Genomic DNA, 72,089 nt, shown 5'->3' on the forward strand with positions numbered 1-72,089 from the left:
TCTTTAACGACGGTGCTCGTCGGCGCGATTATTTATAGCCGATCGGCGCGGCTCTCGATCTTTAACGACGGTGCTCGTCGGCACGGATGTTTATAGCCGATCGGCGCGGCTCTCGATCTTTAACGACGGTGCTCGTTGGCGCGATTATTTATAGCCGGTCGGCGCGGCTCTACGGTTTAACGTCTGGGCTAGACGGCCTTTAAGGCTAACTCCTTACCAGGTCGAGCGACCTTGGCCTTCCTTTCAGCAGAGAATACTCAATGTGCTTTCATCTTTCTACTTTCTGCATCGCAAGTACCTCCGACCGGACGATACGGGGCCTTCGTTCCTCGAGCGCTCGGCTCGACCCATTTACCACCGGCCGAGCGGCGCGGGGCCTTCGTTCATCGAGCACTTGGCTCGACCCATTTACCACCGGCCGAGCGGCGCGGGGCCTTCGTTCCTCGAGCGCTTGGCTCGACCCATTTACCACCGGCCGAGCGGCGCGGGGCCTTCGTTCATCGAGCGCTTGGCTCGACCCATTTACCACCGGCCGAGCGGCGCGGGGCCTTCGTTCCTCGAGCGCTTGGCTCGACCCATTTACCACCGGCCGAGCGGCGCGGGGCCTTCGTTCCTAAAATTACGATGAATTCTACGCCCGAAATAAACTATATTTGAAAAACTAACCTGCCGATCAGCATAAGCTCTAACGCAATTTCTCAACTCCCGAATACCCGTGGAGTGAGGTGGATACAATGTACTTCGTCGAAATTTATCAAGGCCAGGAGGATGGCGAAACTTCCCGGTCGGTCCTCCATGGCCGCTCGGCCTACCAGAGGTGGAGGTGGCCTGCTGTTTTATCCTTTTACTTGAGCCTTCCGCTCCCATTGCTCCACGAGCCTTCGTCATCGAGCGCCTGGCTCGGATACTATACCTCCAGCCGAACGACTCGAGGCCTTCTTCATCGAGCCAAGAACGCTTGGCTCGTATCTTATACACCATGAAGATAGGCCGCTCGGCCAATAATTCCAATTGCGCACATTATAACATCTTGCCTTCTACATTTCAAATATACCACCAAACGGAAAATATACAGCACATTCTATTAGTGCACCTCTTGCCCTGCCCCGGACAGGCTAGAGATACTTTGTGCTTCATGGTGGATCCAAGTGCCAATCCCTCTTCATCCGCTTGGCGGCTCGTCCACCCAACTTCCTCGTATGCGGTCGATTCATCGCCTGACATCAAACTCCCGTTCTTGAGGTTCCAGAAGGAGGGGCTTGCTATAAGTCGAATTCGGGAGATGAAGTATCTGCTTTTGAGGGAAATGGAACTGTGGCAGTCGGTGCTTCCGCTCGGGAGAAGCGTCTGCTCGGAGGGTTTTGCCCTTCTTATGATCTCTCGCAGGGCTCATCAGATGAAGATCCTTGCTCCCCGTGAGCGGGCGCGATTTCTGAGGGAGTACGGAAGAGTGCCTGAGGGAATGCGACGGTGGCTTGAGGTGTTCCCGCTCGGCCACCCGACGCAGATGTTGCTTGTTGCTCCGGCCGCTCGGCGGCTGCTTTCTGTTTTAGCTCCATAAGTTTGGCGGCCCTCATCCCGACCAGAGCGTCGAGTTCTTCCGTCGAAAGCGTCACCGTGTGTTGTCGTCCAGCCTCGTCCATTGTTCCCTTTCGGATGCAGGTGCGTTCCCACAGACGGCGCCAAATTGATCCTGTCCGAACCAGGGGTCAACGAACGCTGGGGACGTGGCGCTCCCTACTAGATCCTCAGATGCTCCGGCGAACCTACAACAAAACTGAGCCGGGAGGGGTGTCCCGGCGACGGCCCTCCGACGCTCAAGTCAGGCGAGGAAATAGCAAAGAAGTGGCTTCAGAGATCCAGACGCGCGTACCTCCGGTGAAGAAATGGAGGCCTTATATAGAACTATCGAAAGAGCCCAAGCACGTCAATCGAAGCAGTCATCTGCTTTAGACCATACCCAAGTATGGGCCTGTCAGAAGAGCATATATGAGGCCATACTGCTACTGTATCCACCTCTCCCTGATGTGACGGCGAGATCTTCCATCGTGCAATCTTGTGTACGGCCTAATCATTAGACATGCCTTCTCTGACATCCCATATCCCGAGACAAGCGCATAGGCCGCTCGGCTACCTTTGTACCCTCGCCCTTATCTTGGCCGAACGGACCACCCACTCGGCCCTTCGGTCCCAGCCGATCGGGATCCCGCTCGGCCCTTCGATCCTCCTGCCTTGGCGTCGGAAACCCAAGCCCATGGATGGGTTATCTCTAGCTCCGCTCGGACCATTACCCGCTTGACCAGCCTTCCATCCGTCCTTAGGCTGGGACCCTTCAGAGAGTGGGCCCCCTATTCTTACCGCCGGATCAATTATAAAGAATTATTTAGTTTTGTGTGATCTTCTCCATCTAAAGGGGCACAATCCTAATTAATGGACTAAGTATCAAGTAATGGTATACACTTAAGCGCATTTAATAGTATCCTCCCCATCGGAGTCACTGCTATTATTTTGTGTGACCAAAGACAAACCAACTATTAATTTTATTTGTCATAAAGTTAGGTTGACAAAATAATAAAATTAATGGGTAAAACCTCCTCTTACAAATGTTTGAATTAGTATACATCCACACTATTGTGGCATACTAAATTCACGTTGATTTGAGGTGTTGGTGAATTTAAATTATATTGTTTGAAGGAGCAATATTATTTTAAATTCTAAAGTTTTGACCAAATATCTTATTTTGTGATTCTCAGGATTTCAAAATGGCTTTCAATTCTCTTGCTATTATTTTAAAAGAAAACAAACTTACTGATCCCAATTATATTGATTGGAAACGAAACTTGGACATTGTCTTAAATGCTGAAGGGTACAAGTTCGTATTTTTTGAGGTCTGTCCTAACGTGTCTAATAGCAATTCTAGTGAAGAGGAAATTGACAGACATAGAAAATGGGTCAAGGCAGATGAGATGGCGCGGTGTTACATTTTGACTTCTATGTCGAATGTGCTGCAACATCAGCATCAGGTCATGCCTACTGCCTATGACATGATGTATAAGCTCAAAGAACTCTTCGGACACCAGAATCGGGCTGTCAGGCAGGAGACTATGAGAAACTTGATGACAACCACCATGACTGAGGGGACACCCATGAGGGATCATATCCTCGAGATGATGGCTCATTTGAACGAAATACAAATCCTTGGAGCCGAAATCGATGGGGAAACCTAGGTTGATATCATTCTCCAAATGCTATCCAAGAGTTTTGAACAGTTCCGCCTGAACTATAATATGAACAAAAGGACATATTCGTCGGCAGAACTTCTGACAGAACTCCAAGCAGCAGAAGGGTTATTTCGTCAAAGTTCTCAAATTCACATTACTGAAAATCTTTCTGCTTCTAGCCGAAGGGCAGAAAGAAGAAGAAGAAACAAGTTGGTTCAGCAAAGAAAGTGATTCGACCTCAAGGGACTAAACCGCAAGAAGGTGTGAAGAAGCCGAAGGGGAAGTGCTTCACATGCAAGCAGTCTGGACATTGGAAGGTGGACTGTCCTCGCAGAATGTAGAACAATAAAAGTACATCTCATTCATTAGTTGTTGAAACATGTTTAGCGGTATTATCTACCAGCACCTGGTGTGAAGATACGGGAGCCACTGATCATGTCTGTAATTCATTGTAGGGTTCCAGGAAACTCGACGACTACATGAAGGGGAGATCACCATCTACATGGGCAATGCTACGAAAGTGGCGGCTGTTACAGTGGGAGATGTTTATTTATCTTTTGATATGAATAAAACATTGATTTTGAGAAATTATCTTTACGTACCATGTTTTAGAAAGAACATGATTTCAGTTTCTAAATTATTTATGGATGGATATTCTGTTTCTTTTAATGACAAAGTAGTTGTCAAGAAAAATATGGTGGTTATCTGTTCTAGTACGTTGGTTGGCAATTTGTACACTCTTAATCCAATAACTCCCACATCTTATAATTCTTCTAATAAGAATGAACCAAACATATCTTGGGCATCTAAGGCTAGGTCATATTAACTTAAGTAGGATTCAAAGATTAATAGCCGATGGACCTTTGGGTTCATTGGTGGTGGAAAACTTTCTAACCTGCGAGTCTTGCTTGGAAGGAAAAATGACCAAGAGACTTTTTAAGACACAGAGGTATAGAGCCAAAGAAGTGTTAGAATTGGTTCATTCTGATTTGTGTGGACCTATGACTATCCAGATGAGAAGTTGTCTCAAATATTTTGTCTCTTTTATAGACGACTATTCGAGATATGGATATATTTACTTGATACACCGCAAGTCTGAGTGTTTTGATAAGTTCAAAGATTACAAGGCTGATGTAGAAAAACGTCATGGTAAAAATATCAAGACACTACGGTCTGATCGTGGTGGAGAGTACCTCTTAGGAGAGTTTAGGAATTACTTATCAGAGGTCGGGATTCAATCCCAACTGTTTGCACCTGGTACACCCCAACAGAATGGTGTGGCGGAATGAAGGAACATAACTCTTATGGAAATGGTTAGATCGATAATGAGTTATTCAGAATTACCAAATTCGTTTTGGGGATATGTTCTGGAAACGGTGGCGTACATTCTGAACTTGGTACCTTCTAAGTCAGTACCCTCTACTTCCACAGAATTGTGGAATGGGCGTACGCCTAGTCTAAAACACATTCGGATTTGGGGTAGTCCAACACATGTGCTGAAGGGAGATGCTGATAAGTTGGAAACACGTACAGAAGTTCGCTTGTTTGTGGGTTATCCTAGAGGAATGAAAGGTGGTTTGTTTTATAATCCTAAAGATCAAAAGGTCATTGTTAGCACCAATGCCCGATTTTTAGAAGAGTACTATGTAATGAACCACAAACTCATGAGTAAAATTGTTCTTGAGGAAATAAGAAAGGACACGTCTAATTAGTACCAACGGTACAAGATAAGATATCACAAAAAACTACAACAGTGTCACAAATGATGCACAATTACAGGTAGTTGCTCATCGTAGTGGGAGGGTTGTTCGGCAACCTGATAGATTCATGTTTTTGGGAGATTCTTCGGACTTGATCCCTGGACATATGATGAAGCACTCTAAGTTAAAGATGCAGCATCTTGTCAAAGTGCAATGAACTCTGAAATAGAATCTATGTATTCTAATCAAGTCTGGAAGCTTGTAGAACCACCCAATGGTGTAAAAGTCATTGGATGTAAATGGATCTACAAAAGGAAAAGAGGAGCAGACGGAAAGGTGGAAACCTTTAAAGCAAGGCTTGTTGCGAAGGGGTATACTCAGAAAGAGAGAATCGATTATGAGGAAACCATTTCGCCGGTAGTCATGATTAAGTCTATCCAGATTCTTTTATCTATTGTTGCTCATATGGATTATGAGGTTTGGCAATGGATGTCAAGACAACTTTCCTTAACGGAAGTCCTGAAGAAAACATTTATATGAAGCAACCATATGGATTCATTACGAAGGGCAAAGAGCATCTTGTATGCAAGTTCAATCGATCCATTTATGGACTGAAGCAAGCTTCGAGATCTTGGAACATCCGGTTTAATGAAGTAATCCAGTCTTATGGATTCATTCAGTGTCCGGATGAGTCTTGTGTATACAAGAAAAGTGACGGAAACGTGGTGGTATTTCTTGTACTATACGTAGATGACATTTTGCTCATTGACGATAATGTCAAAGTGTTGTCAGACGTAAGGGTATTTGTCCAAGCAGTTTAATATGAAGGACTTGGGAGAATATGGACATATTCTTGAGATCAAAGTAATAAGGGATCGCAAGAAAAGGATGTGCTTATCCCAAGCTTCATACATCAATACTATCCTAGCTCGTTTTAGCATGCAAAACTCCAAGAAAGGTTTTCTATCTTTTCGGCATGGAGTACATTTATCTAAAGAGATGTGTCCTAAGACATCAAAGGAGATAGAGGCAATGAAGGCAGTTCCTTATGCTTCGGCTGTAGGAAGCCTAATGTATGCAATTGCTATGTACGAGACCGGATATCTGTTTTGTCATGGACATGGTTAGCATATATATCAAAGTAATCCAGGACAGGGACATTGGACTGCCGTAAAGCATATATTGAAGTACCTGAGAAGGACTAGAGATTATATGCTAGTTTACCAGGCAGATAATTTGTTCCCTATAGGTTACACGAATTCGGACTTCCAATCAGATAGGGGCAACAATAAATCAACCTTAGGGTATGTGTTTACTTTGGGAGGTGGAGCCATAGCATGTAGAAATGCGTTTCAGACTCCACCATGGAAGCCGAGTATGTGGCAGTCTCTGAGGCAACCAAAGAAGTTGTATGACTCAGAAACTTCTTGATGGACTTAGATATGATTCCTGGTTTGCCCAAAATTTATTGTGATAATAGTGGTGCAGTAGCAAACTCGAAGGAACCACGAGCTCATAAGGCAAGTAAACACATTAAGCGTAAGTACCACCTGATACGAGATATCGCCAAGATTGCATCAGCAGATAACCTGGCAGATCCTTTCACTAAGGCTCTTCCGGCGAGAGCTTTTGATAGGCATGTTGAGGGGATGGGAATCAGATGTATGGCAGCATATATGGCAGTATAGTCATTTAGTATAAGTGGGAGATTATTAGAATGTATACTAAAAGCCTAGCTTTTTGTATGAACATTTATATTTTGAAATGAGAATCACTTTGGTCAAATATTGTATTTTATAGTTATTTTATATGTTAATGCAGTTATCCATTTAATTTATATTGTAGATAACATGGTGTGTGATGTCACACAGAAGATCATATTATCAGTTCCTTATAAATTATAAATAGTAGCTCACGACCGAGATGGATAGGGGCAAACCATTAGAACAGTTATAGTGTAATTTGATATTAGTCTGTCTTGACTATAAAATTGCACTAGTACACTATGTGTGTATTAAGCAAAACCATTTGATGTTGTTCGATTTATACTGACTATATAAAAGAACAGAACATCTGTTATTATAGATATGCATACTCTTAATCCCGATATAATAACAAGCATATATACTTAGTATTTATTTCTTTGACTTATCAATGGATGAGATTTATTCGTTAAATCAATAGACCTAATAAGTTAGGAGATAGTACCATTTATATGGCGTGTTGTTGATTATAAAAGGAAACTGTCCTATTTATTTAGGTTGATGATGTCCCCTTGAGGAGCTCATAAGGATTATTATGTAAACCTTGCAGGTAGACTTAGTCCGACATGATAATAAGGTTAAGTGGCACTACTCTTGGAGCTAGATGTTAATTAATTGAGTTGTCAGTAACTCATTTAATTAATGGGCATACGATATCTTAAACATAGGGATATTAACGCACTCATGATAAGCATGAGCCCATATTATAATATGGGATTGGTGCGGTAGTTCAATAATAACTCTTTAGTGGTATGAGTTATTATTGATGAACTTGAGTTGGATGTTCGGGTCGAACACAGGAAGCTCAAGTCCATCCGGAGGCTAAAACCAATTCCTCCTCTCAGTCCCTGTTGTAACCTCTACATAGTCTCGCATTCACTCGTTTGATTTTGTTTCCTACCCAAGAAAGAGGTCGGCCAAGCCTTGCTTGGTGCCCAAGCAAGGGGTCGGCCAAACCAAGAGAAAAGAAAAGGAAAAGAAAAGGAAGAAAAAAAAAAAAGGAGTTGTAAAAGGGAGATTTTTTCTCAACAGAATTAGAGATTTTTCTAAAAAGAATTATGTTACTTCTTTCTTAGAAATTTTCTAAAAAGAATTATATTAATTCTTTCCTAAGAAATTTTTCTATGTTAATTCTTTTCTAGAGATTTTTTCTAAACAAAAATTCTGTTAATATTTCTCCTCTTTTATCTGGTGTCAAAGGTTATAAAAAGGGAGGAGGTCATGCCACCATAATTTAATCTCTCGAGTTGTTTTCCCTTCTTGTGGTCTCTCTTTTCTTTTCCCCTAGAGTCGGTGCCCACCTGCTATCTTCTCATCTCTTCCTCCCTCTAGGGCCAGCGCATATCTCCTTTGGTGGTCGGAGCTTGGAGGAGAAGAAGAGAAGAACCACCCTAGGTGGTAGGCAGCTTGGAAACAAAAGAAGGTTCGGGTGGTTTGTCTTGGTAGATCGTCGCTCACACGACGTCCAAGAAGAATAGAGGAATACAACAAAAGATCAAGAGGTTTTTGCCTACGAAGAAAGGTACAACTAGTTATTTATTCCGCAGTGTGACTAGTTATGTTTTCTTTGTATGGATCCTGAACACCAACACAAAAGGCAAGCGATCTTGTGCTTCGATTAAGGTGTGTTTTGGTCAATCAAGGACTTGCTTAATTGATCAAACACATGTCTGATCGAGCATGTAGGTTGCTAGGAAAAGTTCTGTGTCTGTACAAATTTTTGTGCAGGGGTTTTACACAGAATGAAATTCCGAACGTCGACACTATTATCCCAAAATACTACTAATGTCATAGTGCCTTCTCTTTGCCTATGTAGTATTTGTACACATACCTAAAGAACACCCAAGTGTATGTATTGCATCCTGTTTTGCTGTAGTTGATTAAAGCTCTCTTCTTGGATGAAGCTTCTGCCTACTTGATTACCATCAATTACTAGAAGGGCTTCTTCGAATCTATGCACATATACACGATGATGGGCATCATCTCTTCTGGAATGATAGAGTACCTCTGCTGGTACTATGGCAGCTCTTTCCTGCATGGATAATTGTAACTGTGCCTGTGGGTCGATTTGTTGCTCCAGTGTATCACTTTGATTTGTTCTTCCCATAAGGCACCTTCCTAGCCGCTTGGTTGTCTGCCTTGTGTTGTAAAGTCAGCGTTGATTTCTTCGATAATCTCGAATTTGATCTTCGAATAGAGGCATCGTGGCAACTTGTTGATCAGTCCTTGTTCTAGCGCCCATCTTTCTTAAGCATTTCTTGTTCTTCCTTTAAGATTTTAGATGGATCAGTGAAGGCCCTTAGCTTGCCCTGCTTTTCTTTTGGCCTTATTATTGGCCCAAGAGATAGATTTTTAAGCTTTTCAATTAAATCTTCAGGAAAAGAGGGTGTTGAAGACTTTCCTTTTTCTGAAAAAGCTTTCAAATCCCTTAGTGCTTCAGCTATCTGAATGAGGAGTTAGATTTGCGTATTATTTTGCTTAATAATTGTTGAAATTCCTGCTATGGTGCCTTGGTAATCAGTTGGTTTTACAAAACCAACAGAAGGGGCTTCAATTTGGTCGGTTGCTGCAATGGCATCTCGGTAGGAGTAGGTATTTCTAGTGATGATGTAATTACTCATAAAACAGAAATGGATTGGGATTTTAGAAAGTCCAGGGTAATTACTTACAACCGGGGTCCTTTATTCTTAGTTTGATGAATAGGGCAGTTCCTTCCTAGATTTGCTCACATAGGTATGCCCTTTGACTTACTGCGGCTCCTCTTGCCTATAGCCAAGTTAGGACCTGTTCTTTTGCAAGATCCAAGTAGCCATTAATTCAAAGAATCAAATATCAAAGTACCTAGTTGTAACGTCCTCACCCTGGGCTGAGGTGGTTTTAGCCAATCATCTCTTTTACAAGCTCTGATACTAATAAGGTGGTGGTGCGGTGGATACAGGCAAAATAATAATAATAAGGAGAAAGAGTAACTCACAAATATTATTACTTTCAAGGATCTTGCTTACAAGCTTTCCCAAGTAGGGTTCAAGTTCTGCTTGAATGCTCTGCAAGGGTTGGAATCCTCTCTTATTAATAGCGGGGATGTCGGGTGCTCATTGGGCCGAATGATGTTCTTTACGTTATCACAAGAGAGCTTTTCTAAATCTTTATATGCAGTGTCTTGTATAACAGTTGATCCTTGTGCTGGATCTTCTGCAGAAAAAAAAAAAAAAACCTTCGTATTTGTGATAGAATGTTTTGTGTATCTTCCCTTCCTTCGCCAGTTTGGATAAGAGCTTCATATTCAGCTAGATAACTCATCCTCCATTATATCCATGTAATCTTCTCTATTTCACCTAGTAGGTTTTCAATGTACTCAATTTTATCTTTAGTGTCGATGAATACCTGGTTGGATATATGATTTTTGACAATTGATTTCCATCGGGTGAATGCATCATCAAAAAGGTCTATTTGTTCTGGAATAACGAATAAGGCCCCTCCCTGTTGTTGTACTGCTGGGAATGTCCATAACTCATTATTAAGCCCACCTTTGAATTTAACTTTTGGAGATTGTTGCTCATATATGGGTTGGAACCTTAGTGGTCCATTCTGGGCTCTTGCAGGGGTGGCCCTATAGCTACATCTTCCGGTGGCTTGTATGGTGAAGTAACCGTACTTGCTGTGATGAATCCTCTGATGTTGCTTCTATTAATTTTCTTAGAATGGGGTATTCCATTTCTACCTCGAAACCGGTGGCACTTTAAGCAATATAGAAGTTCAATCAATCTTCTTCCATTAATGTTTTATGTTTTTTTTTCTTCTATGTTTGAAGCAACACCTACACAGTATCAGAGATTATTATTCCAAGACAAAATCTGTAAAATCACTGCATGACCCGTATAAATTTCCCCTTGAGGAACAGATAGCAATCTTACAATGAACTAGCGATCAGTTATTAGACAGATTAACATATTAATATATACATGCGATTTTCAATCGTCTACCATATTTTCATTTTGGCATTCAAACAAACACCTTTTCCACACTTCCAACTGCACATTCAATCCGTTACCGATTGGAACAGATTGACAAAAGATTTAAGCACGGGAACCTTCACTTTTCATGGATTTCGTAGCAATAAAAAGAAGAAATTAAAGGATTGAATTTTGAACTCACAAGATCGGGAGCAAAAGAGAAGAGTGATGGAGAGCCATCCGGCACAAATCATTCAACGCTTCGCACGCTCTGATCCAGTCTTTCGAGCTGAACTCCTCCAGCAACACCTGCTCATCCCAGCACATCAGATACAGAAAGCATACAGAAACGGAAAAAAAAAATCAAAATTGAGATTTTGATCAGCTACAGGGCGAACCGCCATCTTCGATTCTGGATCCATTAGGGCCGCAAGGTCCTCGGAAGGGACGTACTCCACAGACTGCTCTGGGGGCGACGGATTTGTCATATTCTCATCGTTCATGCTGGAGGATGTGGCAAGGGCAGCTGCCGCCTTCTTGGCAGAGAGGGAAGCGGAGGCAACGACCTTGGCCACCTTCTTGGTCTGCTCAGCGGAGGGAAGAGCGTTGTCGAGGGGCCTCACAGGCATCTTTGCCCTAGGAACCGAGAGGGATGGGAACGTTGTGCAAAGGCGGGTCCCGCCGTCCAGCGGCCCCCTAGGCCTGACCCCACAGGGATCTAGGAGGAGGTAAATCGGCTGTGAATGCTGGCCCGGGTAAAGCGTGATGTCTCCAGAATTTAACACAGTCGGCCCAGATTATTCATCCAGTGCGCGTCCGTGGACCTTCGACCCTACAATTCATTGTGCAAGAATGTCACGCCTTAATCGGTTGATCCAGCCCGCGGGGCGAGAGGGATGGGAACGTTGGCTATGTTGAACGTTGCTGGGGAATGGAATATTCTTCCCCCCTCTACATGTGCCGGATTCGACCGTTGGGATGGCATTGGTTTGGAGTGGGATGGTGTTCGACCGTTGGGGCGGCACTTATTTACATAAATAAATAAATAGAGGACAATTTTTGAACTGCCAAATTAATTTAAATGAATTTAAATTATCAGTAATTGACAAAGGGTACATTTAAAGTTATCAAATTTTCAAAATGCACATCCAATTTTCCAAATGATAGATTTATTTCTGATTTTATTTTTCTCGTCGCTACTGTGGTGTGGTACTGTATTAAAAAAAAACATCAATATGGTATTACTATATTTCAAAAACCAGCATTACATTTTAATAAATAAATATATAAATAGAGGGTAATTTTCAGACGGCCTCTAAGTTAATTAATTTAAAATTATCCATATGAAATTTTTAAAATGGGTATCTAACTTTTAGATTTCTCAAATAACATATTTGTTTTTTATTTTATCATTTCCGTCAAGCACAGCAATACTACGTTCAAAAAACATCACTATGGTCTTACGACATTGCAAAAATTAGCATCATTATGGTGTTAATTTTCAAATTACAGCACTAGTGTTGATTTTAGAATTTATGTAGTGTCAAAGTGGTATTGATTTTTAAAATGTAATATCATGATGGTATTATTCTTTGAAATTCAGCACACCCTCGGATATAGCTAAGTCATAAATTTAAAGAATTAAGCTAAAATCGACTCCTAATAAAGCCACAAAAATAATTTTTCATGTGATGATTTATTTTAATTTCTTGTTTTACTCCCTCCTAATGATATGGGACCATCAAAGTGATAAATTTTACCTTTTGTAAAAAAACTTTTACACCACAATGATTAACAGGGGATAATAAAAAAACAAGTGTACGTGGGGAAAATAAAAAACAAGTGTAAAGTTACGTGCAATTTTTGATAATTTCATAATTTAAAGTGTAATTTTATTTTATTTTACTTCGAAGGAAAATATTTTTTATAGTAGAAAATAAAATCTTAGTATATTTTAATATTAAAGAAATCTCAGAGATATTTAAGAAAAATTATTAAACCTCAAGTTGTTTTGATAATTATTCTATAGTTTATAGTAATTAATAAAATAATGTTTTTAAACAAACTAACCATTTAAACTAAAACAACTTGAGGTATATATATATAATTAATTGTTAAAACTATCCATAGTTAACTTAATTTAGACAAAATAATCATATGCTTAAATCAAAAGAGGATAATTTTTAAATAGTTGAGATTGTAGACATTGTATCTAAATATAATAATTCATTAAAATATTCAACTTTTGATTCTTTATTTTAAAAAAATTAAACATTATTTTCATTAAAAAGTGGCTAATGAATTGAGTCACTTCTGTAACCACACGGCTAAATATCAGATGGTAATATTGGCATGACAAAATTTTAGTAAAGTATGGCCATGCCCGACTTGTCCCTTTTGTCTTGAGGTAAGTTGAACTAAGATAGCGTTTGATTTAGAGGTTTGGAAATAAGGGAATAGATTCATTTTCAAATTTTATGTTTAGTTGATGGGAATGGAATCAAAATTTTGAAATGAAATTCAAAAATTTAGGTATGGATGAAACTCACCCCCTCCATTGGGTTTTGATGGAATGGAAATAAAAATTATGTTTTGGACGAAAATACCTTTATTTTTCTTTCATTTCACTCTCTCCTTGTTATCTCTCATCATACTTTCTCTCTCCTCATTCTATCATTACATTTTATCTCTCAACATATTTTCTCTCTCCTTATTCTCTCTCATCACACATTCTCTGTTATTTTCTCTCTATATTCTCTCTCATCACACACTCTCTCTCATTATTTTCTCTCTCTTCAATCTCTCCTCATTTTTTTATCATACTTTCTTTCTCATCATTCTTTCTCTCTCTTCAATCTCTTTTACCATACTCTCTCTCCAAATTTTATCTCATCACACTTTCTCTCTCTTCATTCTCTTTCATCACACTCTCTCTCCTTATTCTCTCTCATCACACATTCTTTACCATTTTCTATTTGTATTCTTTCTCATCACACACTCTCTCTCATTATTTTCTCTCTCTTCAATCTCTCCTCATTTTTTTATCATACTATCTCTCTCATCATACTTTCTCTCTCCTCAATCTCTCTTACCATACTCTCTCTCCATATTTTCTCTCATCACACTCTCTCTCTTTATTTTCTTCCATCACACTCTCTCCTCATTTTCTCTCATCACACTTTCCCTCTCTTCATTTTTCCCATCACACTTTCTCATCATACTTTCTCTTCTCAATCTCTCATTTTCTCTCATCACACTTTCTCTCTTCATTTTTTCCCATCACTCTCTCTCTCAACCACTTTCTCTCTCATCATACTTTTTCTCTTCTCAATCTCTCCTATCACGCTCTCTCTCCTCATTTTCTCTCATCACACTTTCCCTCTCTTCATTTTTCCCCATAACACTTTTTCTCTCATCACACTTTCTCTCATCATATATTTCTCTCACATTCAACTTTATCTTCCATATAATTTTTTTTCTTATTTTCCTCTAAAGGTAAAAAAGAAAATTTAAGTTCATCCGATTGAAAATATTCAACTAACCAAACATTATTTTTAAGAATGATACCCAAATTCATACTCATTCTCATTCCATAATACTATGATATACATTCTCATTCCGATTCTAAGAAAGAACCAAACACCAACTAAAACATGCTTTAAACATTGTTTTATATTTTAATACATGCATCAAATGTAAAAGTATTGTATACCCAACGACTAGATCGAATTATAGACGTGATACTCAAAGCTTGAATTGAATCAAGTTAGTGAACTCTAAACCAGGGAGAAACTCAATGAACTTGAGAGCTGAAGGGTTAGATCAAGATTGTGTTTGGATCAAATTGTTGCACTCCAGCCTCTTTAGATAGGCTCATAATAGTGGGTTAGCCAATGAAGAAAAACCACACAAGTCGCGATCAACTAAAAAATTTTTCTAGTCAACTAGGCATGTAAGTTGATTAATTTGTCAAGAGCCTCTCGAAATTAGCTAAGGAAGATTTATCATTTTACGATCAAATCCAAAGGCTGACAAGGCATAAATCCTTACATCCCTATATGCCTCCTCTATCACCGTAATTTACCTCCTGCTTGTTAATCCTGGAGCAAGCTGGAAAGGGTGCTAGGGACGAGCATTTTTCCACTTAATTAATAATTACTCAAGAAGATAAAGGTGTAAAATATGAAAATAGTCCCATTAGAGGGATGGCGAATAGCTGATGCTCTCAAATTTAAATTCTTGCACAATAAACAAACTCAATATTTGTAGATAAGTATGATTTTGTGTTCATGTCAAATATGTATACACAGAAAATAACAAATAAACAAGTAGCAACATTAAAACGAGTATGCACAATGCATCATCCCCAAAATATTCTGTAATCATCCCTTGACAAGAGGTAATTTTCTCTGGAACAATAAAATACTTTTACTAAATATGGGAATGTAAACTAAAGAAGGATAATTTACAAAAATCCCACGAAAAATGTTAGTACAATAAGCACAATGGACTCAGTTTCTCTAAAAGATAATCTGGATGCCCACGGCACCTCAAACAAATAATAAACAAGGAAAATGGAAAGAATACGAGAGCTAAAAGAAGTTGCAAAATAATGTCAAACGATAAAAACAAGGTTAAACTGTGTTGTATACACATGGAAATGCATTCCATCAAGGTTCTTACTAAAATTAGCCAAAATTAGATATTGAAATAAATATATAAAAATGCAGCTATCGACGCATATGTTACATAAGAACTTTAACGGAAGTGCTTTGCTATAATAATCACCAACCCTCATATTTAGTTGAGGAAGAGCTTTCCGAAGGAAGAGCTGTACAATCCACTAAATTTGCTTACATGAAATAGCTGAGTGCCTTTTTCTTCCTCGAACCACCTTCACCGTACAGTTCATTCCATTGTAGAAGCTCATTCATATTTGAAGATTCAGATGAAACGCTAGCGCAAACCTGCATCGCGCAAACATACTATCAGAAGAAATTCTTCAAAAGAAGGAACAAGGATACATTAGTTTGGCACTCACACGCCAATCTCTGCCACCCAAAAATCATAAAAGGAATGATGAAAGATGTCCTACTTAACAAAAACAAACAGGGTAGCATACCACTTATGGTTTAACAGAATTGATAGTTCACAGAAATAATAGTCCTAACAATCCAGTAAGTATATACGTAATAGGTTAAGAAATGCAAGAAAAAGAAATATTGCACACCATGTATCATAAAGCGAAATTGGTGGATAAGTAGAGGGGCGCAAGGGGAGACAGCAAAGAGGAATTAAGATATAAATGAAGGGGAAGGTGCAGTTTGTAGTCTGGAGGTGCTTGTGCATGAATGTGATAAAATTGAAATTTGAGAAGTTTAGTAAGAAACAGAAATAAAGTCTACCTGTTCATGTGCATGTTTAAAGTCATCCACACTTAGAGCACGTACATCGTTACTGTCGTGCAAGACAGGTAACGGTTTACCCTCTGCTAAAGCAGCATCTCTTTCCTGCAGTCATGTATGCTAATGAGATTTATATGGTTTTCAGAAGAATTAATACAACATAGATCAAAATTTTGAGATGAAAAAGAAAGAAAAAAAAACAGCCATATAACCAAATATATAGATAGAAAAGCGTGAAGTGGTCGACTACGGCCAAAAAATTCCTTGTCAGAGAGTATGATTGGAGATAGATAATTATCTTGCACTGAACTGAAATCCAAGTCACTGAAGGAATATATTTCTGGATTACTATCCACCAAATCAAATGCTTGAGAATTTATAGAAAAAATCTGCATCAAACATCTTGTCAGGATAAACTTCATCTTAATTTATGCATTTTGGGAGTGGCAAGCAAGTTGAATCTCATTGCTGCACAGAAACGTCCAATGTATGCAAGACAATAGGAAACCACTTTCAAATGAAAGCTTAAATTTTATTACAAGCTCAATTTATGAAGCAATCTAAACCAGTTAGTTTAAAAGAAACAGAGACTATTTGGACTATCAACCACTAAGATTCAAAGACCAAAAGCTAGATCTGTCGATTCAAACAATTTAAGAGGGTTGAGTTGAATTTTTATCAACCCATTTAAAAACAGGCCTAAACGGGCCATCCCGTGCAGTTTGCGAGTCCAAATGGACCAGCTCATGGCGGGCTCAGGTTGTCCTGTGGATTGAGAAGAAAAAAAAATCCAAACTTAAAACTAAAGTGGAAAACTCAATGGACCCGCCTAATCTGCAACCCAAACTTGAAAATTCCTACCTTTTCTATGTTTTTTTATTTTTCTCATTTTTTGGTAGGCTATTGGACTGATCCGCCTAACCCGCAACTCACCTTGGGTTGAGTTGGGAATTTCCCAACCCACCAAGCTGAAGGACTGACCCGTCCTGTCAAATGATGAATTTTTGGTGGGCCAGTCCACCCCACCATGGCCGGCCGTATGACAACTCTACCAAAAGCATACTATAAAAAAATGCCAAGATCAAGAAGCACCGGCTGCAACGTAGGTAACTAAGCAAGAAAAGCAAAATATCCATACCAAAGTACTTGCAAGTGTTAACTCACCTTTCTTTCCTTTTCAAGGATTTCTCTGATTGGGTGATGTGCAGCAGCAACACAGAGATTCTGAGATGAACAAGTTCTACAAAGTTATTTACTTCTATCCATAAAATGAAAACACCACAGTAGGCACTAGGAAAAACAGACCTTCAGATCACTTCCTGAATAGCCATCGGTCATAGTTGCCAGAACTTCCATATTGATATCTGGAGCTAAATCTTCTTTCGCCAATATTACCTTTAGTATCTTTTCTCTATTATATGCATCTGGAAGGTTTACCATTAATCTGTAAAACAAATAAAATATACTTAGATAAAAATTCTTATTCATTAAATATCAGAAAAATTTGTGAATTTTACCTTCTTGGAAGTCGCCTTATGACAGCCTCATCAAGGTCAAATGGCCTATTTGTTGCAGCTAACACCAAAACACGTTCCTTATCTTTTGTGCGTAAACCATCCCAATTGACCATAAACTCATTTTTCATCTTCCGCATGGCTTCATGTTCTCCAGGATTTTCCCGCCTCGCCAGCATGCTATCAACCTAGAAGCAGTCAGATTGAGAAAATTTCATAGTAGTTGAAGAAAATAGTAGTTGAAGGATAGAAAGGGAAGGTCTGATTTCAGCAGATAAGGTTAGCATAACAACTGAAGCAACCTCAAGAATTCTTACAAAAGTAAACTTGGCTAACCTCATCCACAAAAACAACACTAGGAGCAATTTTACTTGCTAGGGAAAAGACAGCTTTTACATATTTCTCTCCTTCTCCAAACCACTGTTTCAATGGGAGATTTAGAAATGACTAAAACTTAAAAAAATATACAATATATAATTTAGAATTTGATGTTTGAAAGTTAACCTTTGAGCTTATGCTTGACATCGATACATTTATAAAGTTGGCACCAGCTTCAGTTGCAACAGCTTTAGCAAGCATTGTTTTCCCAGTCCCAGGAGGACCAAAGAGTAGTATTCCCTTACATGGCTATGACAAATATTCATCAGTAAAGTTAAAACTAACAAATACTACAAAAGTGGCATGAAAAATGATCATATATATATATATATAAGCATGACTAGATGCAAAAATAATTAAAAAAAAAAATAGTATGTTTAAAATCATGCTAAAAGGTTGATTATCTAAATGCATACCACCATTGTTGAGAATATAAAAGTATAGAACTGGTAGTTTAAGTTTCTTGAATCGATGGAAAATGAAGAAGTCCAGAGTTGGGATCTTGCTTGCCTCGGATAAAAACTTCCAGTTAAATTCAGTTTGTTGACATGTTTGAGATGGGCCATTATATCTAGTCACTCTCCAAGATTTGAAGGGGATGTTAAAAATATAAAGAACTTAATTGAGCTCATTCATAGCATAACAGATTAAACTTTTAGTCTGAGACAAAGTGTCAACCCATCAAATTATTAATTTTTCATCTTAATTGAAATCCATGATTGCAATATAAAACAAAATGATGAACCAGGTAATACCGAACCTAGGACGACCGGCCTAACCCAGCCCCTCGGAAGTTTCCCACCGATCAGGGTAAATCGGGAAGCGCTCCCGTGAGCGGCCAGAAGCCCAACATCCCGTAATTGCATGCCCCATTTGGAAGAAAAATCCCTACAAATGCAACATAGCGGGGGATCGAACCACGGGTGTCTGGGTGACAACTTGGCGCCCTTCCACTACACCTAGCCCTAGGGTGCCCTTTCACGAAGGTAAAATTCACAAAAAATTTTGATATTTAATGAATAAGAATTTTCATCTAAGTATATTTTTATCATGACTGCTATATATAATTCATCATCAAGCTCCATCAAGTAACAATTGAGGAAAGGACACATGATTTAAATGAAAAAGAGCAAATAGACATTATTGAACAAAACAAAAAGTGAAGTGGAGTAATGAGAATTCTTAATTTGCCAATTTTAATAATAGTAGAATAACACCTTTGTCAACTGCCCTCTGCAAAACAACTCTGGCCTTTGCAACGGAAGCATCACCAACTCCTTCAACGTGTCCTTGACATTTTCTAAAGCTCCAATATCATCAAATGTGACTCCGATATCATTTGGAGGAATGACATCGGCAAGAAGTCGTTTCTCAAATTCATTTTCAGTCACCACATCCTGAAATAGAAGAACTCAGGAAAGACGTCAAATTATTGGCCATCACACAGGAGACAGACATGAGTGTTAAATGCTGACAAAAAGTACGCCTTATCAGATACTTTTCCAGTGTGTATCAACATAGTAGAGGATTAAAATTATTTAGCTTGTTAAATTGCACGGGCAGGAAGAGATCGTGCAAACAGTATATTTGAATAGAGCATAAAAGGAGCTAATCATCTCACCTTAAGTGACTTCTTTGTACCCTTGGAATCACTCTGAAGGTTTTGCAATACACACAGACCATATTCGATGCTGAAGTTTCGTAACATCAACAACAGTCAGACAACTAATTCTTCGAACCCAATGAAATGCAAAACATTAAAGAGTAAAGACAACCTTTCACTTGAAAGAACGAGCTTAGTTTTCTTTAGAGATGCTTCAAATGTGTTGTTATCAAGGTGGTGGCCAAGAGCAAAACCAATTATTCTATCAACATCTGAAAAAGATATGAGCTGAAGATAATCTGAAGGAACCAAAAACTGACAAAAGAACATGGAATGAGCCAAAACACTCACTTTCACTTGAAAGTGTTTGATCCTTTATGCAGATCCGGTCAAGGTCGTTGCACTCAAATCCAATGCGATTCAAGAACTAGAAATTTGTAGAAAATGTCAAGACTCAAAGGAATGTAGAAGGTCCAACAAATGACACAAGTAACATACAGTCAACAACAGATACTAATAACATGAATCCTGTATGAAGCCAAGCAATGTATAAGATACAAAATACTGTATGAAAGCCAAGTAATGTATAAGATGCAACTAATGAAGTCCTTAAAACAAACAATATATACCAAGAACTTTCTATTTTTTATCTTTTTGGAGAGGGATCCATTTAGCTATGTCTAGATAAACATCTCAGATAAAATCATCCTGATCCTTTGTATTTTTCATAGGAAGTTTCCCAGATCTTCATGGCAATAATCCAACTTATCACGCAAAAATCATACTCAATGCACACATCTCTTCAATCTTATTCCTACCCTTGATTAGAGTTCCAATCCACCTTTTGAACTTCAGTCTTCATGTAAATCATATACAATATGATACAGGACAAATCAATAGGCTCTAATCACAATGGTCTGACATAAGTGCAAAAATACAACGAAATCAGCACAAGGGCTAAAGATGGCCTAGGTGTGTGAGAGTAAAATAATTAACTGAAATAATAATTCTTAGTATCTAAATGGAAAAACAGCTTCAGTTGTTTGACAAAAGCATAAGGACTCCTGTGAAATGGAGTAGCTTCAAGTGTTAGGCTAGGCTAAAGGCTCCTTCCAAGACTAATGTAGGGTGAGAGTTTGTAACGTTGAACCCTCCTGTATGGGCAGTGGCTATTTTGTTGACTTCATGGTCATAAGCCTAGGCCACTTACAGAAATGTAAGCTAACTTTTCACAAACAGTTTGCATTTTTAAATTTAATTTAGAAATATCCCGCCATGAAAGATATTTGCAAATGCCAATTTGAGAACGTCTCATCACAATTGACATACTTCAAACACTAATGACCGTTGAGAATTGTAAATTCTAGGAAATGCAATTAGCCAATTTGCAAATATGGCTCAAAACAGTTGACATACTTAAAAACAATAATAAATTGTGTGAAACGTAAATTCTAGGAGATGCAAAATTGATGAAACCAATAAGTATAGATAATTAAAATACTCGCACATATAGTGTAAAGGAATTCTCATAAAGCTTTTTATGTAAACATTTGGACATCTTAGAACAATAGAATTCCATCCACAATGAACTTTGATTAAGGTCACAGGATGAGAAACCAAATTGATTCTGGATTTTCTCAGTTAGGCTAGTTCAACCCCATAAAATTCGAAGGAATAAGGAAGGAAAACACTCCTATCCAAATGGGAGTACAGCAAGGAAGGGAAAAATGCCAAGGGTGACAACAAGCAGAAAAGAATAAGAAATGGAGGACCTACATAAGGTCTAGCAAATGATAGATCACCCATGAAGAGTTGGTGGTTTGGTACAAGTCTTCAGCAGATTCTGAAGTACCTTATGGTTTAAGGTTATAGAGAGAGAGATGATTTGTTCTGCAATCTGCATAGATGTTGGATGCAAATCTTACGAATTACAAAGATCATAATAGCAATTAATAATCACAAGTACATCACAAGTATTTGGGGATGGCTATACATCTTATTATTCCATCATGATGCAGAAAAGTCATATCTACTTATGGAACAGATGAAACAAAACTTATGGACAAATAGGGCATATAAATTGTTTGTTAAGAAGTTATTGAATCTTGCCCAAATAAAAACTTACAGAACAGATGCTCTGAATATTGGATTTGGCCTTGAGTGTTTCAACATCATTGTCCAATTTCTTCTTCCATTCTAGAACTTTGCCTTCATCCTGAAAATTATTAAATGTCATTGTCTTTCTGCCCAAAGTGGAAGAATTTATTTAGAATTAGAATGGTAAATCTTTAAAATTAATATACCAGAGGTGGATGGATAATGATCCTATTAGGGAAAAGTTTTGTGAGTTGCTTCACTGTTTTTGAGCTTTCTTTGCTTCTCTCTTGCAGCCTACTGAAGCAATCCTGGCAATTTCACCAAAGTTAAATATTAAAAGATAAGAAAATGAGGAAACCTCAGAGGGAAAGTTCTGAAAAATATGCAGAAACCAAACTAGAACAGTTTGTATATTATGTATATATGTGGGTGGTCTGACAGATATAATACATAAGACAATTTTGTTAAAACCAACTAACAATCCCAAGCAGAGGAAACATGATATTATCACCATCTTGGTGGTTATCAGATTTTCATATTTTGTACAAATGGAATTATCATGGACACATGAGACTTTGGCAATATTAAAAAATGCCGTCAACTAGGTACCACATGATGCCTAATAACAACAGGTAAGAAATTTTGTTAAACAAAAATCATACCGGAAGAGCAAAATCAAATAGTGTCGTTTGGTTGCCTCCAAATTTTGTAAAAAGAAGACCACCTGGATGTGACTGCAGTGTATACACAGTTAACATTGTCTTTTATTCAGGCAATAAAGAATGACAAGTATGAAAAAGTTCACCTTCTCTTTACGGCTATCCACCTGGGTATTGGAGCAAATAAAAAGAACACCTGATGAACCAGAATCCATCTTAACCTTCATTGTTAGGTATGAATCCACACCTCCAGCAACAGATTTTTCAATGTCTTTGAAGAAGACTATTAAAGGACCATGCTGACATTCTTCAGATATAACCTATGTTTTCAAAAAACGTAATCAGTACAAGGAATAAGCTAGAAACTACCGCTTTAACTACAGAAAATAGGGGCTACCTCAAATAATTCGTTTAGAGCTGATCTTCCTAAATCCTCCCGTGAAGAAATATCTAAGCGAAGTGAGTCCGCTGAACCAGAGAAAAAGGAGATGATACCAGGAAATTCATTAATATCTTTTTTTGGTAAAGTGTATGCACCAGATAGAACTATATAACTAAATTTAGCCAAATGTGAGAGCTATACCAGCACAAAAGAAACCATGATGTTCTTCACAAAGGCCCCCAAGATCGTTACCTTCAGCTATATGCTTATCAAATCTAACTCCAATCTTGGCAGATGAATTTTCTTCAAAAACAAGTAATACTTTTCCACGATAACCATAATTCGGACCTCTACATCTAAAAAAAATGAAGGAAAAAAATAAAAAGAGCTTAGCGCTTTAAAATTATCATTGCCAAGATACAAATATGAAGCCAACCAATTAGTTAATTAGCATGCCCACATGCACACCAACTAAACTAAGAACTTTTAATAATAATTTGTATAGTAATTGTTTCTATAATTAGGTTGATTGAATTGCTGATACATGCCCAAGTTCATCACGAACAAATAAGCTTTACACAGCACTCTGTTGAATACAACAATTTAGAGACAGCAGCTTACCCATTTCATTTTGAGAAAAGAAATGTGTGAATTAACACTGCATTTCATGTTCTTTAAATTGTTTATTGAACATAAACATGTGAGAAGAAAATAAAGCAACATCCATTCAGAAGAAGGCATGGAGGCAAGAAACATAGTGATCCTATAAGGAAATTAAATATAACAATAAAACAAGGTAAAAAGACAACCTAAGCACACACATAACAGAGAAAGTTGCATTAAAACCAAAAATCAACTATTATGGAAAAGGCAAACCTTGGACCCTGAGGGACTTCTGGTGGCTGCAATGGGCCTACAAACTTCACTCTATCACCTAGACAATCATTTCATAAACACTCATTATTATGGGCAATAGAAGCAACTGAATTTGAACTATCCAAAGCTTGCAAGGTTGTGACCATAAATTTAAGCTTAAAAAAATAAAGAAAATTGCCTTTCTTGTAAGGGTAGAATCTCAATGAGGAAGCAGGACCATCTTGCTTTGGTAAAGATCCATGACCAAAGACAGATGAATCCATAATATCAGCCTCAACACTGGAAATTGATTTATTGTGTTGCAGACAAGCAGACAATCCAGCATGTTGCTTATCAAGGAGACTTGGCTTATCAATCTTCATAACTTCCTTAAAGGACTCTGCATCTTTTGAAGATGACCCCTGAAACAAATTGCCAGAAACATCAAGTATTTCATTAGAAACTCCAGCAAAATCCTACTCTTAAACCTTAGCCTCTAAACAAGCACTGGTTAGGAGCAAAAGTGAAAATTCACATAAATAATGAGAGTACACAACATACTAAGGAAATGACTGAATCACAATGAGAAAATCAAGGGAAAATGTTTACACCGAATAGTGTGAGGCAATCCACAATGAGCATTCTAGCATCAAACTCCTTAGCAAGAGCCTTTACCAGAGTTTCCTGATATATTTCAGATCCTATCCACAGGTTGGCAGAATTGCACTTGTGTTAATTGGACATCCAAAACATGTAATATAAACACTAAAAAACAGAGAGAAAAAATGCAAACCTGGTGGACCAGACAAAAGAACACGCTGACTCAAAGAAGAGATCTCATTTGTATACTTCAAGAACTTATGTTTCAAGTGAACAGATGCACAAGCGAGAAGAGGCTGCTTTGTACTCTCACTGTTCAAGAGTAACAGAATAAATGATTCATTCAGCAATTTTCACCAATACAAGAATCACAAAACAGAACAATCAAAAAGCATCTTTCATCCCTGTGAAATAACTGATGATATAGAATAAAGCTCCAACAGAGTGGTATAACAAACTTCAAAACCAAATCTAACAAAAAAGGATAAATGAATATAGGTTAAAAGAATGGTCAGATCTTCCACAGAACTTTAAGATATTTAGGCAAGAATGAGAGAGCCAATGCAAAATCACGCTAGTTACGTAATTCTTCCAATATGATAATAATGTATGTGTATAATAAGTTATCAATAAAAACTGCTTTAATATGATATGTAAGCTAAATCAATTGTTGCAGTCCTTTTTATGAAGCAACAGTACTCGAAAAAGAGAAAATTCAGAGATTTAACTAGCAAAACCATGTAATTGCACTTAAAACATTTAGGAGAACAATGATTGACAAGAGAATGTCAATCATCATGTAACTCGGATATTAAAAAAAAGGGAAAAGAAAAGAAGTGTAATCACCAAAAAAAATGTGTAAGAAACAGATAAAATTGTAGATACTTATGAAGTTTTTCATTAGTTTGATAGCAGATAAAAACAGCAGACAAGCAACAACATAATTCTAGAATATACCAGCATTTCATTTCACAAAATAGCACAATCTAATAGTACCTGAGGTAGTAGGGGAAATTTTCAAAGAAAACATCAAGGTTGTTAAGTTCTATAATTGCTTGTTTCAAACCATCCTTCACTGCCTGGGATCTAGTTGATGATGAATTCACTGGAAACTCAAAGTCCTTTTGATCCTCAAGGAGCTTGCAGGCATTTGAACTTGCGGCCAAATCAGTTAAAGATTCTGCGAGCATACATAAGTAAAGTAATGCTGACTATGAAAATGTGAACGCCAAAATATTTCATCAAATTGAGGGAAAGAAAATCGTTTTTATTATATCAGAAGAAAACTAATTACATATCCGAGTATATCTCATGTGGGACTAAATTTTTAGTCGTATATATAGTTACTCTAATGCTCCTCTTCAAACTAGAGCATAGATATTAATCAATATCCAGCTTGTTATACCATAAGGAGTGTCACAAATAGAAAAAAAATAATAATATACCTGACAAAAATAAAGAAATTGTAATATTGGATAAGTGATTGAGAATCTTTGACGATAAACTTTCAAAGAATCTAGACTAATCTGGCAACTATCTACAAATGAGACTTTAACTAAGTTGATCTGCTCTTTCAAGAGAGTTGATATAAACTTCAACTCACTCTCAAACTATAGATAATGTAAGATTTTATAGTTTATGAAGAATGGAGTGATAAATTGTGAAGAGTTGCAGATCAATTGAAATAGATTAGGATTTAGGTTTCTACTCATGTGACAAGTAGTTCATGCTCAGATAAAGATTGAGCAAAGTTTATATTACCCTGAGACAAGGAGAAATTTTCAGAGAGACCAAGATGGAGAATGACTAAGTATCCTTTTGAGATTACAAGTGATAGAAAGACACTGATAAGAGTGTTCCACACAAAAGTATGATTAGCCCAGAATTAAAAATAAAGAGAGAGATCTAAATGGGACTGAGTTTTCAATCATCTTACTCCCACAGAATGAGAAAATATCATGAGAGTAAAAAGTAAAAGTCTAAAATCAAATCTAAAAGAAGAAGGATCATTGAAAGCGAAAGAAAATTACAAATTACTTCTTAAATCATGCACAAAATTTCAAAGGATGAATGGAAGAGGAGAATTAATAATAGAAAAGGAATTGACAGGAACATCAACTTGGTGGCTATAAGAGGACAAAAGAATCGAGATGAAGAGGAAGATGCAAATCCCTCTTTTTTCCTGCTTATTGCAACCTAATTATTTAGTTACAATTTGTTTCCTTTTTTATATTTTGTCCCTCCTTTGTTGCATATTCCATTTTTAAGTTTGACACCAGTTCCTTATATTTTTAGACAAGGATAATGCCAATGGGCCTGCTCACCAGTTATATAATGTAATGCGTGCACGCACGCACACACATATCAAAAAAAAGATGTTTCAAACCCAGTTTCTTGGCAACCATTTCTTATCATTGTGGATTCCAAATGGTGGGCTCTTTTTTGATAAACAGTGTCACTTTCTTTTTTATGAACTTGGGCCCTAGTTGGACCTGGTCAACAAGGTGCAGAGGAAGAAGCAACATCACTCATTCTGCTCTCCTGCAAACTAGTGATATTGGAAGGAGCCCAACTGAGGGACAAATTTGCAGACTGAGCAAGACAACATGTGCTAACGGGGATTAGTAGATCTCTTATTCTGAATTGTTTGCAAGGTATCCACCAAAGGAAAGATCTTCGGAAATGCAAGAGTAGCACCTGATGCAATCTGGAGGGGGTGACCCAAATTATTTAAGAGGACCTATGTAAGAAACAATACCCTTTAACTGCTAAATAATTGGGAATAATAGCTTTAAATTATCAAGTCCTTTTTTACCTAGTCTTTTAAGGAGAAAAGGTTATTTTTTATAACTACAAAAACAATTATATTTATTCTTGGTATCAGAGAACCACATTAAATTGGAGAGGAGAGAGAGAGAGAGAGAGATTGAAAAGATTATAAAAAAGAGAAATTTTAAAGAGAGAGAATAAAATTTTAAAAATATATACATATGATAATAAAGTTTTCTATTTATCATTCAGGAAAGCCACACTGATTATGAGTAGTTCCAAACTTTCCTCCATAACTCCTCCAATTCATTAAATTTTACAACATTTACCTCAACTTTTGGATCTCTTCAGTGATGAAATCTAAAACTCGTTACTTGATTCTGGTATGACATATAACAGGTAATCACAAATTGTTCTCTACTCTACACTTTCTAATTTACCACACATCTTTGCTGTTGATAGGTATCATGTACCCTTTAAATGACCAGGTTGCCTAAATATCTCTTCATTAGAATTAGATAAAGTCCTTTATATTTCCAAGTTTCTCTATATCTCTAAGTCTCCCATGAAATTACATTTCATTAGTTCTTTTACCCAATCCTAAAATTATTGTGTAGCTTTCTATCCTACCTATTGTGTTTTCCAAGATCTATTGGTGGCAAAAGGTGAAACTGTTACCTCGGTAGCCCCCCATTGTCTGGAAGGGAGGTAAATCATGGAGCCTTCGCCCAACAACAGCGCATATAAGGAGAGGTTTAGGCAACTAGTGGAGCATTTCGCAGATGCTAGGAATCGACCCCGGGCCTATTGGCAGCAATACCCTTGCATGAACCAATTGCACCAACCCATGGGGTTGTTTTCCAAGATCTATGACAAGATGATTGGCGGTCATGAATTTATAGAGTTCACTATTTGGACAAATAAATGATCTTCCTATTACAAGCATCAACCCATATAAGTGACATTGTCAACTTGATCATCCCCCTATGTCAAAATTTTAAAACGTTTATCAATATTCCACCATCCTTAACTTAGTTCTAATGTGGCATGTGAGTTGGGTAAGCATCACCGTGCATCATTTCCTTTTAGTACTCATGGATGTTCCTCTTCTCCCTTTAATCTTGTTCATTCAAACATATGTGGTGTTAGTCTTAAAATTAGCATTACTGGATTACATTATTTTTTAACCTTTATTGCTAATTTCAAAAATACAGCATGGGTTCACTTGCTTAAAACTCATTCCAAGGCTCTTGACACATTTAAAAAAAAATTATTATGAAATGACAACATAATTCTCTACTTCCATCAAAATTTTCCATAAAACTAATCCCCTTGAATATGCGCAATTGTCCTTTAAACTTTTCGGTGCTTAACAAGACATAATTCATCAATCACTTGTACTATACTTCTAGAATTGCAAAACGTAAGAATTATTATCTACTCAATATTGCACATTCAATGATGTTTGAGTCCAAGTAAAATTAGGGAGATATGGTATCCATCTCATGTTATCTCATAAATACATTCTTTTTGAACTTAATAGTAAAACATCAATGAGATGTCTTTAATCTAAGTTGCATCTTTACCATTGGAACTTTATATTTCGTTTATCTCTAGAACATGGACACGACAAACTTAGCCCGAAGTTACTCAATCTTTGTTAAATACTCTTGTACAAAAAGGGCTATATGTTATGATGCAGTATCCCATCACTTTTATATTTCTACTGATGTATTTTTTTTAGAAGTACCACATATTTCTCAAATTCTACACCACCTTTACATTAGAACCATTCAAAATCACTCCGCCTTTAAAAAAGCAGTATCAATGTATCTGTAAAGTCCATTTTGGAAATCAACGATGAATGAGGATATGTTCTTTCTTTTTTTGTCATGAAGGGCATGGGAAATTGTACGCCCTTCTATAATCACCCTTTATCTTGTTGGTGGATATTCAAAATCAAATATCTTCCTTATGGTCAGATTGATCATTATAAGCACGACTATTTGCTAAGGGATGCAAACAAACACAAGGAGTAAACTACTTTGTGATGTTCTCAAACGTAGCTTGTTTCAACCCACTACACCATCAGAGTTGACAAATCTTTAAGATGGATATCAAGAAAGTCTTTCTATGTGGAGAGCTTTCTAAAGATATATATATACGTATGGAACAACCTGCAAATTATTTTGCTCAGGGGAGTGGACCATACGATTTTTGTTCAGCAAAAAACCAATAGAGTTCTAATTTTTGGTACTCTATGTTGAAGACACATACATAATGTAGCAGATATATAAAAGTGACCAATTATATATCTTGAAACAAAATTTGTTATTAAAAATTTGGGACAGCACTACTTTATTGTAGTACTTATACCACTTAAGGAACATCATTGTGTACACTAGCACAAACTTCAATCATCAGGAATCACAATCTATGGTCAAAATATAATGACTTTAAAACCCTAAGACTAGTAGGTAAACATATTTATCCAGTTACTACACTAGGCATATTTATGTAATTGGAGAGGTGAAAGTTCATGCATCAATATCATTAGGAGGCAATCTTAAGAATCCTTTAATATACCTTAAGAATACTTTGATATATCCAATGATTTCCATGAGAGGGTTTACTATGCAAGAGTGAACACCTAAAGGTTAATGCCTTGTTACATATCAGTTATTCTGGATATGCTAGAAGATCAACCTCATGATTCTGCACATATGTTTGCAACCTTGTAACATGGAAAAGTAAAAGGCAGAACTGTGATAGCATGATCTAGTGCCAAAGCAAGTACAAAGCAATAGCACTTATAGCTTGTAATATGATGTAGAAGAAATCATTTCTTAAAATATTTGGCTTAAGCATCACTGGGCTAATGAATATGCATTGAGACAATCAAGTAGTTATTTACATCACAAATAATGCAATATTCCATGAGTTTCCGAAAGACATCGAAGTTGATTGTCACTTCTTCATGATGCAACCACACCCTTCTTCTGAATAAGAAACAATAGACATTTTTACCAAACATGATTTTTTTATGTAACAACATAGCATAATATATATGCTCCAGCTTGAGGGGAGTGTTAGAAATAATAGGCCTTGCTTTGTCGAGTATTTAGGAAAAATAGTTTAAAATTACCATGTCTTTAGTTTACTTAATTGTTAGGAACATGGATATTGATGTATATACATATGAGAATTGTAATTCCTTTATCATATGGAAAATACAAATTTATTCTCAACTTCCTCCTCATGGGAGGTAGCTTGCAAGGTTACCACAATTAAAGTTGAGAAGAAAGGTGATTCCAAGATGCATTTGCAAGGAGATGATAGGTGAGGGGAGGTGACTAGGGCAAAGTACCCATGCCAACAAGAGAAGATTTGTGTCATTAAGAATGGCGAGAGTAAAGCATCACAATTACATCATGGCATCATTTAAGCTGTTGTATACACAAGGAGACAAATCCAAGGCATTAAGGATGGCGAAAGTATAGCTTCACAATTACATAATGGCATCGTTAAGTTGTTGTATACACAAGGATACAAACAAGGGCTACAAAAATTTGAGATGAGATGAATATACAAACATAAGAGCAGAGGGGAGATCACCAATCATATTTGACCTTCAATCTCCTAGGAACTTATCTTAAAACAATTTAAAACCATGGTTGTTGATGTGGTAGTATGCGGAGCCCACCAAGGGCGAGTCAAAGGTAGGTCAAGTGGCCGATGTGGAGGTCAAGGCTAAGGCGGTCAAAGGTATAGAATTGTCGAGTCACCAAAGTTGGCCGAGCAGAAGGAGGGCCCGTTGAGCCCGACCAGATCGGGCTTCCGATCGGGCATTGGCAACACCCCGATAGTCGGACGGCCAAAGAGAGGAGAAAAGATGTGTGATGATGACGACCAATTGAAAGTCAGTCCGACCGGACCTCCTGTCCAGCCGGACGAGGAACAATCTACTGAGCCGAGCGACCACGGAGAAGAATAGTCTCAAGCAACCGGGCGGGGAATCCGGTCGAGCGACTCCCCCCGCTCGGCCAAACAGCGGGACCCCTTGCTTAGCTCATCGTATCCTTCTGAGAGGCAGTGTCGTTGTTGTCATGGTCAGCCGACAAATCGTACGATGGGATCTTCCAACTGTCACGTCGGGGATTTGCACGCCCGGTTAAGGAAAGGTGTCAGGACACTTTTCTGACTTGTCTTTTTATAGGACAGTTGGGAAAATATGCACACACCTTGAGAAGCGTGCAGTCCGCTACTAGAGCACTATATAAAAGGGGGTTCATACACTGGTGGAGATATGCATTATTTGTATTCACGCTCTTGTTGTTGCTACAGTTCTTTGTCGTCTTTCTACTATTCCGGTGATTGACTTGAACGTCGAAGGGCCAACGTCGGAGACCCCTTCCCTAGTCCGACAATGACGTTCTTGGTTTTGCAGAGCGGAGCGGAGTTTTCACACGATCAATCGTAGAACCACATCCCCAGTCAGCTATCTTTACCGCTTTCAAACAGGATAAGTTATCATTCTCACTATTATACAAGACATTTCACAACTTAGCTACTTGATGATATTGGATGGATAGGAATGAAATTGACATGAAAATTTTTAAAAAGGGCAGTAATCAAAGAAATGAAAAATAAAATAAAAAATCAAAATAAAATAAATTTGATTATTGTATAAGACAACAAAAGCTGTCCCAAAATATGATGGTAATTATAATAGAGCTTATTAGCACCGTTGCTATTACTATTATTCTCATTAATTTATTTATTGAGAATTAACCTAAATAAACAAACAATATTAACATTAATAGTAGCTGATACACATTATTTATTAGCTACTATAATTAATAATAGTAAATTAGATATGCAAATACAACCCTAATGTATTGCCTTATTAGTTATAAGTAAATTTTACTAGCCTATTATTTAACCTAATATGACCAGAGTTTGTTAATGCAACAAAATAGTTAATATAATGGTACTTAGCCTTACCAAAACAATTAAAATTAATTATTAATTTGAGAAAGATATGGCTAATTTCATCCAATTCTCATTCTATTCTTTGATGAGCCTCGAACGCATGTCAAGATTCTGGCCTAAATCAAATTAACTCTTGCCGATCTTGATATAACTCGGTTGAGCTATATTAGGATCCACCAAGTTTGACAATTTGACAACTACCCCTAAAATAACACCAAGTTGAGGGAGTTAACATTATAGAGAACTATATCAAAAAGAGAAGTATCACACAGATATACATAGAACTATCTTAAGCATTACCATCTGATAAATAGCCCATCTCTCCATATTAGGTGCATCAAAAATTGGGTATAAAAATATGAAAATACTCACTAATAGGCACAGATGGAGGAAGAACAGATAGATCTTTCTTTAGGGTAGACAATGATGCTAGCATTGAAACAACAGCAGCGGTTGAATGATCTCCAGTTCTGTTTTGAAACTTAAAACCATTTTTGGAAGCATCCTTTGTCTCTGAAGAACTACGTAAAATATGTAGGCTTGGTTTACTTGGTTTCTCCTGGGATAGTTGCTGAAAAATCTATTGTTATGTTAAGGTTCTTTTTCAACAAAAGGAGAGGAAACAGCAAGAAATGCAGATCTCAATCAAGTGTCCCTGTAATTTTATGAAAAAGGTAACAAGCCTGCTTCTTTGGAGCCACCAGCTGAAATTATATCTGCTTAGGTAGGCTCATTTTCATAAAATATCCTCTGCATCAGACTAAATTTCAAATCTTACTCACCAATATGACACTAGTAAAGTTGACAGCAAAACGAAAGCATAAACATTTAGAAAAAAAAATTAAAACACATACAAAAAACAACTCTATGTGCAGGGAAGGATACATAGATATGTTTTTCTGGTCTACTAAAAACAACTTCGTCTCCACCAATAAGAATAATGGATTTTTGCTCCACTGTTTTCCCATTTACTTGTACAACACCTTTTGCCCCGACAGTTTCAAGTAGAGTAAAAAAAGCACCGCCGCGCTAATAAAGGGAACAATAGATTTCTCAAGTGAAGAATTAATCAGTTATATGGTGGAGAAAATGAACAAGAAGGTACCTTCATTTGCCTTAATACACAAAGAGTAGTTCCCACAGTAGGATCAAGCAATTGCAAATCACATTTTTTGCTATTACCAACAGTGAATAAACTACTGCAAATGGAATGCGAAGGATTCTGAAAATAATAAATCAGTATTATCATCATACAACCAAAAAAAAGAGGACATCAAATACAGCAATCATATGTTACAAAGGCAAAGAAACAAAAAGAAACCAAACTTCCAAATGAATGATGCTGCAACTTCCCTCATATGTGAAAACAGAAATGCTACATGTTTCTTGTACTACAGCAATTGTTTTAATTAAAGTGCTATGTCATATTCACTCCAGCAGCAAAATTTTCAAAAACAGTTTACATCAAAGCATATTCACACAGTCGTCCATGATATCCATGATTTACAGGCAAAAAGAGAAGAAAAATCACAAGATTATACTTACATTTAAAATTCCAAACAAAATCAAAGTAAGAAGTTGTGATGTATATTCAACATTTCATTTCGTCGCTGGTTGAAAACAAATTACCAATAGCCAATTCAACATCAATACTACTGATTGGCAATGCAACATTAATTCTCATTCTACTATCTATTATCTTCTTACATTGATATTCTAAAACTTTTTCTGATCTTCTAATATCTGTAATAGGTCACTGTTCTTTTTAAAATTCAAAATCACTTCATAATATTCCCATTGTTTTATTTAATAAGTTTTCAATAGAATTTCAAATTTCAGGTTGGGATGAACTTTGAAGTGAGGTTCAAGAGAAGAACGAATTTTATAATGAACCTGTTGAAAATAAAATATTAATCGCAAGCATCCTTCTCCATTTCCTAGATGAAGCATGCTTCCCCATTTCCCAGATGTCCTTTGGGCTTCCCTAGCTTCCTTTAATGTCTTCTTTGAAATATGTATTTCATTTACTTTCTCTCACTTTACATTGTATTATATCTCTCTTGTACATTTGCAGAAGCAGGAAATAGAGAACTAGACCTATTATTTTCACATCTCTTGGCGTTCTTCATGTATCAAAGACATTCTCTACCAAGGAACTATCTCTTTGTTGAAATCAGACAGAATAGAAGATTAATGTAAAGTGAGAGATGAGGCACTCAATCCAGCTAGTGGTAGTTTACAGATAGTAGCAAGGTTAAATAATAGATCTTATGACAATCACAAATATTGGCAAGTATAGAAATTTAAGTTGGAATTCAAGAGAGGCAAAGAAAGCCTCTCACCCTCTCATGTGCATGTTTACTAGAAATAAAGTTAGGATAGGCAAAAAGTATGTTAATCCTTGAGTTTTCTAAATCAGCAAAATTGTGCATTTTTGCTATCAATTTGGCAGATTTCAATCATTTTCATCTAATTTCTAATAAGATCTAACTCATTTCATAGTAATTTCTTCAAATCCTTTTTTTATTTCTCTGACAATCTTGGTGACTAACCACTTTTTAGGGAATAATCAGACCAGCCTTTGCTGATACTAATCCAGCTCAAGCAACACATATCAGTATTGGTACATTGTGTCCATAGTCTACGGTGAATACAAGTTAATATCTATAACCACTAATCTATATATTGGCATCGTGCATCATTTAGACTTCAAATTCAATATTTTGAAAACTGTGGCCCACAAACATAAAACAAAGAATTTATCAAGTCACTAATAAAAAGTAACTTAGAACATAATATAAAATTGATTTAAGATACAATGGGCATCAAATGGACTTCAACAATAATAATAAACATGAAAGAGTCACGGAATCATATACAATGGTGAGATTTTAGCTATTAACTGTGCTCCTACATAAGGCTGGTAGGGAATTATCATTTATTATATCAATTATCATGTTTAGTGATATTTTTTTTACTTTCAGAATTAGATTTAGCTACAATTGTTTTAAATATCTTAGAATTAAGTATTTTGCATTGTTTAGGAACCCACTAACCTGCATCATGAATGCTCAAAACTTTTAATCTCACTGGCATATAGAAAGTTATGGTAAAGAAGGGAAGTTACCTTTTCATCCAAAGGCTTGGTCCTAACTCCTAAGATTTCCACTAAAAATTACAGATAAATGCGTACTCAAAGCTCACTAAAAAGTATATCAAAAGGATAGCCATCCCTCAAACCAGATGAATATGTCAGTATTTTCGTGCAATGAATAGAAATGATGAATTGACAACTGGACTATTTTAAGTGCAAGAGAAATACATACCGCATCATGAGGCAAAATATAAGAACTCATAACATGCAAAGTCATCATTTTTGGCAGACCAAAACTTATATAGAAGCCCTCTTAAGGAACAGCACAAAATAGACTACTATAACAAGAGCGATCAGAAAATAATCATATTAATCATCACACCTGAGAGAATTGAGATACAAGCTTTCCCCATGCAACGGCCCTTGTTGCCGCTACTCCTTCCGCATTTTTCGTCAGCAGATCCAACTGCGGTGGACGCTCTACATGCAGGAAAAATCAATCAAAGTTGAACAGTTCAAACTCAAACCCTAAATAAAGGATCTATATCTTTGTAGAAAACAAGCCATAAAAAAACGGTGGAGGAGCAAAAAAAAAAAAAAGACGACATCATACCTTGAACGGGTAACTCAATATGGTTATCCACTTCCATGTCCACCGCTAGAGCCTCACCAGGCGAATCCGCTAAGGTTATCCCATCTCCACGAGCCGACAACTCCTCGCGATTCAACTGCTGCTTCTCCCTCGGCGGCAGCGCCTCTACCTGAAATATTCCGACAAAGCCCCAGCCGAGGTAGATCAGAATCCTTGCAAAAGGCCGTGCAGAAAGGAGATCGACATCGAAAGGGGGAAGAGATTGCACCTTCGGGCGCTTTGCGCTGGCGGGAGCCGCCGCCGACGAGGAAGACGATGGTGATGGGCATCGCTTGGCAGCAGCCGCGGCTGAGCTCCGTCTCGTCTCGACCATCTCCGCCCCTCGCTAACCCTCTCCTTCACTGATCCGATCCCAAAGCTCCACTCCGGAGAGAGAAAGAGCGGAGAGAGAGAGAAAGAGGACCGAGAACCGAGAAGCTTATTAATCTAAACACCGCCATCTAATTAATCAACTCCCCGAATGTTTATCTTTAGAAGATTCAATAAATTATTTAATTCTATTAATGCTATAATAATACAGGTCAGCAGAATAATTAGTGTGAGAATAAAGAATGGTAAAATATTTATTTCGGTAGGAATATGGAAAATGGTAAAATAATGAATTTAATATGAACAATCGGGGAAAAAACAGAATTCAAGGAAGAAAATTTACATACTAATTTAATTTTCCCAAAATACTTTAATAAAAAAAACCGTGTTTGGAAATGAAAAGTGGCTTTACAAATTAGGAAATTTTAGTAAGAATTTTTCTGTGTTTTTTTTTTAAATGTAAATTTTATTAATTATTTTTTAAGAAAGTATTCTCACCATACTTCACATGCAAAGTTTATTTTAGTTCTGTAATATTATTTATTTATTTATTATATACACAAAATTATTAATCTATGAATATTTTCCTACCGTCATATATATTTGAAGCGTAATTATTCTCCTAACCAACTTATCGACAGGAACAATGGATCGACGAGCGAGGAAAAACCTAGTTTTATTGCGACAAGTGAAAGATGTGCAGGATAAGAACACCTAGCTTTGTCGCGGTAAGTGAGGGTGTGGCTAAGAAAAACTAATTTCGTCACGACGAGAGAGGAAGGCTTGGCCTGCCCACAGCTGACGTCGTAGTGAGGGAGGACGCAATGACAAAGGGCGCAGTGAAAGAGGGTTGGAAGGGCTTAGGCAAGGAGAATAACGAGAGGAAAAGTTAAGGGAGGGTGCGTCATCGTGATGAGGGTCAATGTCATGGTGAGGGAGGGTGCGGCGAGAGAGGGCAAGGTGCGACAAGGGGAGGGCATGGTGAGAGATTGTTGTGGTGTGGCGAGGAGAATCGTGAGGCTTTTGTGAGAAGAGGAAAAGTTAATTCTCTATATATATATATATATATATATATATATATATATATATATATATATATGTCCATTCTTAGATGGGCGGTCGTGGATGATATCCAATGTGAACAATCTGACACTAGGTTGTAACAAATTTCATCTCTTTCCTCTTTCATCTTCATGTAATAAAATAAATTTTTTTTCTTTTCTCTCCTTTGATTAAGTACAATAACCACTATGGGTCCCCTCGGATGGGTCTAGTGGCTAGCACATGAGGTGTTGCCACCAATGAGGTCTGAGGTTCAAATCTCGGCAAAGTCGATATAAATGTCTCCCTTATGTGCTAGTCATGATTCCAAAGGCTAGTAGCCGCCTGTGATTTACCTCCTCCGTGTTGATCCTGGGACGGGTTGGCAGGGGCGTTGTAGGCGAGTGCATTTGCCTTTTTTTTTGCACCAATAACCACTATGGTGTTAATTTTTAAAAATTAATACCACAACTTAAATTCACTAGCCATCGCTATGGTGCTAGTATTTAAAAATCAACACCAAGATGGTGCTGATTTTAAATATCAGCATTAAGGCGTTATTGGTTTTAAGGAGAAATTGCATTCAACAACAAAAAATCAATATCACAACTTAAATACACCAGTCATCATTATGGTGTTATTTTTTTTTCAAAAAAAAGTACCGTCTTAATGTTGGTATTTAAAAATCAACACCAAGAGGTGTTGTTGATAAAAAGAGCTCTATATAAGTGTTGTTTTAAAATAGCACCACCTTGGCTCAACTTAAAAACACCATCCATGCTTATAGTACTATTTTTTTTAAACAACACTGTAGTGGTTTTCACATGTAATCCAATGAGAGAGAAAAGATAATTTTATTTTAATTTGAGCAGAAAGAAAGAAAAATGGTTGTATACAGATGAAAGAAAAAAAAAAAGATAAGATTTATCACTAAGTTGCATTAGATCACTCATGTTGGATATCATCCATGACCACTCGTTTAAAGATATGCAGAATATCTTCTCTCTCAATATATCTATATATATATATATATATATATATATATATATATATATATATATATATATATATATATATATATATATATATATATCACCATTCTATATATATAGACTTTGGATTGGGTATCTAACATAGATGTCTAAGTGCATACGAAGACTATATATATTTATATTTGTGTCACATAATTTATTGGAGAATAAATATGAAGTCGTTACCTTAGCGACTTTTTCAAGGTGACTCATACTCTCTAGAAAAAAAAAGTAAATCATGGACCTTTTATTTAGTGGGGATCAGGTATCCATTGAAATATTTTATACTTACTAAAAATTAAAATTGACCTCAAAATAAAAATCAACTGAATTAATCCATAAAAAATATGTGATATAATTTATTTCTTTTATAATTAATGTCCATTCTTCTGGATTCAATTATCTAAATGCTCATTCTTATTGATCATGGAATCTAAGCTTAGAAAGAATTTAAATAATTAAATAAATGAATAGGAAGTGGTCGCATGAGGTTCTAACGGCCACCACAAACTTAGAAAAAAATCTGGCAGGATGAAACTTGTCATTTTCACAGTGGATTTTCTAATTGAAGCAGGGCCAAACTGCCAATGAATGAAATGGACATTTGGTCCACCATTGACCTGGTGGATAAGGTCAACAAAGGAGTCTCCAGACAATCAAGGCATTTCTCATGACTAAGAAAACAGGAGTTTTAGGCTTTATATAAAGGAGCATTAGCTGTAAGGTCTTGTCTACGGCTATGGAGAATTGGATGAGAGGAATCAAGAAATATGGAAAAGTAGGTAGACTTTTTTTTTTTTAAAGACATTTTACGCGACCAACACGTGAGTAAATTTCGATATTAACCAAATCCCACCTCTATTTTTTATAATATTTAAATTATGTACCATATTTTTGAAATATTTCCCTTCTTTCTCTATAAAAATCCATCCGGCAAAAATTGACCTATAGACTTGAGAAATTCGGATCACTTGGAATCAAAATCAATTCAATACTGAAAACATCTTATACACTCGGATCTGAATAGTGTAAATTAAAAATAATAAATTTTTAAACTTATACTTAATAAAATTTATTATAAGTTTATATTATAAGGGGTAAGACAATCATACTCATAATCAAACACTATCAATAAGTTCTCATAATTTCCCTATAAAAAATATTAAATTTTTAAATGATGTAAATTCATCGGGCATTTTCGTTCGAACCTAACCGATAGACCTAGAGAACTTCAAAATATTTCAAACCAAAATCAATATACTCTTTAAAAATCTCCTTAATACATTTACGCCTTCAAATTCGAATTTGATTATGAAGATTTAAGGTAGCAAATTTTTAAATTGATAGAGTTACAATTTAGAAATGTGCTCTCAATTTAGTTCAATACTCTCAATTTACATTATCAAATTTAATTATAAGAGTATAAATATACTAAAAGGATTTTTAAAAATATATTAATTTTAATTCGAAGTAAGGTATCTTGGGAATATAATACCTTAATGGGATAGGATATTATAAAAGTTTTGTACGTATAAGATAATACAAAATTTACTTAAGCATTCAGTAAAATAAAGTTTAATCATCAATCTTATTTTATTTTAATAAAAAAACTACTATAATTTTCGATAATCTACGAGTTGAATTTCACGCCCATTAATTTTGAAGGTGTGGCTCATGGTTGGAATTTAAACCCACCACCCATTTTAAAATGAAGCTTAACCTCAATCTTATTTTGCTTAAAATATAATAAAAACTTCAATTATTTGCGTAGATGTAATTATACCTTCATAAAAATATTCAAAGTATATATATATACATATATTATATAAATCTTTGGAAAATATAAAATCATATTATGATCGAAATATAACCTTTAACAAAATAGATTTCTAATGATTTTTTATAAACCTTGAGGATATTTTATTAACTACCCATTGGGTAATTTAAAAAAACTTTTAGTTAAAAAAGAATCGACCAGATCAATAAGTAGGTATTAATATTTGAGAGACAAGCATGTGGAATGGCAAACACACGTAGCCTTATCTTCTAGTATTCACATACAGAAATGTACCATTGAGGAACTGATGTACATGCCAATACTTTTAATTTATATACAGATTCTATTAAGCCAAAGTTGAAAGCTAGCGATGAAAATCACTGTAAATTATCCATTAGAATGATTCTGACTTTAGGAAGTTATAGCATACCAATTGTGTCATTTCCCCACCCGCCACTGGATCGAATTGGCATCGAAAGAAACTGCAAGGTCCAAGGAACCATATCAAATAAAAAATCCTAATAAACTAAGATCAAATAACTTGCAACTACCTTATTTTCATCCCATTCTCTTGTCATTTTTCCATTTTGTTTTATTCAAATAATCTTTTTTTATTATTCAAACATCATTTAAAATACTAAAATAAAATATCTCAAAAAAAATATATACATAAAAAAACTAACGAGTGATCAATTTTAAAAGCACTTCATACATGTTTAGACATTAAATCATAAAATTGTGAATTGATGTACGTAAGAAAAAGAATCAATTCATACCTTCCATCCATACCAAGAATGACAACAGTATTCTTTTGATGACCAAATGCCACAATGTATTGTGTATTTTCATGCAACCTGAATTGTGCCACTGACCATTCGGAATGGAAGTATTTCGGCAATACACCTAAAACAAGGAAACAATTTCAAAATAATGGAAATATTCCTCCAATTTATGCTAGAAAAAACACACACAAAAAACAGATGTTAACTGAGTTCCATAACAGTACTAGTACATAACATGCTAGCACTTCTTTATCTGGATATGAATACATCTATAACAAGCCATATAATCCCACTATTTTATGATCAACTCTATCCATCTCGTAGGGCAGGCAAAATACCTGATCTAATTGATATCCAACCCAACACATCTGACTGTAATTTACTCCAAATTCGTATGTAGCACTAAAATTGTAATAACATCAATCATCAAAACGATGGTGCTACTAAGAAAATTAAAATGTAATTCGAACTAATAAATGGAGTGGCCATAATTATTTAGATTTAACTTTAAAAACTAGAATTTAACTTGTGCTACATTAAGCGGATTCTTTGTATCAATACTAGCAAATATTTTGATGGTGTCGGTCCAGATAAGATCTCTAGCATTTCATTTTGGATATGTTTTTGGAACATTTTCTTTTATCTGAAAAACTAGGTGGGTCGGAACAAATTTTGGTCCAGAAGCAATTAGATCACCCCTAACATCTTGTACTGCAATCAAACTGCATTGTATCAGAAATCTTTACCATCAACACTATCATCACATTAATCTTGTTTATCATCTACAAAGCTACATCACCAGCATGTGATTCATGAGAGTTTGCATTTTGTCTCTTAAGATCCCACATATTTATATCAAGGTTCTTATAACTGCTAAGTTTACTCATTTTTTGTATGTAAAATAGGGATGCCAATTCAGATGGGTCAGATCATGTTCGGTTTGGATTGAATTTTTTTTAAAAAAAAAAAAATCCCAACCCAAACCCAGATACAACTCAAAACCCCCAAACCTGAATCTGACCAACCCGAACCCAAACTCAACCCAAATAACCCGTCATTTTTTTTTTTACTATTTTCCCTATAATTCTTCACTTTTATCTAATACTCCATCATTATTATATTAATTTTGATATTAATATTCATAAAAGCATCTTAATTTTCAAGATAAAATTTGATTTCACCACAAAAAAAATCACTAAACCCTAAATTCGGATAAACCCGAATCCGACCTGAAAATTTTCAACCCCCAACCAGACCCTGAACCCGAAAATTCCCAACCCGAACATAATTTTTTTGGGTCGACTTAGGTAGGGTCGTCAGATTCATTATTGACACCCCTAGTGTAAAACACAAATAGAAAAAAAAAAAAAAAACTGCACGCTTTAAGCAGGATAGACAACGTCACAGTTAATATATGGTACTTGTGGCCTTGTTTGTACCCAATTGCTTAGTAAATTGTATTGTATCTCGAACTGAAAATTGATTTCCATTCACAAATTAGGCACTTGTTTGTACAAGAAAAAAATAATAGGAACAACATTGAATTAGCATTTTACCACATACCAAAAGAGTAGATACCCAATAAAGCACTTCTGCAAAATTCAGTATAGAGTCAGCCATAAGAACCACTCTCTCAGTTTAACCACACATTGTTGTATATCTTTTCCCCTCAAAATTCAACATAAATTTATCTGTACTACTATGGCATAACAGAATCTTATTATAAAAGGTTTGGTTGTTAGGATTGTTCGCATATTTGTATTTAAGGATTTGGGGTACATGTGATAGTATGTAACAATGATCTTTTATCAAATACAAGTCATAAAATGCTTTCCAAAAATTTGAGAATTAATCACCAGATAATTAATCACCAGATGCACCTAGTTTCATAAATGCCCATGGCTGGCAGCCGGAGAGAAGCTTCAGCGGACTGTCGCCCCAGGTTCGGTGTTACCTAGTTCATTATTTTTTTTCCATAAATGGCCATGGACCAGTTTCATAAATGCCCATGGACACACTACTCTAAAGTAAAAAACCCCAATACCACTATCTTATTTTCACGAGTCATCTCAGCAAATGTGAACTTTAGTCAAGTGCTTAGTCAACTGAGGAAATGCAACAAAGTGACGGGACAAGATTGACATCATTTTTTAAAGATAAAAAATAATTATTTTCACCTATATGAACCTGCACATGTCCAAATTCATACAAGGGCAAAAATGAGTTTGTTAGTGTAGTAGGAGCACACTTGTGCACTCACACAAAAGTTTGTCAAGGTAAAATGATTATTTCAATTTAATGGACCTACACGGCTCAAAATGAAAATTTGAGACTATAGATGGATTCTTGGGGTCTTTAAGATCATATTGGTGGTCTTATACTTGCATTTTACACTATGGATGCTTATCAAAAACCATTTCACCTTCATTGACATGTATAGGTCAAAATGCAAATGTGAACCCACTAATATGCTGCTAGAGGTCTCAAAAACTCATCAATGCCCTTACACTTTCCGTTTAAATTATGTAGGTCCATTAAAGTGAAATGGTCATTTTCACCTTAATGGATGTCTGCATGTTAAAAAATAAATTCAAATTACCAGTCTACTATTTTACTCCCAGGATTCCCACAAACTCTATTAGGGTTCCAAAACTCAGAATAAAGAAACACACAGAATTGTATTAAGGTTAACACAAATAATCTGGTAAAGAAACTCTCTCCACCAGCCAAAGCCAAAGCCAAAGCTAATGCTCTCTCCTGAAAATAATCCTTCCCTTCGACCCTTCCCCTCTAACTTCCCACAAACTTATAACCACATATACTCTAAAACATGCTAACATAACTGTCACAAAGATATAACCGACTCTAAAACATAAATTATCGCTATATATTAATTCTAAATTCTAATCAGGCCCCTTTTTTGTTTTGTCCCTCCTGGAATATACAAGTCATGTTTTGGACTTGTTTCACCCATGATACAGCACCAAGTCCACATTTGGAACTTGGTTCCTATCAAACTCATTCATGTCCTCATATCTCCTCATATCTGAATTTGAACATGTAGGTTCATCTAGGTGAAAATGATTGCCTTACAAAAATTGATGTTAATCTTATCTAGTAGACCAAATTGTACTTGACATGTGCTAAAATGGCCCATGAAATGAGGTCAGTTATTTTAGACTTGACGTGGAACCGCCACATCAGCGGCCCCCCAAAGAGAAGTGTGTCAGTTGAGCACTTACAAAACTAGGTGAGCCCAACAGTCAATTCCTTAACTTAATATGGACATATGGTATAGTAATTTTTCTAGGTTAGGATTTGAAAACAATCTCCAATTGGTCGTCAAAATTTTGATGTGTGGCCTCCCTTCATCTATGCTCTCTTGACTCTCTCCTGCTCTAGTACCTTGCATCGGCAACACCAAACTGCTTCTACAAGCCGCCATATTTATGGTTTGAGGACCAAGAAGTTCTACAACATAAAACCTTCCATTTCCACCTAGTCTCTATGAACATTGTACCTTAACTGCTCCACTACAAGGACCATCTAGCACTGCAATGCCTCCTCCATCACAACCTTCATCCTCAGATCATCCTTCTCTTGATAGGGCTAGCCCTGGCCAACGCTATCTTCTCCTCTAGTGACGTTGGTGAGTGATTCATCATCCCAATAGCCATATATTCCTTTGTTATCCGACATTTGCCTTTGCCTTCTCCAGGCAAGAGATCCAACCTTCTCCAAACCAACAGTACAAGCATTTCTTAGCCAGCACTGTACTAATCTTCCCTCTTCCAACCACACTCCATCTCAATGCCTCCATCTCCTGTCAAGTTCTTTCACCTCTCCCTTGTATAGATTAAAAGCAAAACCTTTGTTGTTCGCCAAGCTACTGGTTTGATCACCTCTTCTTCTCCAAACTAGGCAAATCCGAGCACAATCAGAGCTTCCTTACCTTTGTCAGATGACAGTATAAATTCATCATGAGTCTAGGCAGCCAAGAAATAAGTCTATGATTCCGCGACTGGTCTTCTTGCGATTTCCCTTCCTAATCTTTTCATGATTTCCTGACTGTGGGCAGTATTTGTCAAGTCTTCTTCTCCATGATACTTATATGTGATGCTTCTCTTCAGTGATGCATGTGCTACTAACCCAGTCCTTTTACCCTTTTCCATCTTTAGCATTCCCAAGGGTTGTAAATAAACTAAACGCTCATGAACAAGATTGGTGTTCGGCCTGATAAGAGCTTGTTTATGTTCGTTCAATATACACAAAATCAATTAAATAAATAAGATTAAACAACTTGTTAAATTAAACAAATAAGCTTAAATACATATGTGTTCAACTCGTTAATGTTCATAAACAACGTTCGTGAATAATGTTCATGAACCATGTTTATTAATAAAACTCTTATCAACATGCTACATAAACAAAAAAAAAACTTTAAAATGTACAAACAAGTTTAAATTATCAAGATCAATAACCAATCAAACAAGTAAAAGTTTCAAACAATCAAATAAATTTGAATTGAGAGCTTAATAACATATAAATGAACCAAGCTCAAGCCAAGCTTGAATTGAGAGCTCGATAACATCTAAACGAACCAAACACTTGTAAAAAATAAACCAAGTCAAGCTTGAACAATTATTTCAAAGACTTGGTTCATTTTAGGCTCAGCTTGGCTTGACTCGATTAACTTATCAAATATAAACTTGAATACTTCAAAAGCTTGGTTCGGCTTGGCTTGTTTACCGCCCTAGTATTCCCTTCTTCTATATTTGTTGTCCATCTTCTCCTAGATCCTACTTCATTCTCTATCACCTTAGGACCCTCTTCGAATGTCTTTTCTATCAATTTGTAATGTGCTGATGTGTGTGCTGCCAGACAAAGAAGTTCACTTGAGACATTTATTCCTCGAGGACTATTTCATACTTTTAATTGACTCCATGAACATCATTGAATCATTTCCTTCTCCTCCTTGATTTAGTTTTGAGATCAAGGCATCACCTACACACTCTATCAAGTAGTTCAAAGGCTTTGTTTAGTCTTTTTCTGTTTGTGAAAACGTTTCTCTTTAGTATTTACTTGACAAACCAGGAATAGATAGTTTACTCCAGGTTGAGGAGTGTTAAGGGACTAGGATACCACATCAATATGTCCTATAATAATGGCATTTTATCAAGCAAAAGCTATACACTATCCTTCCTTTCCTTAACACATACAATTATGTCTCTTCTTTATTACTCTTGTCCTCAATGGTATAGCATGGTATGCTATAATCAAATTAACCTCTCGTCTCACTGTCTGACCATCATGCCTCGTTTTCCCTTCATTTACAATTTGGAATAAAATATAGGCCAAAGCATTAACTTGGCAACAAGAAGAACCATAATTTATTACAGAACCACAATATTTCAAGTAACCTGACATCCTTTGGATCTCGACAAAGAGCTAAGGAAGTTTCTCTCCAAATTAATATCCTGCTGACGATCAGTGAATTATTTGATATGCGAGTTGATATATACTCAGCAGCTGGCTTACGCACAATAGAGATCTCTGCTATTTTGAAATGATTGTTGCCTAACGGAGGACTTAGGGCACTGTAGATATTCCAAATCATGGAGAAGTAGCAATCAAACAATCAGTCAAAATTGCCAGATGATTTCTTTGCCAGAATCAAGTTAGCACAAGGGATGCTTGTGGTATGCAAATAACTGAAAAACTTGAACTACTGTTTGTGGCAAATATTATGAAGGAAGAGATAGAATCATTTGAAAGGAGTCATGCAACGAATCTGCATAGTTTTTCCTTTTGACTGTACTGCATTACTGTTCTGCTGAATAGATATATTAAAACCTGAAATTTAGGCTGTTTTCCCTTGGGCAGAAAAGGAGGGAAGGAAAGATTCCTTCAGCTCCCTTTTATGCCTGTTAGCTAATTGATCACACTACTTTCTATTTGATGGATCAACTTTAAAATCACAAACTAAAGAACAATCAAAAAGGCTAGCACCTATAATGTTATTTGTATGGAGATGGCTTCCTGACTAGAGGCATCAAACTGCTACAATATCAAATTTATCTTTAAATAATAGGGTAATAAATGGTTGATCTGGTAGGAAATAACTACTACAGGCAGCTCACCTTTGATGAAAGAAAGATGAGAACTTTGTGTTGGTGCATTTGGATCTGATGCAGGGCGAGGTTTATCATTTGCTGTCAATCCAAGATTAACCTTGAGGTTGAAAACATGAACAGTTCCCTTGTCGCTTGAGACAGCTAACCACTGCATGTCAGAAGAGAAAGCCAAACTGTATATCTCTGCTCTATCAGCACCTCTTCTTACCTAATTAACCAAGAAATAAGAAGACCATTAAAAAGCATAAGTGGAGAAGGAGTGAATGAGATGAATAACCAAACATGACATGCATGAATGAGCTCCCGAAACAAGCAAAATAAGAATCCTGAGGACATGGTTGAGGATTAAGAGTTTAGAATAAAATTTCAAAAATCACATGCAAGCAGTATGCACTCAACCTATTGCATATCGCATATGTGATATGCAGGAGCACATGCGGTCAGTATTAAAATATTTAAAAATACTTATATTGATGATATCTAAAATATTTATACTTGCAAAACAACTATTTAACATTAACAATATACAAGCGACCAAATAAAGTGGCCTAAGGTTTAAAGTCAATTTAATATATAAATGAGAAAATTCTATATTGGAGTCATTGTCTCTTATTGTATTTAGACAAAGAAATTGAAGGCAAACAATAGAATAGATTTCAGAGATTCATATAAATGAGAAGTTAATCCGATGTAAGTTCTTACTTCTTGAAGGAGAGTACCATCAATTGTGCTAAATATCCTAATAAGCGTGCCCTTAGAGCTTGAAGTTGCAATCAATCTTCCATCCTGCGACAGAGCAAAACAAGCTATTCTTGAATCGTGTGCCATAATGAACTTCGTTCGCCTCGCCCCATAGTGCTCCACCCTGACCTGCCCCTTCTGACCACCTGGGCAGACAAGCACAAGCGACCCCTGTTGCTGTGAAACAGCGCACAGCCCCTTGGGATTCGGCACAGTCTCAATCTGATGCATCAATTTAAGGTCCGCAAAATTATAGACGAATATCTTGTTGTCGAGCACCACAATAATCTTGTCCCTCCGGAGCCGGACGGCACGGACCTCCGACCGGAAAGAAAGCTCTCCGATGCACCGGCTCTGGTGATCATCCCAGATCATGACCTTAGTAGGCGGGTAGTTCGGGTTCGGCCCGCCGCCAATGACGGCGAGGATGTTGCACCGAAAAAGCATCTCAACCACGCCGATGCCCCTACCATCAAAGTCCCTGCGGAAGATCTCTCGGAAAGGGTCACAGTTATAGATCCGGAACCCCCTATCGGTGCCGACGGCGAAGCATCCATGATCCTGGTTAAAAGACAAGTGGAGAACCGACATCGCATCCGCGGCATCGCTTTCTGCTACCCTAGGCGGCGAGGAGGACGAAGCCGCGGGGACCGGATGCGGCGGGAGCGGAGCTGCGGAGGCCAAATCCTCGGAAGATTCATCATCTTTCATGGAATTTCCTGCGTGGGGCTCCTCCTCCGCGTGGTCGACCACCGGGGGCGGGAAGGGATTGGGATCATCCGCCAGAGAAGGGGCTAGCGAAGACGAATCGGGGTCAGCTACGGGATTCGGCCATGGGATAGAAGCAACAGAGGAGGTGGTGGAGGAAGGAGGAGGAGGAGGAGGGATCGAGAGGGCGGCCATGGACGGAAGGACGCAGAAGAGGAGAGAGAGAGATCGGAAATTTCCGCGGATTTGGAAGGGCAAAAATGGCCGATGGGCGATAAAAAGCCGGTGCAGCGAAACAGGCAGGAGAGACAGGGAGCGGGGAGGCGGACTTACTAGCGCAAGCCCTGACGGGAATCATTATTATAAATACGGTTATGCCCCTGCCGGCTATCGGTTTGTTACTTGTTAGCCAGCCCATGACGGGAATCATCGTCACCACCTTCAGAATTTCTAATTTTTATTTATTTATTTTTTATATTTTTGGTATTTTTATTAATTTATTGTTGTTAAGTTTATTTTTTAAATTTGTTGATTTAAAAATTAAATAAATATACGTTGCTTTGAGAGGGAGAGACATATCTTTTCGTGCTAAAGAAGGGTATTTTGGATTCTTGACAGGGACGATGCGATTGGATTTTTTTATTTTTTTCCCTTTTTTAAAGAATTTTCGGGGTTTGATTTTTGTCTCTCAATTGCGTTTCTAGATGGTTCTCTAACAATTTTTTTAAAAACATATTTTTTTGAAAAAAATATCGCGCGGATCTTAATCTTAAGCTAATATATTTTTTTTAATCTTAATCTTAGCAGAAGTATATATATATATATATATATATATATATAATTTTATTTTTTTAATAAACTGATGTTTCTTATCGTCGGTTTTGAAATAGAATGCTCCTTAATAAAAATAAAATAAAATAAAATAGCGCCCATTATTATTTTTTATTATAAAAATATAGTAACCTTACAGCTAATATATTTTTAAAAAGTTGAAAATTTAAAATAAACGGATGAGAGTTGGTTGTTTCAAAAGAATCCAATCTACTAAGACCCGCATCCGCATTCTGGCCTGGCCTTTACATCATTTGTGGGTACGCGTCGCTAATTTTTCGAAGTCAAAGAACGCCTAACGCGATTTAAGTTTAACTTAAGTCTAGATTCAAAGATATTGATGTGACAGAGATGGTCGGCACCATGTGAAATGGTCAAGTCAAAAGTTAAGTTGAGCAGGAAGTAAAGTCAAACTGAACTCGAATCGGATCAAACTGAATTAGAATCAGGTTAGACTGAGCTTGGGTCAAGTCAAGCCCATTATAAGACCTCAAGTCAAATCGTCAGAGTTACATCCAAGTTTGGTTCGTCTCAATTTAGAACTCCAATTAGGCACAACAGTTATTGAACGTCAATCGTCGAGAAGCATGTCTCTTGATGTGAGAGAAAAAATGTGTATCATTTGGGAATAAGGTTATCCATTCACTCACTATTTAAAACAATTTCATTATTCTTAACTCTCCTTGCTATTCATTTTCACTTTTAGTTCTCTTCATTTTCCAAGCCTATGCATGAAGATCTCTTTAAAGTCCCAACTGAAAGAAGTCAACCTAAGGAAGTCAGACGCATGCTAAAGATAATGGTGCAAATAGTCTCTAGGTTTCAATATTTAATTTAAAAATACCTATGTCAATGATTTAAAAAATTTGTATGATAATTTAGTTAATTATGAAATTATTTTTCATATAGTCTAGATCTATATAATTCAAATTTAATTAAAATTCAAAACTAATAAATAATCTAAGTTTTGTTCAAGTCAATCAAGATCTTGATCAGATTGACATTAACCTTAACTTGGTCAAACAGAATATTGACCAAATCAATTCAAACCATTTAACTAATTCATCAAATTTGAATTTGAATTTAAATAAATAAATTAATAAAAATCTTTAAAATTCAAATAATAATAATAATAATTTAAATAATAATTCAAACTTAAATAGATAAAAAAAAATAAATCATAAAAGTGGAGTAGTCATCTAGATAAAATTAGTAAATTTCTTAATAAAACATTGGATAATCTAGATAATATTAGGAATTTCTATCTAAAATAATTTTTTTTTAATAAATCGGAATTTAAATCTTAAGAATAAATCTATAGATAAAATTAATTGATAAAATCAAAACTAAATCATAGCAATTTAAAATTAATTAAAAGTTAAACACTAAAGACGAAATCTTAAACTCTAACAAATTTAATAAAAATTTAAACAATCTCTTAAACAAAGATAACTTAACAATTTTAAAAATTCAAAATTTAAAATTAATAAAAAGTTAAATATTAAAGAAAATATTTTAAAGAAAGATAATTTAACAATTTAATTAATTCAAAATTAAAAAATTAAACTTAAATTAAAAATTAAAATTAAACTTAAAAACTAAATTAAAATTAAAAATATTAATTAAACTTAATAAAACTAAGAATATATAATTCAAAAGGAGGCATCAACCTAATGGGTACCTCCAAAACAATACTTTACCCATTAAGGATAATTAAGACTAGAACAATTAAGGATAAAAGTTAACTTGACAAACAGTACTAGAGAAGTTTGGAATGATAGTAAGTTAGGGAAATTCTGTCTTAGAGGAACTAATTGAATCTACACGTTACTAATCCTAACTAGTTAGATCAAAGTTTTATATTAAGTTCTTTGTGCAGGACTATTTGAAAAATTTTGAAACACATAGTTACTCTAATGATGTCTGTATGACTTACAACAACCTAAAAATTTATTCAAAGAATGCATGATTGGTTAACCAAAAGTTAAACATCTAACACATGCTAAATTAAAATCCCAAAATTCAACTTAAATCATCTTACAAAATTATAAGATTCCCATTATTGAAAATATAAATCGGGAGAGATAAATAAATATTAAATTAAATTAAAATTAAATCATATTAAATTAACTAAAAATTTAATTAAATTTAAAATAAAAATAAATTAAACTTAAAATTTAAACTTAAACTTAAAATTTTAAATGAAATCCTAAATATTAATCGACTTAAACTTGAAAATTAAGTTAATTAAACATTAAAACTTAAAATTAAAATAGAATTAAACATAAAAGTTAATTAATATATTACGTTAATATTATTTTAAAAAAAATTTAAAAATAAAGATTTTTTTAAACATCCTTTAAAAATATTTTAAAAATTATTTTGAAAATTATTTTAAACATCATTTAAAGATATTTTTAAAATCATTTAAAATTATTTTTTAAATTACGTTAAAAATTCTTTTAAAAGAATCCCTTTAAAAATTATTTTTAAAAATGTCTTTTAAAATATTTTAAAAATCCTTTAAAAATTATTTTAAAAATTATTAAAAATATTTTAAAAATTCTTTAAAATAAATCCTTTAAACATATTTTAAAATTTCTTTTAAAAATTATTTTAAAACACTTTAAAAATATTTTTTCCTCTAAAAATTATTTTAAAAATCCTTTAAAAATATTTTCTCACTAAAGGTTAGACATAAATCTAAGGACATATCTTAGATAATGCATATATTAAGTGTATAATAGGAATGAATGCTAAGTAGTGATCGTCGAAAAATTTGATTAAAACAGATACGCAGCGGAAGAATGGAAAGCAATGCTAACACGACTAAGTTTTACTTGATTCAGAGCCTTTAACAACTCCTACTCCAAGGCCCGCACTCGTCGAGTGCTTTCGTTGGACAATCCACTAATAGTTCAAAATGATTACAAATTACAAGTACAAGAACTATATATAAAAATTATTGACAATAAAAAAAACTAATTAAAGATGGCGTCCGGTTATCAGTGGAGTGTAGCAGCATTGCGGGAGCTTTTTCGGAGCACCGAGCAGTAGAGAAGGTCATTGCAATTATTGTTCTGAAGCTCCGGGTCGAAGGCCTTTAGATAGATCCATTCCGAGCGCCTGAATCATGTGGCTCGGCCAATCGACGCACTCCAGGTCAGCTTGTGGATCAATTTTCGGGTTCGGGCGCCTGGACTGAGTCCGGACGCTCGGACCGCTTGGGCACCTGTGACCCCCCCTGGGCGAGCTTGGTCCGGGCGCCCGGACCCCTTTTCTTCAGCAGCTTTCCCCTGTATAAAAGGTTAGTCCTAGGCAACATAAAAATATATATTTTCCCTGCAAAACAAAGTTAGTACAATATAATAAAATATGAGTAGTAATTAGATCATGTCTCCCTTAGACCCGGATCTAGTCAAGATCTCAACTTAGATTTTCTAAATGGATCTAAGTTGGAACGACGCCTACAGTTCCCTCAACGGGGAATATGTCCTTACTGGATCTCTCCTTTAGTTACTTACCTTTACTTACCACTTGTAGTCACTTGACTTGCCTCTGACTCGCCAGGTCTTCCCGCTAGTTGTCAGGTCTGTAGACCCAACTGGATTTCGACCGGTTGTCAGGTCCCGCTGACTCAACCAGACTTTCAGCCAGATATTAGGCCCCGCGGACCTATCTAGACTTTGCACTAGCTATCGGGCCCCGCAGACCTAGCTGGATTTCCCACCAACTATTAGGCTTCGTGGACCTAGCTGGATTTCAGCTTGGTGTCAGGTCCTTCATACCAGTCAACTCCTACACACTTGGTAGAAGTGTTAGACAAATAATCCATCTAACTTTAACCTATTTATCATACATCAAAATCAGACTGTTAGTGTAACCTGCACCAACATTAAGGGGGAGAGTAATGGGCTAGTTAGAAACTTATTCTGATAACGCTAGATAGCTATAGAAAAGTTAATTAATGTAAAATAGTATACATGTCTATTTTTTACTATTCTATTTAATATTATTTTTAAAATAATATTATACTGGGGGAGGATATTTGAGAGACGAGCCTACATTCTTCTTTAACAAAAGAAGTGCATATAGTACTTTTACAAGTACAAAAAATACCTAAGTCTGATAAAGTAACAGATAGTTCACGCTCTACTCCCGATCTAATTCTTTCCCATTAGGATCTTGGGGGTAATAGGCACCTGAGATTAGCTTCCAAATAAACTTGTAAGGTCCACTTCATTGAGATGCTAGTTTGTTAACATCTCCGATGGACTTGATTTTTTTTCATACTAAGTCGCCGACCTCAAAGAATCACGGAATAACATTTCGATTATAATTTTTGACGCATTCTTTGTCGATAGGAAGTGAGCTAAGCAACTACTTTCTCTCGAGTCTTATTGATAAGGTCTAGCTCTAACAGTCATTGTTCGGAATTGCTTTCATCATATGAGATCCACCGAATGGATTCCTTGTCTATCTCCACAGGAGCTATTGCTTCTCCTCCATAAACCAAATAAAAGGGAGTGATCCTTGTACTTTCATGGGGTGTGGTTCAAAAAGCCTATATGACACTCGACAACTCATCAACTAGTTGCCTTCGATATGATTTAGCTTGATTTTAAATCCTCTAATAATTTCTCGATTAGTAATTTTCGCTTATCTATTACTTTAAGAATAGGCTACAGAAGTAAACGCCTAAAGAATATCGAACCTCTCACATCATTCCCAAATCTTGCACCTTTGAAATTATCGTCTGTTATTTGAAATAAGTTTGTGAGGAATCCTGAATTTGTAGAGGATATTTTGCTATAAAAACTTGATGACTATTTTTTCTATTATTCTTGCTAAAGCTTTAGTTTTCACCTATTTGGAAAATAATCTACGACCACGAGCAAAAAAAATTTCAGAGCTGGGGCAATTGGGAACAGGCTCACGATATCCATGTCCCATTGGTCGAAGGGACAGAAGACTATAGACGTCTTCAGATGCTCAGTCAGCTGAGGAGGATGTTTTGGTGCTTCTAATAGTGGAGATAGATGGTAATAGATTTCAGGCGTCAGTTTGTAAAGTGAGCCAAAAATATCTTGCCAACAATATTTTTCGAATGAGTGGTCAAACCCCATAATGATTTTCATAACAACCCTGATGAATTTCCCTTGGAACATATTCAGTGTCTTCCAGTCCAAGGCATTTGAACAAGGGGCGGGAGAAAACTTTCTTGTATAATTGTTCACCTATTAGAGTGAACCTATTAGCTCTCCTTCTGATTGTGTTGGCCTGCTCCGGATCGGTCGATAGGGTCCCTTGTTGAAGAACTGAAATCAACAGGCTTCACCCAGTCTGCTTGTGCTTTTATGTTAGAATGCTAGTCTATGTGAGCTATGAGCAAAGTCTATGTTATTGGGGTGGGTTCAAAACTCATGTAGTCAATGAGCTAGTCATTTTAGCTAATTCATCTGCTCTCCGGTTATCCAACTAGGGAATGTTCTATAGGATGACCTCCTGAAAACCAACTCTTAATTTCTCGAAGGCTTCAATATACATTTTCAGTTTCTCATTGTGGATTTCAAAATTCTCCATCAATTGTTGAGCTTCTAGTTGAGAATATGAGTGTATGATAACTTGGGAAGCTCCCACATGTTTTGCTGCATGAAGTCCCACTAGCAAAGCTTCATATTTTACTTCATTGTTTGTGACTCAGAAGTTTAATTGTATAGAAAGCTGCAATATATCCTCTTGAGGTGAGATCAATAGAATTCCCATACTGCTGCCTTGCCGAGTGGATAACCCATCTACAAATATCTTTCAAGTGCTTTTCGACTCTAGATTATGAACTTCAGTTAGAAAATCAGCAAACACTTGGGCCATAATAGCTAGTCGGACTTGATACTGTATATCATATTCACTTAATTCCATAGTCCATTTGATCAGCCTCCTTGATGTTAGGATGTATACTAAAAGCCTAGTTTTTTGTATGAACATTTATTTTGAAGTGAGAATCACATTGGTCAAATGTCTGCATTTAGTTAAATGTAGTTGTCTATTTAATTTATATTGTAGATAAATGGTGTCTGGTATCACACAGAAGATCATGTTATCAGTTCATTATAAATTATAAATAGTAGCTCACAACTAAGATGGATTGGGATAAACCATTAGAATGGTTGTAGTGTAATTTGGTATTAGTTTGTCTTGACTATAAAATTACACTAGTACACTATGTGTGTATTGAGCAGGACCATTTGAGGTTATTTCTTTTTATACTGACTGCATAAAAGAACAGAACATGTTATTATGGATGTGCGTACTCTTAATCCCGATATAATAACAAGCACATATACTTAGTATTTATTTCTTTAATTTATCGATGGGTGAAATTTATTCGTTAAATCAATAGGCCCGATAAGTTGGGAAATAATATTATTTATATGGTGTGTTGTTGATTATAGAATGAAACTGTGTCCTACTTATCTAGGTTGATGATGTCCCCTTGAGGAGCTCATAAGGATTATCATGTAAACCCTGCAGGTGGACTTAGTTCGACATGATAATGAAGTTGAGTGGTACTACTCTTGGAGTTAGATATTAATTAAGTGAGTTGTCAGTAACTCATTTAATTAATGGACATTTGATATCTTAAACACAGGGAGACTAATGCACTTATGATAAGAAGGAGCCCATAATGTAATATGGAATTAGTGCGGTAGTTCAATAATGACTCTTTAGTGGTATGAGTTATTATTGATGAATTTGAGTTGGGTGTTCGGGTCGAACATAGGAAGCTCAAGTCCATCAGGAGGCCAAAACCAATTCCTCCTCTAGATCCCTGTTGTAGCATCTTATTAAAAACTTTTTTATCCACCCAAAGCCTAGCTTCTTACTCAAGCTAGATGTCAGCCACATCCTTGCTTGGTGCCCAAGAAAGGGGCCGACCAAGCCCATCTTGGTGTCCAAAATATGGCCGGCCAAGCCTTGCTTGGTGACCAAGCAAGGGGCCAGCCACTAAAGAAATAAAATCAGAGATTTTAATTTTTTAAAATTTTTCCTTTTATAGCAATCTACAAAGGATTAAAAGAGAGATTTTAATTTTAAAATCTTTCCTTTTTTTGAAGCCATCCACATGGTTTTAAAAGAGAATTTTAAATTTTAAAATCTTTCTTTTTTTTGTTGTCATCTATAATGGTTTTAAAAGAGAGATTTTAATTTTAATAAAACTTTTCTTTTTGTAACCATAATTTAGAAGAAAAGTTTAATTTTAAAATCTTTCCTTTTTGTAGACATCTATAATGTTTAAAAGAAAGAGATTTTAATTTTTTTTAAACTTTTCTTTTGTAGCCATCACAATAGGAAATTCAAAAGAGAGAGATTTTAATTATTATTATTTTTTTAATGTCATGACCAAGGATTATAAAAGAGAGGTAGAGGGTGCCTTATGGGAATAACATATCTCCATATTTCTCTTGTTCCCTTAGGGCCGAAACCTAAGCTTTCCCTCTTCTCTTTTCCTTGGTGGCCGACCCTTCTCTCTTTCTCTTCTCCCTTTGTTTTCTTCTCTTAAGACCGGCGACACATCAAGCTCCATCTTCTTGTGGCCGGTTTGCTTGGAGGGGAAGAAGAAAAAAAGGAAGTTTCTTATTTTGGCATTCCTTGGATGGTCGAAACTTGTAGGCAAAGAGGAAGGTTTGGGTGGATTTCATCTTGGTAGATCGTCGCCCACACGACGTCCAAGAGGAGGAAAGGAATACAATAGAAGATCAAGAGGTCTTTAGCTACAAAAAAAGGTATAACTAATTATTTATTTTTGCTGCATAATTAGTTTGTGTTCTTTGTATGGATCCTGAAATACCAACACAAGAGACTATCGATTTTGTGCGTTTGATTTTGTGTTTCTATTATGGTCTCTATAGTTAAACCTAAGGTTGCTGTAAGAAGTTTAAATATTCAATTTCTTTGAAAGGTTTTGTCTAGGAAGTGGTGGATGATCCCATACTTAAGAAGGTCGAGTGTCTCGCCATGTTTAACCTGGAAACTAATCTTTGAAATAGATATTTAATCAACTTCTGTAATATGGTTTAACTTCTGAAGAACACATGGGTTGAACTTGGAGTAAAAATGTTAAGTTTTGTTTCCAATCCAAGTTTAACTTCTGAAGAACAACTTGGATTAAAAATGTTAAGTTAACGTTTGCAATCCAAGTTTAACTTCTGTAGAGCACATGGGCTGCTAGGAAAAGTTCTGTTCTTGTATCAATTTTTGAACAAGGGAAATAGAACAGAATTCTAAGTAGCATCCAACACCTGAATCTTTCGAATTGATTAACACTCAGTCGAGAGCATTATTAGTGAGAACTATAATCTGGTGGAAGAGAAAATAAGACCTCAATTGATAAGCTATTAGGACTAAGCTGAAGGCCAATTTTTTGAGAGCAGTATAACAAAATTATGCATCTTTCTATAGGTGACTAAAGAAGTACACTAGTTGATGTACATCGACTTCCTAATTAAAATTGACCCCACTTCCTCCTTAGCGGTAGACAAATAAACCCAAAGTTGTTATTTGTTTATTGGAATGGGAAGGAATGATAGATTTGTTAGGTACTCCTTTAGCTCTGTAAAAGCCTTGCTAAAAGCTACATCCCATTGGAATCTAGTGGGGCACAGGAGAATTTTGAAGAAGAGGAGACTTCGCTTGGCTGATCGGGAGTTGAACCTGGAGAGGGTAGTAATTCAACCAGCCAATCGCTGGGCTTCTTTGAGATTTCTAGGAGGGGCCATATCACTGAGGGGCTCGAACTTTATCTAGGTTGCCTTCAATCCCTCATTCAGTCACCAAATATCTGAGGAAACAACCACTTCTAGTTCTAAACATTCATTTGTCAGGATTCAGCCTAAGCTCATACCTCCTCAGAATGTTGCAAGTTTGTTCAATGCCAGAGATCAAGTTCGCTGATTGAGCAGATTTAACCAGGATATCATCGACATAAACCTTGATGTTTCTTTAGATCTGTTGCCAGAAGATTTTATCTATGAGTCATTAATAGGTTGCTCATGCATTATTCAATTTGAAAGGCATAACATTATGGCAAAAAGTACCATTGGAGGTTATGAAACTAACATTTTCTTAATCCTTCAGGGCAAGAGGAATTTTGATGAAAGCCTTGTAAGGCATCCAGCGTACAGATCAACTCACTCCTGGAAGTGGAGTTCACCAATTAGTCGATGCAAGGGAGAGGATAGCAATCTTTTGGGCATGTCCTATTAAGGTCTTGGAAGTTAATGCAAACTCATCATTTGTCTTTGGGTTTGGGCACCAATACAACATTGGCCAGCTAGATGGGGAACTGTACCTCTTGAATGTGTCATGCTTCTAGCAACTTATTAACTTCTACTTGGATAATTTTATTTTAGTCAAGGCTAAAATCCCATTTCCTTTGTTTGACTAACTGGGCTTTAGGGAGGATGTGGAGACGATACTCCATTACCATGGGAGACACTCCAGTAATCTCTTGGGGTGACCAAGAAAAAATATTCTTGTTACGTGATAAACATTCAGTCAGTCTTTTCTATAGCTCTGGAGGAAGGCCAGCTGCAATCTTCATGGTTCCTTCCAATTGATTGAAGTGGATTCATACTTCTTCTTTCTCTTTGATTGGCTGAGAGAGAGATGCTTCTTGCATGGTTTGTACCTCCGCCAATTGACTCTTGCGAGCCTTACGTGACTCTGTATTAATAATATCTATATAGCATTTCCAAGCCACCAATTGATTTCCTTTCACTCCGCCCAATTGATTATCCACCAGGAACTTGATCTTTTGGTAGTACATGGAGATGACCACTCGGAACTAATGTAGAGCGGGTCTTCTGAGGATAAAGTTGTAAGCGGAGGTGCATCCACCACTATGAAGGTAGTCTTTTGGGTTCTCATTAGGGGCTCTTTCCCTAAGGAGATGAACCGTCGGATTTGTCCAAGCGACTATGCCTCATACCTTGTAAATCTGATAAGAGCCATAGCCATGGATTGAAGCTCTCTTTGGACAATCTGTAACTGATCAAATACCTTCTTGAATATGGCATCGACAAAACTTCCTATATCCACAAAAGTTCTAAACACATTGTAATTGGCAATACCAGCTTTGATGACTAAGGCGTTGCCATGAGGGGTTTCTATACTTTCAAGATCTTGAGGTCCAAAGTCGATCCGAGGTCTTCTGCTTGGGCCTAACTGGAACCAACTTCATGAATCTCCAGTCGATGAATATGAGTCTTCCGTGCTCGGTGAGATCCCCATTAGTGGGACCTCCGAAGATCATGCCCATATTTTCCCAAGCCGCATTATGTCTATTCTTTTTATGTCGGACACATCTTTAGTTCTTCTCAAATACTTAAGGATTAGTTTGATAGCTACCTAGTGATCCATTTATGGATTCGACTAATATCAACTTGTGACATTCAAAGTTTACAATACATCAGACTTAGTACATAATATAGCATACATGATCAATCTTATAGTTGATGCATATGAGATCTTACTCATGTGCATCCTCTCGTCTAGTGTGCTCGGACACATAGATTTCGAAAACTCAATCACATGTTTCATGGGAAGAAAACTTTTCTTAGATTTCTCCATGATAAACCATTCTAGCACCTTATCTATATATGTATATTGTAAAAGACCAAGAAACTTTCTCTATTTATCTCTATAGATCTTAATCTCAAGGATGTATGTTACTTCTCCCATGTCTTTCATAGAGAATGTTTTAGACAACTAATATTTAACTGACTATAGAATTGATATATCATTTTCTATAAACAATATGTTATCAACTTATAACACTAAGAATATGATTGCACTCCCACTAACCTCCATATACATACAAGGTTTATCTAGATTTTGTGAGAAATTAAACTCTTTGATTACCTCATCAAAATAGATGCTCTAACTTCTAGATGTTTGCTTTAGTCCATAAATGAGCCATTGAAACTTACGTACTTTATTTTTGTCAATAGATATGAACCCTCCGGATTGTATCATATACACATCCTTGAATAAATTTTGGTTAAGGAAAATTATTTTTCACATCCATTTGTCATATCTTATAATCATGATGAGCTGCTATTATAAAGTCGTAAGTGCATGACTATATCGTTAGTAATAAAAATATTGATCCTACAAAGATTGTTAATTAAACACTAATTAACTTCGCTTAGTGAGTTATCTAGACGGTTGAAGGTTGGGTGAAATCTTGAGAACTAAGATTGAGAGAGAGAGAGGGAGAGAGAGTTGAGAGAGCAAGAGAGAGGTATTGAAGAGAGAAATTGGTTTTGGGGGAGGATGTTGGATCATAAAGACGCTAGAGGGGGGGGGGGGGGGGTGAATAGTATTTTTAGCTTTTTTGAAAGTCGAGAGTATGGAGCGGATAAAAAAAAGAAAGAGAAAGAAGCTAGAAGGAAATTTGAAATATTACAAGACCTTCGATAACTCCTATTCCAAGACCTGCACTCGTTGAGTGCTTTCTTTGGACAATCCATTAATAGTTTGAAATATTACAAAATTGAAGTACAAGAACTATAAGAAAATGTTACCGACAATAGAGAAAATGAATAGAACTTGATCGCCAATTTCGGAGGAGCGTTATAGCGTCGTAGGAGCTTTTTTGGAGTAGCGTATAGGAATGAAAGCAGTATCACTTGACTTTCTAAAGATGTTGGTTGACGTCTACTTTTATAGGCCCATCCGGGTGCCTGGATCTCTTCCTAGGCTCCTGGACTATGCTGACGTGGCGTACTTCGTCGAAACTTCATCCTTGAAGTTTATCCACCTCCGGACGCCTGGATCATTAACATAGGTTTAGCTAATCATCACGCTCTAACTCAGCTTTTGGATAAATTTTTTGGTTTAAGCACCTGAACACACTCTGGGCGCCTGAACCGCCCGGGTGCCTGGCCAGGCACCCGTCTGGGCGAATTTGATCTGGGTATTGGATCCCTTATGGGTGCCTAGATACCTCTTTTTCAGCCTCTTCTTTCCTGCAAAAAAAGTTAGTCTAGGGATCCAAAATATGTTTATCCTGTAAGACAAACTTAGTATAATACAATAAGGTAGTACTAGTAATTAGATCATGTCTCCCCGAGACCAGGATCTAGTCAAGGGCTCAGTTTAAGTTTTCTAAATGGACCTGAGTTGGACCGACACCTACTGTTCCCTCAACCGAAAACACGTCCTCAATGAGTCACTCTCCTCCAGTGACTTACCTCCACTTACCTTCTAAGCATCTGGTCCTTCAAACTTGTTTGGACTTTCTCTAGTTTTACTTAGTATCTGACCAAGCTGATCTACTAAGGTTGCATTTGGTGAGTGTAATCAACCTTGTAATGTAATCAAGATTACATTACAAGGCTAATTATTTTGTTTGGTATAATTCTAAACTTGTAATGTAATGTAATTTGGATTACAAACCTAATGACATGTAATTTGATAACATTACAATCCAAAAATTTTTAATACCAAATCTAACTCTAATCTCATCTCATCAAACCAATTCCTCAACAAAATCGTCGACACAACTCTCCCTCGCCTCCTCACCTCGCGCATCCCTTGCCTCATGCATCCCTCGCCTCGAACACTCATCCCAGCACCTCCATCATCAACGACGCTGACACCATCTCTCCCTTGCCTTGTGCACCCCTCACCTCACGCACTCATCCCAACATCTCCATCATCAACGACGCCGACACCACTTCTCCCTAGTCTCGCGCACTCATCCCAGCGCCTCAACATCGGCGCTTACACCACCTCCATCCAACCCCTCTATAAGCATCGGCACTGACACCACCCTCATCTCTGCTCCCATTAAAGTCTTACCAAGGCTTTGATCCACCACTGCCTTCATCAACATCAGAATATCTACATCTATAAGTTCATAGTCATCACTATTCTGCTTAAAGATAGCATACACCTCGCTTATTTCATATACCAGACTATGAAGAGAACATTTCCTAACATCTTCTAGAGTACTATTTGAACTTATATCATCCCACGTCTTGCTATCTGTATATGATCCACACATAACATTACAAGGTATAAATAGAATGTTGTATACTTTTCTCATAATTTTCTGTATAATCCTGAAATGGACTCTATTAGTTCAAGAGATATAATAATAGTTGCAACCATTACTCCCACTGTTTTTAGGTTACTACTTTGTGTATTATTTATATTGAGTGGCTCTTTTATGCATCAATCAGTCATGTATTTTTATTCCTCCTAAAGTAAACATGCCTTTATTTCCCCTCTAAAATATCCTATTTTTTTCTTTTGCAGCCATGACTTAGTTTAAAGGGAATATAATGAGAAAAAGGAAACTAGTTGTTGTGTTGATGCATTGGTTGGAGAACTTGAATATAGTGAATTGGTTTTTCCAAATGGATATTCTTTTTCTTTTTCTTTTTAGCCATGACTCAGTTTAAAGACTAGGAATATAATGAGAAAAAGGAAACTGGTTGTTGTGTTGATGCATTGGTTGGAGATCTTGAATATAGTGAATTGAATTTTTCAAATGTATTGTATTTTAGTGGAATAACATAATAGATTGTATTGCTTGAAAAGGCGATATGTGAATGATGTTTTTGCTAGGAGAGGGATGATATATAATTTAGCATATGAAAGTGACACTACTTGCATATCACAGCTAAGAATGAATAGGAGTAGTTTTACAAAGTTGTGTTGTATGCTCAAAAGTGAAGGGGCTGAAAGGAACAAGATATATGGAGGTAGATGAGCAAGTAGCAATATCATTACATTTGCTAGCTCATCATGTCAAGAATAGAACTATACAATTTCAATTTAAAAGGTATGGTGAAACAAATAAGTAGGCATTTTCCCCTATTTTTGAATGCTGTTATTCGTCTACTAAATGTGGTTTTCGAAAATCCAGAGCCAATTGCAGCATACTCAATAGATTGGAGATTAAAATAGTTTAAGGTAATTATTATATTTATTTTTAAAGTAATGATTTATGATTTTTTTTTCTTATTTTCTTCTTGTTGTTCCTTTTAGAATTGTTTTGAAGCTTTAGATGAGACACACATTAAAGTTAGAATACTAGCAGAGGATAGACCTAGATATTGGACAAGAAAGGGTGAAATTACTACTAATGTGCTTGCTGCTTGTTCCTAAGAAATGCAATTTATATATGTGTTGTCTAGATGAGAAGGTTCAACAGTAGATAGTAGAGTACTACGAGATGCAATCACAAGGAAAAATTGATTAAAAGTCTCACATGGTTTGCTAATTAATTTTTCAAAATATCCTAAATACTTTACTATGTTTTAAGTTTGTGATATACATTATTCAATTTATAGGATATTATTACCTTGTCGATGCCGGTTACACAAATTTTGAAGGCTTTTTAGCACCATATAGGGCCCAAAGATATCATTTAAATCAGTGGAAAGAAGGCCGAGTACCTAGACACCCTCAAGAGTTTTTAAATATGAAACATTCGATTGCTAGAAATGTGATAGAGAAATGATTTGAGCTACTTAAAATACGTTGGGCAATACTTAGAAGTTCATCTTATTATCCGATCCAAACTCACAATCGAATTATTATGGTATGTTGCCTTCTTCACAATTTTATAAGGAGAGAAATGACTTGGGATCTTTCAGAAAGAAGGTTGGAGAGAAGGCTGGATAGTCAACCAGATGAAGTTGATGACATTTGTGAAAACATGGTGTTAACCATTGAAACTTCGAGTGAATTTAGCGATTGGTGAAATAATTTGGCCAATGACATGTTTAATGAATGGAAAAGATCTAGATGAGATCATTTGTGTATTCTTATGAATTATTAGATTTTTATAAATGGACAAAGACCATCATCCTTATTCTATTTCTTTGTAATTTACATGTGACATGTCTTATAATTTTTAATTTTGTGTTTTAGCTTATTGAGTATGTTGAATTACAATGTTTCAAGCTTGCATTTTCTGACCAGCCCATTAAGAAACACAATAGGAGCCAACACTGAACTATTATGTCATCTATTTATAAGATCCTCAATAATTAAAATGATCCATGCAAGGTCATGTCATGTAAAGCTCCGACGAATGACAAACTATACACTATTTCTATAATCTTTTCTCATATGTATGTATATAAAAGTAGTACCAATAGTTTTCTAGCAATTGGTAATCTTTTCCATTTATTAGTAGAAGGCCGTATACTATTTCTATTTTCCATTTATTAGTAGAAAGTAGATCCTCAATAATTTTTGTAATCTTTTCTCATATGTAATCCTTTCTCAATAGAAGGTCGGTTGCTATTTCTCTTTATTTGAGCTATTAATTTTTTATGCTATAGGTGAACATGACTTCTAATCCTTCATTAGAGTCTTGCAACCCAAAACGACCAAGAAAAAACAAACATTAATGGTCTAGTATAGAAGATATTGTACTTATTGAAGCATTGATGCAATTAAATAATGTCGGAGAGCTTAGAAACAAGAATGAAAATGTTTTAGGCTAGGACATGGACTAAAGCTACAAAAAATGCTTGATGTTAGCTTGCCTAGACATGGAATTAAGGCAAAACCACACATTGAATCAAGGTCAAGAACTTTCCAGAAGCTCCACATTGTTGTGCATGACATTGGTGGTAGCGGTTTTGGTTGGGACTTAGAAAAAAAACTTGTTACGACTGAGAATTCCATGTGGGATGAATATATTAAGGTAATTTATTTTATTATTAAAATATTTTATTTTTATTTTCTTTTGTTTAGTTAGTAATATAAAATTTATTTTATAGATTCATGGAGATGTCGAACAATTTATATACAAATCTTTGGCTTACTATGAGGAACTTTCTGTCATCTTTGGTGGAGGCCGTGCATTTGGGAAAGATGCTTAAGTTCCTGTTGATATTGTGGAAGAATTAGGCAAAGTTGCAGTTGAAAATGATGAAAGTATAGGTGTTGATGAGGATTATGCTTCATATGCCCAAGATTTTATATTTAGATCAAACGAAGAGAGTTCTAAGCCAAAAAGGAGAAAAACTGAGAGCATTAAAGATTTGTCTTGAGTTATTAGAGAGGCAACAACTATTCTTGGGAAAGAACTTAACAGTGCAAGTAACTCATTAAGTAAAGCATTGGAATATGATGAAGACACTAAAAAAAGAATGGAAATCAATGAGGTTTTAACAAAGTTACTTGGGCTTAGCATGTTAGAGCAACACAAAGCGACAAGAAAAATTTGGTTATGATTGTGAGACTACATATATTTTCTTCACTATATCAGATGATGAGAAAGAAGTTTTTGTGAAAGCATTATTGAGTGGAGATATTTGAGGCGTAGATTTATAGGTTTTGTTGTCATTTCTTTGAACAAGTTAAACTTGTAATTTCCTAGATAGGCTAAACTTGGTGGTTAAATTTATTTTTTATGCAAACTTGGTGGTTAATTTTGTCCGGTTTAGTCAAATTTGATTTGATTTAGTTTAGTCTGATTTTATTCCAATGATTAAATTTAGTTTGGTTTAATTTGATCTTATTAAAAAATATATATGTGTTCATTATTGAAATTCACTTTTCATTTTCAACTTTTGGAGGTTCTATTTTGTTATCTAGTTAGTGATACACTCAGACATCTGTAGGTGTTTATGTGACATTAAGGTATATGATAGTTTAGTTAAAGTCCTATTTTGATACTCACACTTAAAGTCAGATCATACAGTGGGCAATCTGTAACAATTTGCTCTGTTGCAACCTCCTGGATGTTACAGAATTATTATTGATTATGTACATCTAGAATTATTATTGATTATGTAATATATTGGCTAGTGTTTTAATGCCTGTGAAAAGTTAGTTTTCAAACTGTATTATAAATAACCAGCTCTGTTGCTGAGGACATCGGCCGACAGGTAAGGGATTTTTTATCAGAGGAATTTGCTCATTTTCAATTACTTTTTCCAATAGTAGGTAGATTCAATCATATTAATTTCATAATTTCTACTTCTCTCTTATTTTTCATTGTGAGAGTTGCTCACATATGGTCGAAGAATTCCAGTTACTGAGCTTTTTGCAAGGATAGATGCTGTTGATACAAGCACCATTAAACGCGTGGCATATCGCTTTATTTGTGATCAGGTTTAGTGGATGATAATTTTCTCATCCACTAATACTTGTTCTATGATAAGTACATAAATGAGAAGATCTTAAATTAGTAAGAGACAAATCAGTTTGTCTCTAGAATCCTCTCGTTTGAATTTGTTCTTTGAGCCGAACAGAAGAATGATTCATTTAGTTAAATAACTCGATTTTTTTTTCTCATTTCAAGGATATCAAAACTGGCACACGTCTTGTCATCTAAATTAATCCGGCTTGAATGAAATATATATTCTTCAGTTAAAACTTTCTATCTGAACATTGCAAGACGTCGCAATTGTAACCATGGGACGTCGCAATTTCGGATTCTATAAAATTTGATTTGATTTCGTTTAGTTTGATTTAGTTTGATTTTATTCAATTTGATTAAATTTAATTTTACTTAATTTAATATGATTTAATTGAGAGGAAGAATAAAATTACTTAAATTCTATTATAAGAATATTTTTATTATTTTATAATAATATGAATTATATTCCTTGTAAAAAATAATGTACATCAAATAAAAAATGTAATTACGTTGTAATCAAAGATATACAACTGATCTTGTTCGAAAGTCGAATAGACGGAAAGGTAGGGATGTGATGCTCACGCTGACCTCCTGTGGACTCCGTACGGACCTGCAACATAGACTACATCAGTGTCGAGCCAGGGAAGGGGTCTCCAGCATTAACCCTCCGACGCTCAAGTCAGTCACCGGTGATGAGGAATGAAGCGAAGCAACAAGAAAACTGTAGCGCAAACAGTGAATATCACATACCTCCGCCGATTCTTGGACCCCTTTATATAGAGCTCCGGTAGCGTGCACGCACACTTCCCAAAGTGAGCACACTTCTCAAAGCATTCCCTGAAAAGACTTGTCAGTAAAGTGTCCCTGACACAGTACCTTAACAAGCCGAGCATATCTCTGAAGTGACAGTGGAAGCTTCCTCTGTACGATCTTCTGGCAGCCGATGTCCGGTGTCGGCGGTACCAACTCTCAAAAGGATATCACTGTATATCATCAGGAGTGTACTGCTGGGCCAACCGGATTGGGCGCTCGTCCTGAATTCCACCATCCTGGTGCCCCGTCTGGTCGGCTAGAACCTCGTTGTTCTTTAGTGTGTCTGCCCGACCGAAGCTCCACTTTGTCATTGTTGAAGCCTGTTGCCAGGCCGAGCGGGGCAGCCGCTCGGCCGAAGTTGAACTCTGCACCTTGAGCTCTGTTGTCTTGCCGAACGAGGTAGTCGCTCTGCTCGGCTTCTACACATTATCTTCCTTGAGTGGTGATTGTTTGATTACTTCCCGTGTTGAAGGCGGCGGCGGATCGGAGCCCTCTCCCCGGTCAGGCCATTCTTCGCCCGACAGGCCGATACCATCTACACGTTGACCGCCTTGACTTTGACTTCCTTTGACCTCCACCGTGGCAGCGGGGTGGGGCCCTTCATCATCACCGCATCACAAGCCTCTCCCTCAAGTCTAGTCGAAGGAGGCTGTAAGTCCGACTGATTAGACCATTGCCTGAGCAGATTTTCTCCCGATCAGCCTTCGGCGTTAGCTTGGTTTCTGATCGGGATAAGACCACTCCTTGCCGATCGACCCGTTGAAGTTTGTCGTTTAGCTGTAGGTGTGCTCTCTCAATCTGATCGACACAATGAAGGTTTGTACTAGTAAAATCTCTGCTTGGACTATCTTGGGCGAGCGCAAGCGAGGCTTACACCACCCCGATTCTGAAAAATCGTGCAAATCTCTACACATTAAGGTTAAGCGCGCTCCCATCCCGTAATTAAATGCCGACTTGTGGCGATGCGCCACGCGTCCTGCCCACTGTTGGCACACGCCTGACGTGATAGGGCAGCAATGTGACGTTTGACGATTTAAATTCAACGGTCAGATCTAGGCTTAGGTTTCTGCGACCTAGATCAGACGGCTCCGGTCGGCCGACCCCGAGGCATATAAGCCCGTCGCGTTGCATTCCTCCCCTACGCTTTGCCATCTTCAAGTGCCTTCGACAACAGTCCTTCTCTGCTCCTGTGCACCCTTCGACCTCTGGTGATCTTCTGCCCTTGCTCTCCAGTGATTTTTCTTCCTTCGTTGTTTCACCAACGACCCATTTTCAGTAAGCTCTGTCCGTCGACCTTTTACTTTCGCATCTTCCAGCTTCTGTGTTTCCTCGTCTTAGTCTTTTTTGGCGTCTGTGTGTTCTGACGACCATTCCACCGACAAGTTCATTCTCTTGCTTTCTTGTTTTGCAATGGTAAGTTCACCACAGCCTCCCGTCGGCATCCCAGGGCTATGGTATACTTCTACTGAGTCCCGGTTCGATGCCGTCGACGCTAAGTCTGAAAGCCACTTTTGAGCTTTCTCCTGATTATGAAATCTTTCTGCCCTCTCCTTCCGATCAACCAGATTCTCCGCCGCCCGACAGTATCACCTTCTTTCGAGATAATTTCACAGCTGGTCTACGGTTTTCCATCCACCCCTTCTTTTCTTCCGTGTGTAAATACTTTCGAGTCTCCCTCCATCAGCTAGTGCCGAACTCCTTTCGGTTGCTGTGCGGGGTGGCTATTTTTTTTCGCCTGCATGACATTCCACTCACTCCCCGGCTCTTCCATTACTTTTATTATCCCAAGTCATCCGAGCCGGGGACTTTTCTCTTCCAAGCCCGAGTGGGCTTGTTTTTTTTTTTGATAAAATGCTGACTTCCAGCAAACATTGGAAGGAGTACTTCTTTTTCGTGCGCTTTCCTGAGTGGTCGGATTTCCCAACATACTGGCAGCTCGAAGTGGCGTCTCATCCTCCCATGAAAAAGTATAAGAGCTGATCGGACTACCTTAATGAAACCTCAATGTAGGACAATCAGAAATACGACATCCACAAACTGCTACTGGAGGGTATCTTGTATATCTTCGGCTTGAGTCCGATCCTCACCCGACTGCCGACCAGCCTAGGTATGCCACTTCTTTCAATCCTTCTTTTGATTCTAATTGATTTCTCTTCCTCTTTTGCAGCCAAAGTCATGCTGCGTGCACGTCTGGCCGGCAAGGCGAAGCTCGCGGATGCTGCAATCAACGTGGCCGTTGTCGAAGAACTGGGAGCCGCGGCCTCCAGCCTGTTGGCTTGCAAGAGGAGCCGTAGGACGAGAGTGAGGTGGCTCCCACTCTGGCAAGTGTGGGAGTGACCGATGGCTCCCAACCTTCTTAACGACAGTCGGTTGTTGAAGTTGAGGGGGCCTAGGGCTCAGCCTCCTCAGTTGAGCCATTGATCAGGCGCAAGAGGCGCTGAGCGGAGCCTTCATTGTGCTCCGCCACTTCCGGGGTACGCTCCGCCGAACAGGTGGAGACGTCGACACCTGCTCCCATCCAAGAGTCCACTGCCACTGAGTCGTCGGATCGGATGCCCTCCCTATCCGGTCTACCTTAGGGGACAGTCTGTGTGCTGACGATGGCTTTCCTGCCACCAAGGGTGAAGACTAAGAAGTCGGGCATCCGACCGACTTCTTCATCACGGTCGTCCAGGCGGGCGACTTTTGCACAGTCAGCCCCGAGCGGCCAATACCACATTACGGTGATTTTGCATCTCCCGACCGAGGAGTGGCGCGAATCCAACGCCGATTCCTAAGCTCTGGAGCACCAGATCATTGATAACCATGATTTTACTGTACTATTTTGATTCATATATGCATAGTTTGATGTTGATTTTATAGGTTTAAATCATGGTTACATCACATTTTGTGCATTGTATAGATTTTGGACTTAATTACAAATTATTTTATTTTTATGTTATTTGATGCTAATATTTGATTCTTATTTTGTAGGCATCAAAGGATCGTGGATGTGGATCTATTTGAACCAAAATTGGGCTCGAATCGAAGCTTAAACGACACGATCAGACTTTGGAGTATTAGGGGCCGTTCATCAAGAACAGGAGAGATCTGAACCATCCGTTGAAGATCTAGCCCATCCAACCTAATGAGGAGGAGATCTCATCCATAGATAAAGATCCAGAGGTTTTGAATCAGATCGGAGTTCATACAGCCATTGATCAAGCCGAATTAATCTGGACCGTTCATCAAAGATTGGGCAGATCTGAACCATCCAGTGAAGATCTGGTCGATCCGACTTAAGGGAGAGTAGATCCAGACCCTAGATTAAGATCAGTATCTCCGGATCAGATTTTGGATGACTTTTCACCATTGGTCAAGAGCCAAATCAATCATAGTCGTCCGTTCAGATCTGGAACAGATTCAAAACAAAAGCTACAGTAGCTTCCAGGCTTCGTTGATCTCCACAGCGTGCAGCTTCATCCCGGTGTGCGACTTCTTCCGGATTTCGACCCCTTTCCTTCTCCAATCAATCCTCGAGCTTCGACATCAGTGAGATACCTTTACGGCAGCTTCATTCCGGTCATCTGGAGCGATCGGAGGGTGTTCTCTCCGGCGAATTTTGCATTTCTGAGTTTCTCTGTTCACCTCAGATTTAGAGGTGTTCCTCCAATCTGAGACTCCGATTCCCATCAGTGACGCTTAGAGGTGGTCCGCCGGCATTATTGAGCTCCATCCGACGATCATCCGCAATCCACAGTGTTCATCCCGATCCAGAGTTTTAGATTCGCAGATTTCCAGATTTCTGGCCATATCTTAGGTTTCGGGTTGTTCTAGCTCACCGGAGGTGGTCCGTCGCGTTGTTGAGCACTCCTTTAACTGAGACGCAGCTGAGGTTCTTCATTAAGGTCCGGAATTGGGTGGTCTCGACTTTGACACTCTTGTGTGACGGCAAGAATGTGAAGCTTGTTAGATTGGTTGAGAGATTGGATCGGTTAGGGTGTATTTCATTTTGTTACTATTTTTATTATCTTAGAACAGATTCATTTGAAGTTTGTTATGGTTTAGCAAGTAGTTAGCATTTCATTACCTTGTTGAAGCGTAGTTTAAGTCTCATTTGATGTTTGGTTAATTGTTTAGTGTTTAAGTTTTAAGCTAGGGTTTGATTTCTGTGTAGATCAGATTTAATTACGTTTCGTTATTTCATATTTAGTTTAAGGACGTTGATGGCTTAATTACAATGTAGGGTGACAATGCATTATGGTTTGATCATTGGCACATAGTTAGGTTTCATTTATGCATTAGATAATTTCGTATTCACTATGCTTTTCATTTATTCAGTTAGATTCAAGGCTTAAACTCCCCCATTTCTATATTAAAAACCCCAAAAATGAGAATAAAATATGATCCTAAGATTACATCCTACCGTTTGTTCCTCGAGAGATCGATCCTGGGCTCGTTACTACAACGTTATTGTGAAATTAAGGGGTTCAGTGGAAATACATTTGTACAATTTGATTAGCGGATGTGACGTAGAATATCATAACTAAATAACATTAAACAGGATTCAGAAAGTTTCAGAAATTCAGAATTCAGATTCTGATCTGATGAAAACTACTATAGCTGTCTCCATTTTTTCATTTATAGTTCTTATCAGCTGAATCCAAATCCTTGAGTTTCATTGGTTCTTGTGTCTTCACTGCTGGAAAATTAGACAAACAAATTTTTACATTTAATTGCTAAATTAAGCTGCCTCAGGTTCAGAATTTTCATCCATTGAAATTGCAGACTTCAAACCATACAAGAGTTAAACTTTAATCCTTCAATTTCAGACATCTCACCAAGCATTCAATAGATAAAAGACCAACTGTATCCTTATGTTCCAGCAACATATGCTTAATTCAAATGGTTCGACAATAAAAAGTTGTGCTTATACTTCTTGCTGATAAGGAACTTGCATCCACAATTTAGCACACAAAACTGATACATAATTGCATGTTCTTCATTTCAGACTTAACATTTCTGCATTTCCTGGATTCTGCAATTTCTTTTTGTGTGAAATTAGTAAGAATTCTGCACATGACTTCTGATCTTCAATACAGACTTTATAATTCAAAGAAATCTCAATTTATC

At 36.7% G+C, this 72,089-nt stretch overlaps 3 protein-coding genes across 6 annotated transcripts in view; all 3 read right to left on the reverse strand.

Annotated features, from left to right (window-relative positions):
• LOC122012592 overlaps nucleotides 1-11,294 on the reverse strand; it is a 15,257-nt gene extending 3,963 nt beyond the window's left edge. Inside the window, exons 1-3 of one of the 4 annotated variants that reach the window (XM_042569187.1) lie at nucleotides 11,027-11,294; nucleotides 10,840-10,946; nucleotides 10,542-10,715 (exon numbers count right to left, since the gene is read on the reverse strand). In XM_042569187.1, the coding sequence (XP_042425121.1) occupies nucleotides 10,664-10,715; nucleotides 10,840-10,946; nucleotides 11,027-11,266 (399 nt within the window). In that variant the 5' untranslated portion in view covers nucleotides 11,267-11,294 and the 3' untranslated portion in view covers nucleotides 10,542-10,663. Of the gene's footprint in view, nucleotides 1-10,541; nucleotides 10,716-10,839; nucleotides 10,947-11,026 lie in introns of those variants that run through there. The other 3 variants (XM_042569188.1, XM_042569190.1, XM_042569189.1) reach the window with 3 other exon arrangements.
• Nucleotides 11,295-15,230: 3,936 nt separating this feature from the next.
• On the reverse strand, nucleotides 15,231-36,091 carry LOC122010040. Its single transcript, XM_042566408.1, has 28 exons — nucleotides 35,846-36,091; nucleotides 35,599-35,746; nucleotides 35,368-35,465; nucleotides 32,997-33,113; nucleotides 32,777-32,920; nucleotides 32,264-32,471; nucleotides 25,127-25,310; nucleotides 24,324-24,442; nucleotides 24,140-24,231; nucleotides 23,730-23,952; nucleotides 23,552-23,609; nucleotides 22,877-23,031; nucleotides 22,691-22,761; nucleotides 22,440-22,613; nucleotides 22,297-22,368; nucleotides 21,841-21,942; nucleotides 21,663-21,752; nucleotides 19,889-19,964; nucleotides 19,710-19,809; nucleotides 19,556-19,625; nucleotides 19,152-19,331; nucleotides 18,061-18,183; nucleotides 17,893-17,976; nucleotides 17,560-17,744; nucleotides 17,348-17,486; nucleotides 17,207-17,266; nucleotides 16,043-16,147; nucleotides 15,231-15,604 (listed from the first exon to the last, which is right to left on the reverse strand). Exons 1-28 carry the CDS (start codon nucleotides 35,948-35,950, stop codon nucleotides 15,491-15,493), a joined length of 3,396 nt encoding a protein of 1,131 aa, XP_042422342.1. The 5' UTR covers nucleotides 35,951-36,091; the 3' UTR covers nucleotides 15,231-15,490.
• Nucleotides 36,092-40,034: 3,943 nt separating this feature from the next.
• LOC122010041 (autophagy-related protein 18a-like) lies at nucleotides 40,035-48,496 on the reverse strand. Its single transcript, XM_042566409.1, has 4 exons — nucleotides 47,414-48,496; nucleotides 46,718-46,919; nucleotides 40,572-40,698; nucleotides 40,035-40,277 (listed from the first exon to the last, which is right to left on the reverse strand). Exons 1-4 carry the CDS (start codon nucleotides 48,353-48,355, stop codon nucleotides 40,190-40,192), a joined length of 1,359 nt encoding a protein of 452 aa, XP_042422343.1. The 5' UTR covers nucleotides 48,356-48,496; the 3' UTR covers nucleotides 40,035-40,189.
• Nucleotides 48,497-72,089: the final 23,593 nt, after the last annotated feature.

Source organism: Zingiber officinale, chromosome 8A (genome assembly GCF_018446385.1).
Source record: "Zingiber officinale cultivar Zhangliang chromosome 8A, Zo_v1.1, whole genome shotgun sequence".
Classification (NCBI taxonomy): domain Eukaryota; kingdom Viridiplantae; phylum Streptophyta; class Magnoliopsida; order Zingiberales; family Zingiberaceae; genus Zingiber; species Zingiber officinale.

Excerpts from the sequence above, each read along its gene's own strand:
- LOC122010040 (XM_042566408.1), bottom strand. The coding sequence starts at position 35,950 with ATGGTCGAGACGAGACGGAGCTCAGCCGCGGCTGCTGCCAAGCGATGC. Across the intron at positions 33,114-35,367 it reads TTGTATCTCAATTCTCTCAG|AATCCTTCGCATTCCATTTG; the intron begins GTGTGATGATTA and ends TATTATTTTCAG. Across the intron at positions 18,184-19,151 it reads GCAGAGGGCAGTTGACAAAG|CCATGTAAGGGAATACTACT; the intron begins GTGTTATTCTAC and ends TATTTGTCATAG.
- LOC122010041 (XM_042566409.1), bottom strand. The coding sequence starts at position 48,355 with ATGGCCGCCCTCTCGATCCCTCCTCCTCCTCCTCCTTCCTCCACCACC. Across the intron at positions 46,920-47,413 it reads ATGGTACTCTCCTTCAAGAA|GTAAGAAGAGGTGCTGATAG; the intron begins GTAAGAACTTAC and ends TTGGTTAATTAG. Across the intron at positions 40,699-46,717 it reads TCATCTTTCTTTCATCAAAG|GTGTATTGCCGAAATACTTC; the intron begins GTGAGCTGCCTG and ends TCCTTGTTTTAG.